The sequence below is a fragment of the Scyliorhinus torazame genome, chromosome 18 (assembly GCF_047496885.1).
Source record: "Scyliorhinus torazame isolate Kashiwa2021f chromosome 18, sScyTor2.1, whole genome shotgun sequence".
NCBI lineage: Eukaryota > Metazoa > Chordata > Chondrichthyes > Carcharhiniformes > Scyliorhinidae > Scyliorhinus > Scyliorhinus torazame.
The window spans coordinates 22724419-22796340 of NC_092724.1; the positions used below are offsets into that span (position 1 = coordinate 22724419).

At 51.1% G+C, this 71922-nt stretch overlaps 2 protein-coding genes across 4 annotated transcripts; one reads left to right on the forward strand and one right to left on the reverse strand.

Moving 5' to 3' along the window:
• The first annotated feature begins 1435 nt into the window (after window positions 1–1435).
• Window positions 1436–38888, forward strand: rex1bd (required for excision 1-B domain containing). 3 transcript variants are annotated; one of them, XM_072482373.1, is made up of 5 exons: window positions 1436–1587; window positions 2942–3024; window positions 5106–5310; window positions 7073–7161; window positions 38759–38888. In XM_072482373.1, the coding sequence occupies exons 1-5, from the start codon at window positions 1585–1587 to the stop codon at window positions 38865–38867; spliced, it is 489 nt and encodes a 162-aa protein (XP_072338474.1). In that variant the 5' UTR covers window positions 1436–1584; the 3' UTR covers window positions 38868–38888. The 3 variants fall into 3 exon arrangements, with proteins under 3 accessions (XP_072338474.1, XP_072338472.1, XP_072338473.1); XM_072482371.1 differs by having other exon boundaries at window positions 1493–1626; XM_072482372.1 differs by lacking the exon at window positions 38759–38888 and adding an exon at window positions 13380–13866 and having other exon boundaries at window positions 1505–1626.
• Window positions 17056–57102, reverse strand: crlf1b (cytokine receptor-like factor 1b). Its single transcript, XM_072482369.1, has 9 exons — window positions 56632–57102; window positions 39988–40266; window positions 37017–37146; window positions 31602–31771; window positions 28651–28808; window positions 26964–27132; window positions 26051–26229; window positions 24184–24220; window positions 17056–17714 (listed from the first exon to the last, which is right to left on the reverse strand). The coding sequence occupies exons 1-9, from the start codon at window positions 56693–56695 to the stop codon at window positions 17698–17700; spliced, it is 1203 nt and encodes a 400-aa protein (XP_072338470.1). The 5' UTR covers window positions 56696–57102; the 3' UTR covers window positions 17056–17697.
• Window positions 57103–71922: the final 14820 nt, after the last annotated feature.

Genomic DNA, 71922 nt, shown 5'->3' on the forward strand with positions numbered 1-71922 from the left:
TGGGAGGACCCCATAATACTGCAGTAACACAGCCCCGCCTGGGGGGGGGTGCTGTCCGAGGAGGACCCAGTGCTGCAATAACACCACCCGGTCTGGGACGGTGCTATCCTAGGAGGACCCACCGTGATGCAGCACCATAGCTCGGCCTGGGTCGATGCTATCTTGGGAGGACCCGCAGTGCTGCAATAGCCCCACCCGGCCTGGGACGCTGCTATCCTGGGAGGACCCATAGTGCTGCAGTAACCCAACCCGGCCTGGCAAAGTGCAGTCCGAGGAGGACCTGCAGTGCTGCAGTAACGCAGTCCGGTGCAGACTGGCTTGAGTTGATGCAGTCCTGGGAGGACCTGCAGTGCCCCAGCCCGGCCTGAGATGGTGCTGTTGAGGGAGGACTTGCAGTGCCCCAGCCCGGCCTGAGATGGTGCTGTTGAGGGAGGACCTGCAGTGCCCCAGCCCGGCCTGAGATGGTGCTGTTGAGGGAGGACTTGCAGTGCCCCAGCCCGGCCTGAGATGGTGCTGTTGAGGGAAAACTAGCAATGCCCCAGCCTGGCCTGAGACGCTGCTGTCCTGGGAGGACCCGCAATGTCCCAGTCTGGCCTGTGACGGTGCTGTCTTGGGAGGACCCGCAATGCCCCAGCCCGGCCTGAGACGGTGCTGTCCTGGGAGGACCCCCAATGCCTCAACCAGGCCTGAGATGGTGCTGTTTTTTAAAATAAATTTAGAGTACCCAATTCATTTTTTCCAATTAAGGCGCAATTTAGCATAGCCAATCCACCTAGCCTTCATATCTTTGGGTTGTGGGGGTGAAACTCCACATGGACAGTGACCCAGAGCCGGGATCGAACCTGGAACCTCGACGCCATGAGACAGCAGGGCTAACCCACGGTGCCACCGTGCTGCCCGCTGAGATGGTGCTGTTGAGGACCTGCAGTGCCCCAGCTCGGCCTGAGATGGTACTGTTTTGGGAGGGCCCGCAGTGGCCCAGCCCGTCCTGAGACGGAGCTGTTGAGGGAGGACCCGCAGTGCCTCAGCCCGGCTTGAGACGGAGCTGTTGAGGGAGGACCCCCAGCCCGGCCTGAGGTGGTGCTGTTGAGGGAGGACCCGCAGTGCCCCAGCCCGGCCTGAGATGGTGCTGTTGAGGGAGGACACGCAGTGCCCCAGCCCGGCCTGAGATGGTGCTGTTGCAGGAGGACCCGCAGTGCCCCAGCCCGGCCTGAGATGGTGCTGTTGAGGGAGGACCCGCAGTGCCGTAGCCCGGCCTGAGGTGGTGCTGTTGAGGGAGGACACGCAGTGCCCCAGCCCGGCCTGAGATGGTGCTGTTGAAGGAGGACCCGCAATGCCCCAGCCCGGCCTGAGATGGTGCTGTTGAGGGAGGACCCGCAGTGCCTCAGCCCGGTCTGGGATGGTGCTGTTGAGGGAGGACCCGCAGTGCCGTAGCCCGGCCTGAGGTGGTGCTGTTGAGGGAGGACACGCAGTGCCTCAGCCCGGCCTGACAAGGTGCTGTTGAGGGCAGATCTGCTGCCGACAGACAACAACCAAGTGTCGGGGGTGCAGCGCTCCCCGAGCCGGTCACCGTTAGGGGGCAGGATGGTGAGTGCGGCCTTTCTTGTCAGCGAGAGGGTTCAAGCGGTAAGGAGCGGGTCGCAGGCCCGAAGGTTTCCCCTGGCCTATGGTATTTCTCGAGGTGAACGAACCTGCCAGAAGCCGGGGACTGACCTGGGTCCGCACCCGGACTGACCGCCGAGTCCCCCCTGTGCCGTGATCAGCGGCTTTTGCTATTCGCCCATGGGTGCATCGCGGCCAAACCTGCACATGCGCACTTTTCCCACAGCACTCACTGGATGGTGGGGGAGCCCCCCACCCCCTCCCCCCCTCCACTCCCCCCTACCCCCCCTCCCACCTCCTACCTCCCCCACCCCCTCCGCCCTCCCCTCTACCCCTCTATTCTCCCTTACCCCTCTATTCTCCCTTACCCCTCTATTCTCCCTTACCCCTCTATTCTCCCTTACCCCTCTATTCTCCCTTACCCCTCTCACTGGACGAGTAATCAAGAGGCCCAGGGCAATGCTGAGGGTTCAAATCCCTCCACGGCAGATGGTGAAATTTAATTCAATAAAAATCTGGAGTCAAAAGTTTAATGATGTGCACGAAACCATTACTGATTGATTGTTGTAAAAACCCATCTGGTTCACTAATGTCGTTCTTATCTGGTCTGGCCAGGTGACTCCAGACCTCCAACAATGTGGTTGACTCTGAACTGTCCTCTGAAATGACCACTCAGTTCAAGGGCAGTTAGGAACCGGAAACATCGGCCATCCTAAATTGCCCCTTAGTTTCCCAAAAAGGTTATGTGGTGTTACGGGGATAGGGTGGAGGCAAAAGATGCTCTTTGCAAGGGCCGGTGCAGACCCGATGGGCCGAATGGCCTCCTTCTCTAAATTCCATGATTCTATGATTTGTTTCTTAATGAAATGAAAATCGCTTATTGTCACAAGTGGCTTCAAATGAAGTAATGTGAAAAGCCCCACATTCCAGCGCCTGTTTGGCGAGGCTGGTACGGGAATTGAACCCTGCTGGCCTGCCTTGGTCTGCTTTGAAAGCCAGCTCTTTAGCCCTGTGCTAAACCAGCCCCTACAATTACCTCAACCATTCCCACTCCTCTTGCTGTTTGTTCCATAACATCTTTGTTATTTAACCTCTTCCACCCTCTCCCCTATCCCAGACCTTTGTTTATTCTTCATCCCCTCCACCACCTCCCCATTTCAACATCACATTTCTAATTTCCTCCAGTTTTGAAGAAGGCTAGTGCTGGACTCAACTAACTGTTTCTCTTTCCACAGATGCTGCTGGACCTGCTGAGTTTGCCCCAGCGCATTGTTTTTATTTCAGATTTCCAGTAGCTGCAGTATTTTGATTTTACATGTCGCTTGTTTGTTGTTTGCAGAGTATGAGTGGACTGAATGCATTGGTGCGGAACCTGTATGCGTTGCAGGAGGAACGAGTTGAAGCTTATCAGCTTTTCGATCTGTGAGTAAACTACTGATTTGCACAGAATCTGTGGGGTTTGTTTCTTGAAAGCAGCTCTCTGACTTGTTTCTTTCTATGTAAGCCTGCACACTTATGTCTGGAGGATATTCAAACACATGTGTGTCTCTCATCTCAGTACCACCTGGGTGACGTTTTAATAAACCATTCTAACTTTCATTGCGGATGGTACAAAATTTGATAGTGTATGACCTCAAAGAGACATAGACAAGTTGGTGGCGTGGGCAGATAGGTGGCAGATGAGTTCAATACGGAGAATTGGAAGGCGATTCATTTTGATAGGAAGGACATGAAGTGACAATATAACGTAAAGGTTAAAAAATCCAAAGTGGGTGGAGGAGCAGGGGGACCTGGATGTATATTTACATAAATCATTGAAGCTGGCAGGACAGGTTGAGAGAGCTGTTGAAGCCTAAAGTATCCTGGGCTTTATTAATAGGGGCCTAGAGCACAAGAGCAATGAGTTATGTTGAATTTGTCACTGGTTCAGCCTCGGCTGGAATATTCCGTTCAGTTCTGGGAGTCACTGTGGGAAGGATGTGAACACATCGGAGAGAGTACAGAAGAGGTTCACAAGAATGATTCCAGGGATGAGAAACGTCAGTGATGAGGATAGATTGGAGAGGTTGGGACTGATCTCCTTGGATTTAGATGTGGATTGATTGTCACGTGTACCGAAAAGTATTGTTCTGCGTACAGTCCAGGCAGATTATTCCATACCTGAAAAACATAGGACATACGTTAATACACAATGTGAATAGACGTAGACATCGGGTGAAGCATACGTAGTGTAGTGCTACGATAGCAGAGAAGATGTGTAGAGAAATCAATTCAGTCTATAAGAGGATCATTCAGGAGTCTGATAACAGCGGGGAAGAAGCTGTTTCTGAATCCATTAGTGCGTGTTCTCAGACTTTTGCATCTTCTGCCCGATGAAAGACATTAGAAGAGAGAATAACCCGGGTGTGAGGGGTCTTTGATTAAGCTGCCCGCTTTCCCAAGGCAGCGGGAGGTGTAGATCGAGTCAATGGATGGGAGGTGGGTTTGTGTGATGGACTGGGCGGTGTTCACGCCACTCTGTAGTATCTTATGGTCTTGGGCTGAGCACTTGCCATATCAGGCTGTGATACAGCCAGATAGGGTGCTTTCTATGGTGCATCTGTAAAAGTTGGTTAGAGTACTGGGCAGCACGGTGGTGCAGTGGTTAGCACTGCTGCCTCGCGGCACCAAGGTCCCAGGTTCGATCTCGGTTCTGGGTCACTGTCCGTGTGGAGTTTGCACATTCTCTCAGTGTCTGCGTGGTTTTCGCCCCCACAACCCAAAGATGTGCTGGTTAGGTGGATTGGCCACGCTAAATTGCCCCTCAATTGAAAAAAAATAATTGGGCACTCTAAATTTTTTTTTTTTAATTGGTTAGAGTCAATGTGGACATGCCGAATTTCCTTAGTTTCCTGAGAAAGTATAGGTACTGTTGTGCTTTCTTAGTCGTAGCGCGATGTGGGTGGATCTGGACACACTATTGATGTGCATACCTAGGAATTTGAAGCTGTCAACCATCTCCACCTCAGTCCCATTGATGCAGACAGGGGCATGCTCGACACTTTGTTTTCTGAATCAATGATCAGCTCCTTCGTTTTGCTGCCATTGAGGGAGAGATTGTTGTCGTTGCACCATGTCACTAGGGTCACTAGGGAAAAACCTTGTGCTCAGCGAGCGGTCAGGGTTCAGCATGGATTGTCGGTGAGTGTGAGGTGGAGGCAGCTTCAACTGAAGCATTCGAAAGAGAATTAGACTTATCTGAAAGGGAAGAATGTCCAGCGTCATGGGTAGAAGGCAGAAGAGTGGCACGTGGCAAGTTCTTCATTCAGAGAGCCTGTATAGGTAGAATTGGCCTCCTCCACACCCAGAGGGCTGCCTGGCCATTCCTGCACTTGGCTCAGCATGGTTGGGATTGAAACTGAGAGTCTCAGCGCTTTGGGCAAAGTAGCAGTTTAAAAATCACAGGTATGTTTGATCACAAATAGTGATTATTTTTTTTCTTGGTCTCGTCTCCCCGGCTCCAGAGGACACCAGGCGTATCTCCGCTCCTCTCCCAATTATGACTTCATCCAATATCGGCAGCTCGTGCACGAAATCACTCAGGCGTTTAACCGGATCTCAAAGGAAGTGATTCAGCTCAAGGATCGGTTTCACGAGGAGTATGATCGTCCTGACCTCTCGGAACACGTCGAAAGGGTGCAGGAGCGGGAACGGGAGAAGTTGGAGCTGGTGAGGTGAAGGGGAAAAGGGGGCCTCTGAGGTGGTTGGGGGGACTGCAACTGGGCTCCAGGTAGAGTGGGGAGGAGGCACGTGTTGGGGAATATTGGACACTGGTTCAGCTGACCTCGGATTGGGAAGGGATCAGTCCAGCTATCTGTTTGGGTAGGGATCAGTCCAGCTATCTGTTTTGGAATGGGATCAGTCCAGCTATCTGTTTGGGAAGGGATCAGTCCAGCTATCTGTTTGGGAAGGGATCAGTCCAGCTATCTGTTTGGGAATGGGATCAGTCCAAGTATCTGTTTGGGTAGGGATCAGTCCAGCTATCTGTTTTGGAATGGGATCAGTCCAGCTATCTGTTTGGGAAGGGATCAGTCCAGCTATCTGTTTGGGAAGGGATCAGTCCAGCTATCTGTTTGGGAAGGGATCAGTCCAGCTATCTGTTTGGGAATGGGATCAGTCCAAGTATCTGTTTGGGAAGGGATCAGTCCAGCTATCTGTTTGGGAAGGGATCAGTCCAGCTATCTGTTTGGGAAGGGATCAGTCCAGCTATCTGTTTGGAATGGGATCAGTCCAGCTATCTGTTTGGGAAGGGATCAGTCCAGCTATCTGTTTTGGAATGGGATCAGTCCAGCTATCTGTTTGGGAAGGGATCAGTCCAGCTATCTGTTTGGGAAGGGATCAGTCCAGCTATCTGTTTGGGAAGGGATTCCCGCAGTGATGGCAGTATTTATTGAGGCAGCCAGTTGAATGCCGAATCTCACAAGGACATCCATGAATTCCTGATAATCATTCCCAGCCACATGTTACCCACACTACCTGTCAATTCTTATTCTGAACTTCATTGGGATCTTTTTTGTAATGTAGATAAGTTCAGTAAGGTCAAAGAGAAGTTCAAGCTACGGAAAGGACCACGTACCATTTTGGATTCTACACTCCCAGGACAGGTACAGCACGGGGTTAGATACAGAGTAAAGCTCCCTCTACACTGTCCCCATCAAACACTCCCAGGACAGGTACAGCACGGGGTTAGATACAGAGTCAAGCTCCCTCTACACTGACCCCATCAAACACTCAGGACAGGTACAGCACTGGGTTAGATACAGAGTCAAGCTCCCTCTACACTGTCCCCATCAAACACTCCCAGGACAGGGCAGCACGGTAGCACAAGAGGATAGCACTGTGGCTTCACAGCGCCAGGGTCCCAGGTTCGATTCCCTGCTGGGTCACTGTTGGTGCAGAGTCTGCACATTCTCCCCGTGGCTGCTTGGGTTTCCTCCGGGTGCTCCGGTTTCCTCCCACAGTCCAAAGATGTGCAGGTTAGGTGGATTGGCCAGGCTAAATTGCCCTTAGTGACCAAAAAAAAGGTTAGATGGGGTTATTGGGTTACGGGGATAGGGTGGAAGTGATGGCTTAAGTGGGTCGGTGCAGACTCGATGGGCCAAATGGCCTCCTTCTGCACTGTATATTCTATGTTCTAGGTACAGCACGGGGTTAGATACAGAGTAAAGCTCTCTCTATACTGTCCCCATCAATCACTCGCAGGACAGGTACAGCACGGAGTTAGATACAGTAAAGCTTCCTCTCCACTGTCCCCATCAATCACTCCCAGGACAGGTACAGCACGGGGTTAGATACAGAGTAAAGCTTCCTCTACATTGTCCCCACCAACACTCCCAGGATAGGAACAGAACAGGGTAAATACAAAGTAAAGCTCCCTCTCCAGTGAGGAGACTTGTGTGTTACTGATAAAGTTCCTTTTTTTGCCCTCCAGACAGCCCAGCTGCAACTTGCCAAACAGAATATGTTGGACCATCCGGGCAATGAGACATACCAGGAGGAGGCCCAGGAGTTGAAGCAGAGGTAGGAGCATTGCCATTCTGGTCTACCCATCTCAACCCTCTGATTTTGTTACTGCATACTGCACTGCATACGCTCTTGGCAGGGGCGGAGGAGAACCCAAGCTCTCGGGTCGTATTCAGAGGAAGCATCACCACCTGATTTTGTTTTTAATATAAATTTAGAGTATCCAATGCTTTTTTTTTTTTTCCAATTAAGGCGCAATTAGCGTGGCCAATCCACCTAACCTGCACATCTTTTGAGTTGTGGGGGTGAGACCCACACAGATACGGGGAGAATGTGCAAACTCCACATGGACAGCGATGCGGGGCTGGCATTGAACCCGGGTCTTCGGCGCCATGTGACAGCAGCGCTAACTACTGTGCCACCGTGCCATCCATCGCCACCTGATTAACTGTTCAGACTGTCACACCCGAGCTGAAGCTGGAACTGCAAACGGTTATTGGAGCTGCCAAAAACTCTGGAAAGTGTGAACAGCTGAGTCTCTGTCGTCTGCAAAACAAAAAGGGCTGATCAGTGGCCTGGTGGAGGTCTTTACAATTATGGGGGAATGGAGAAGATATTTCCCCTTGCGACGCAGACTACAACAAGGGCCACAAATATAATATAGTCACAATAGATTCAATAGGAAATTCAGGAGAAACTTGTTTACCCAGAGAGTGGGGAGAATGTGGAACTCTCACAGCGAATGCGGGTTGAGGTAAAAAGTGTAAATACATTTAACAATGAACCAGATAATAAACAAGGGACTTTGGGTTGCGGCCATGGAGTGAGTGATCGTACACAGGCAGCTCCAGCTCGAAAGCATTGGTTTGAGCTCTATTTAGCCAAATGCGGGGAATTTCGACAGTAATGTGTAGCTGAAGGTGTGAAGGAGACATTTCCCCCCAGGAGTGGCATGTCTGCTGATTATCAGACCTGGCAGAAGAAGGTTAATGACCTGGCCAAGGAACTGGAGGAGACTTGTGGTGCAGTAGCAATTGGGAAGATGGCGGAGGGGGAAGGGTCGGCGCAGTTTGGAAAACCCCAGGTGGAGCAGTTCATGGCGTTTAATAGAGAGGAGTTCTGCCAGCAGCAAAAGGAGATACAGGAGGATTGGTTGGAGGCCCTCGAGGGAGTGGTAGCACCCCTGAAAGGATCGATGGAGAGAGTCGAGAAGTGCCTGGAGGCACAGGGGTCACAGATCCGAGAAATGGAGAGGGTGGCGTCCGATCACCGTGAGCAGGTGGTGGAGATGGGGTTCCTGGGGGACCTTTGCACATCGCTAAGGGCAAAGGTAGAGGAGCATGAAAACAGATCCAGAAGGCTGAACCTGTGTATCGTGGTCTTGCCTGAGGGTGTGGAAAGCACGAGTGCCACGAGATATGTCTTAAGGATGCTTACGGGCTGGTGGCAGAGGGGTTGCTGGCCAAGGCCCCAGAGGTGGATAGAGCACGCAGATCCCTAAGCCAGAAGCCGAGAGCGGGGGGAGCTGCCACGGGTGGTGATCGTGAGGCTCCATAAGCTTGTGGAAAAAGAGAACATAGAACATAAAAAAATACAGCACAGAACAGGCCCTTCAGCCCACGATGTTGTGCCGAACCTTTGTCCTAGATTAATCATAGATTATCATTGAATTTACAGTGCAGAAGGAGGCCATTCGGCCCATTGAGTCTGCACCGGCTCTTGGAAAGAGCATCCTACCCAAAGTCAACACCTCCACCCAATACTAAGGGCAATTTTGGACACTAGGGGCAGAATTGGAAGGGGAGGATGGCGGATGGTAGAGGGCAGTGGAGGCGCAAGCCTCCGGTCAGGTTCGTAGTATGAAATGGATGGGGACTGAACGGGCGGGTGAAGAGGTCTCAGGTCTTCACGCACTTGAGGGGCTTGAGGTGGGGGTGGTCTTTCTGCAGGACACGCATATCTGGGTGAAGGTGAAGGTTAGGTTGAGAAAGGGATAAATGGATCAAGTATTTCACTCGGAGTTTAATTCAAAGTTGCCAGGGATGGCCATCTTGCTGAGCAAAAGGACGGTGTTTGTATGTACATCAGAATGGGGAGATATTGGCGGCAACATTTTGGGAGGTGTTGAAGGCGATGGTTCCGGGTGGTTATCTCGTTCAAGGCACACAGATAAGAGATGGGACAGTTGTTGGATGAGATAGTCGAGGTCGACAGGAAATATTCGAGTGCCTCCACCAAGGAAGGGTTAGCGGAGAGAAAGAGGTTACAGGGCAGTTCGATAAGTGGATGACGGGGAAGGCAGCTACGGAAGGTTGAGGGGGTGGGGGTAGTAGAGGTGCAGTATGAATATGGAAGCCGAGCCGCATGCTAGCCCATCAGCTATAGAGGCAGGCCACGTCCAGGGAAACTCTGAGGGTACAGACAGGGAATGGGGGAGCTAGGGTCGGAGCCAGGGAAGATTAAAAAAAAATGTAAAGTATCCAATTATTTTTTTTCCAATTAAGGGGCAGTTTAGCGTAGCCAATCCACCTAACCTGCACATCTTTGGGTTGTAGGGGTGAAACCCACACACACATTGGGAGAATGTACAAACTCCACACTGACAGTGACCCAGGGCCAGGATTCGAACCCGGGTCCTCAGCGCCGCAGTCCCAGTGCTAACCACTGCGCGAACATGCTGCCCTTGCGCCAGGGAAGATTAACGAGGGGTTCACGGAATACTATGAGAAGTTATATAGGGCCGATCCAGTTGGCGAGGAAGGGGATATGCGGTGGTTTTTGGATGAGTTGGAATTCCCAAGGCTGATGAGAAGAGGAGGCAGGTGCTGGAGGAGCAGCTAGGGCTGAGAGAGCTGAAGGACAGTAAAAAAAGGGATGAAGTCGGGGAAGACCACCGATTACCCAGCGGAATTCTATAAGGAGTTCGCGACGGAGTTGACACCACATTTATTAGGGATGTTTAGCGTGGGGCTGGAGTAGGGAGAGCTGCCGGAGACACTGACCCAGCTATTGATCACGCTAATCCTGAAAATGGGGAAGGACTCATTGGAGTGTGGGTCATACAGGCATGTGTGGATGCAGAGGATGCTTTTGACTGGGTGGATTGGCCCGAGGTTTGTGGCGTGGGTGCGTTTGCTGTACGTGAGCCCGGTAACGAGTGTGCAGACATACAAGATGAGTTTACGGAGCTTCGGGTTGCACAGGGGAACGAGGCAGGGGTGTCTGCTGTCACTGCTGATGTTCGCACTGGCGAAAGAGCCCTTAGGGGGTCAGCAGAGTGGCAAGAGATTGTGAGGGGGGGGGGACCTGTTCATCGACGGGACGTTTGCGAGCCTAGGGGCACTGGAGGAGAAGTTCGAGTTACCCCCGGGAAATGCCTTTAGATATATGCAGGTGAGGGCTTTTGTGAGGCGACAGGTGAGGGAATTCCCGTTGCTCCCGGCACAAGAAGTTCAAGATAGGGTGATCTCGGGTGTATGGGTCGGGGAGGGCAAGGTGTTGGAAATACACCAGGAGTTGAAAGAAGAGGGGGAAGCGCTGGTAGAAGAGTTGAAGGGTAAATGGGAGGGGGAGCTGGGGGAGGAGATCGAGGAAGGTCTGTGGGCTGATGCCCTAGGTAGGGTTAATTCCTCCTCCTCGTGTGCCAGGCTCAGCCTGATACAATTTAAGGTGGTCCACAGAGCGCACTTGATGGGGACGAGGTTGAGTAGGTTCTTTGGGGTAGAGGACAGATGTGGAAGGTGCTCAGGGAGCCCGGTGAACCATGTCCATATGTTTTGGTCATGCCCGGCACTGGAGGGGTTCTGGAGGGGAGTTGCGGGAACAGTATCTCAGGTGGTGAAAGTCCAGGTCAAGCCAAGCTGGGGGCTAGCAATATTTGGAGTAGTGGACGAACCGGGAGTGCAGGAGGCGAAAGAGGCTGGCATTCTGGCCTTTGCGTCCCTAGTAGCCCGGCGAAGGATCTTGCTAATGTGGAAGGAGGCGAAGCCCCCCAGCCTGGAGGCCTGGATAAATGATATGGCTGGGTTTATAAAGTTGGAGAGGATTAAGTTCGCCTTGAGAGGGTCTGCGCAGGGGTTTTACAGGCGGTGGCAACCGTTCCTAGACTATCTCGCGGAGCGTTAGAGGAAGGTCGGTCAGCAGCAGCAGCAACCTTGGGGTGGGGGGGGGGACACACACGTCCTGGGAGAGGGGGGACTGCCTGGGAGGGTGGATGAGCAAGAGATAACATGAAGGGTTGGGGAAACTGGCACGTACGGGTGAGGGCCAGTGTACAAAGCTGTGTAAATACATCATTTTGCCATGTATATATCTTGCTCTGTGCGATTTCTCGGTTTTTTTTACGGGGGGGGGGGGGGAGTTATTGTTTGTAAGGGAGAAAAATTGTGTTTAAAAACTTTAATAAATATATATATTTTTTTAAAAAGAGATTGTGAGGGGGAGTAGGGAGCACAGGGTATCGCTGTCCGCAGACGACCTGTTGTTGTTCGTATCGGACCCAATGGAGAGTATGGGGAGGATTATAGACATACTGGAGAGGTTTGGGGCCTTCTCGGTCTATAAGCTGAATGTCGGAATGAGTGAGGTTTTCCGGTGAATGCGGTTGGTGGAGGTTCTAAACTTGGGGTGATGCCATTTAGGGTTGCCAGGGGTAGGTTTGGGTATTTAGGGTCCAGGTGATAGGGGCGTGGGCGACGATGCACAATTGGAACCTGACAAAGTTGGTGGAGGAGGTTAGGGAGGACTTTCGGAGATGGGATACACTACACCTGACACTGGTGGGGAGGGTCCAAGTGGTGAAGATAACCTTACTGCTAAGGTTTCTGTTTGTATTATAGTAAATGAGGGAGAAAGGCATAAAGGATATGTTGATTGGATGAGATGAAGGAAGATGAGAGGAGGCTCATGCAGAACAAAAAACACCTGCATGGACCAGTTGGGCCGAATGGCCTGTTTCTGTCCTGTAAATACTATCTCTATGAGTAGCGAGGGATGTTGGGGGAGAACTGATGAGATCTGCCAGTTTAATTCCACTTTGTGGTTTTGTAGCAGGGTCTGTTTCTTGGTGAACTTGGTTATCTGTGTGCTGCTATTTTGCAGGCCCTGGTTGCAATCTCTGTCTGTGCATTCCCTATGATTACATTACTCAGCTGAACTTCTAGCTGAATAATTTCTGTTGCTCCTCCTGTCCTTTCTCAGTACCTGGGTCTAGGTGAGGAGAAATCAGCCTCAGATCCTGCATCCTATCTTTGTCCCTCAAAACTGTGTACACCACGATCAGGTCCCCCTCAGCCTTCTCTGCTCTAAGGAAAACAACCGCAGCCTAACCATCTCTCTTCATAGCTGAAAGGCTCCAGCTTCGGCAACATCCTGGTGAATCTCCTCTGCGCCCTTTCCAGTGCAATCATATCCTTAGGACAGCACGGTAGTTGGCGCTGTTGCTTCACTGCACCAGAATCCCAGGTTCGATTCCCGGCTTGGGTCACTGTCGATGTGGAGTTCTCCCCATGTCTGCGTGAGTTTCCTCTGGGTGCTCCGGTTTCCTCCCACAAGTCCCGAAAGATGTGCTGTTAGATAATTTGGACATTCTAAATTCCTCTGTAACCGAACAGGTGCGTGTGGCGACTAGGGTATTTTCACAGTAACTTCATTGCAGTGTTAATGTAAGTCGATTTGTGATTAATAAAGATGATTGTTATTGATTCTTGCTGCATGATAAGTGAGGACCCAGTGGATAAATGTGGCCTCTCCATTTATGAACCTGGCTATCCCAGGACAAAAAGACCTCCGAATTCCAACGACCACCTCCACCGGCCAGTGATCCTGATACAGGATCAGCCAAATTACAGGCCGTATCCCACCCTCTGACGCATTAAGTGCTCTCGGTTGTAAATGCCTTCACCACCTTCTGAGCTGAGGTGGACAGGAGGAAATCAGCAAGAGTTTCTGCATCTGATTACTATTCAGTGACTGCGATCACCACCATCTCCCACCTCTCACCCCCGTTTCGCTGAACGGCGCGTGTGACCGGATACTGAGTGTGAACAAGATTGAGCTTCACTGTGCTGTCCTCCACAGTCAAAGAGCTTGCTGCCTGCCACTCACTGTCTCATGCATGTGATTATGCGACTGCTTTGATGAGGCACCTGAGAACAGCCCGCGAAAGTCACACCCAACAAGAGTCAGCAGATCGGCGGGGAAAGGGTAGTCAGTCACATTTCTCATAAGACCCTCCATCATCCCTGGTTTTATATAATGTTTATTATTTTCTCCAGGATTAATAAAACTATTGAGGCAATTAACGAGGTACTTCAGGACTTCAAATACGACTCTGAAGAGATTGAATCCAGTGAATAGAATCGTTCTCACGTAGGTTGAAGACCTGTTGGAGTCAACTCTGCTAGTTTGTGCCTCTGATCTGACCTCTGCATCACCACCACCTGCAGCTTGCAATGTCCTTGTGGCCGACAGACACCCGAGGCTGGAGTTCCTGCTGGTTTCACATTCTCTTTGCCACTCTGGGGATATCTGTTGTCACAAATTGGGACAGAGGGATCCCTATTTCTGGGAGGTATCTGGAATGATATACCCTTTCCAGGGAGGATCGTGATTCTGTCTGCATCCCAAATTTCTGCAAAGACTCAACTGGATCCCTAACCTGTGATGGGATCACTAAACAAACTGTTTCGCTAATCTGCACATACCATTGACTCACTGTGTAGATCTTTTGCACAAATAAATGATCGTTCTCCTTGTCAAGTATTTTAAAGTGCGACACTCGTTAGCCTGTATTTCTGCATTGCAAAAGGATTTTCTTCGTGACATCTGTCAGAAACATCACTAAATGCTGAGTGTTCTGTAAGCAAGTGCTGCAGCTGTTTAACACAGCGAGAGCGACTAACTAATCTGTTATAATAGTGTTGGGTGTGGGATAAATATCAGACAGGACACTGGGGAGAACTTTCCTGTTCTTGTTCAATATAGTGGCCGTGGAATCTTTCACATGCACCCAAGAGGGTCTCGGTCAAAGATGGCATCTCCAACAGTACAGCGTGAGGTGCGGTCAGTGGGTCCGGCGTGGCAATCCCACACTGACTGCCACTCCGCATGTGGTAAGTGGGTACAGTGGCAATGCCACACTGCCACTCCCAAAGTGCGGTAAGTGGGTGCAGAGTGACAATCCCACACTGACTGCCACTCCCAAGGTGCAGTAAGTGGGTGTAGAGTAGCAATCCCACACTGACTGCCACTCCAAGGTGCAGTAAATGGGTGCAGAGTGGCAATCCCACACTGCCACTCCGAGGTGCGGTAAGTGGGTGCAGAGTGGCAATCCCACACTGCCACTCCGAGGTGCGGTAAGTGGGTGCAGAGTGGCAATCTGACACTGCCACTCCGAGGTGCGGTAAGTGGGTGCAGAGTGGCAATCCCACACTGCCACTCCGAGGTGCGGTAAGTGGGTGCAGAGCGGCAATCCCACACTGCCACTCCGAGGTGCGGTAAGTGGGTGCAGAGTGGCAATCCCACACTGCCACCCCGAGGTGCGGTAAGTGGGTGCAGAGTGGCAATCCCACACTGTCACTCCGAGGTGCGGTAAGTGGGTGCAGAGTGGCAATCCCACACTGCCACTGCAAGGTGCAGTCAGTGGATGCAGAGTGGCAATCCCACACTGCCACCCCGAGGTGCGGTAAGTGGGTGCAGAGTGGCAATCTGACACTGCTACTCCGAGGTGTGATAAGTGGGTGCAGAGTGGCAATCCCACACTGCCACTCCGAGGTGCGGTAAGTGGGTGCAGAGTGGCAATCCCACACTGCCACTCCGAGGTGCAGTAAGTGGGTGCAGAGTGGCAATCCCACACTGCCACTCCGAGGTGCGGTAAGTGGGTGCAGAGTGGCAATCTGACACTGACGCTGCAAGGTGCAGTCAGTGGATGCAGAGTGGTAATCTGACACTGACACTCCGAGGTGTGGTAAGTGAGTGCAGAGTGGCAATCTGACACTGACGCTGCAAGGTGCAGTAAGTGGGTGCAGAGTGGCAATCCCACACTGACTGCTACTCCGAGGTGCAGTCAGTGGGTGCAGAGTGGCAACTAGCACTGACTGCCACTCCGAGGTGCGGTAAGTGGGTGCAGAGTGGCAATCCCACACTGACTGCCACTCCGAGGTGCGGTAAATGGGTACAGAGTGGCATTCCCACACTGACTGCCACTCCGAGGTGCAGTAGGTGTGTACGGAATGGCATTCCCACACTGACACTCCGAGGTGCGGTAAGTGGGTACAGAGTGGCAATCCCACACTGACTGCCAGCACGAGGTGCGGTAAGTGTGTACGGAATGGCATTCCCACACTGACATCCACTCCGAAGAAGTTACAGCCCAATGTTTCATCTTTTGCTGTGTCCAGAACTAGGGGGCACTGTTTTAAAATTGGGATTATTAGCACAGAGATGAGGAGAGATTTTTCTCTGAGCATGGTGCGACTTTGGAACTCTCTGCCTTCGGAGGCGGTGGAAACCGGGGTCGCTGAATACTTTAAAAATGGAGATAGATAGATTCCCGTTGGGCGAGCGAATCAAAGGTTATCGAGGGTAGGTAGACGGCAATGTGGAATTTGAAGCTCAAACCTATCGTTTTATCGAATGGCAGAGCAGCCTCGAAGGGCCGAATGGCCTACTTGTGTTTTATATGTTTGTATTACTATGACTGATTGCATCTACCGTAATCCTTACTTTAAGGATGCGTTGTTGAAAAACCAGCGCCTTTCGTAAGGCTCTGTGTCGCCAGGCAATTCTAGTTTGTTGGGCACATTAAGTGTGGTGTCTTCTGGTGTGTTGCCTGCTGATAGCCCTTTGTAGCACGAGAACTGCAGTCAATATGGGGGTAGGTGGGAACAGTATTTTATAATTCTTTATAAACATTATTTGTGTGAACTCCTGAGTGGGTCATAGTGGAGTTGTCCCAAAGTAAAACAGGCGGAAACTGTCCAGCCCATTGAGCCTCTGCAGCCATTTACTGAGAATATGGCTCATCTGTAATGTCAATTTATCCATTTTGCTGCCGATCCCTTTGCTCAACAAAAGTCTAAATCACAAAGCTCCAACGACGCTCCCACCACCACAACTCACTGAGGGAGAGAGTTCCAGATTTCCACTGAACTCTGTGAATAAGTGCTTCCTGACATCACCTCTGAATGGCCTTGTTCTGGACTCCTCCTTGCTCAAACAGAGGAAATAGTTTCTCTCTGTTGGGATGAGATGACGTAGAGTGGGAGGAGGCTTGTGTGGAACTCAACACTGGGGACAGCCCGATTTGGCTGCGTGGCCTGTTTCTGTGTTGTACGTTCTATGTAACCCTCCCAAGTCCTCGTACCCTCTGATTTTGACCTTTTCCTGTACCTCCGTAAAGTAGCCATTCTTCATATTAGAGCCTGGATACAAGTGTGGGCTCAGCTATTCAACTGCAATCCCCTGTGGAGTTTGCACATTGTCCCCATGCCTGCGTGGGTTTCACCCCCACAACCCAAAGATGTGCTGGTTAGGTGGATTGGCCACTCTAAATTGCCCCTTAATTGGAAAAAGAACAATAATTGGCTACTCTAAATTTATTTTTTAAAAGCTATTCAACTGCATGGGGCATCAGAGTCGAGCCAAACTTTGCTGTCACTCATCAATCATGCACACCTTCCAACAAGGGGGCATGGGGTGGCTAGATGATAACCAGGGGCAGGAGCCCTGGCTGATTTTGCCCCCCACAACCTAACCGCGCGCCACACCCCCACCAAAGAGGAGCAGAAATTGGTACCAGAGTCCCTAAACTACCCTAACTTGCACCTTGTGGCACAGCACCACACCTGGAGGAATGCATTACCCATTGAGCCATCTGTGCACATGCCTTTCGTCCCAGTGGCTTCCACTCGAGTCAGAAAGGGAATATTACTTCAAAGAAAAATCTCAACATTTGATCTAAATGTAATATTTGGTTTATTTGACATTTTTTGAATGGTTCATTCCGGAATATTTTGGTTCAATTGCTTTTCGCATCAAGGTGGGAAGACATTGTTCCCCGTACTAGCGGGGTTTTCCGAAGCTCCGTATCTTTTGCTTCCTGGGAATTTTGGCTGCTTAATCCTGCTGACATTTCTGACCATCTAAACAACAACTTGCATTTACACTGCACCTATAACATAAAAAGAACAACCCCTAAACACTTCACAGGAACGCCTTCAAACAAAAACTGACACCGAGTTGCACAACGCGATAATAGGACCGAGAAACAGAGAGAGATTATAAGAGCATTAAAGCTCAGGGAGAACAAAGTCAAAATTATTGAAAATGGGCCGTTGACCAGCAGTTGAAGAGGAATGACCTTCAACCCCTGTGGTGAATTTAATCATTGATTCCTGAGGTGACAGGACAGTGTCGAAACACCTCTGTCTTTATTTTATGAATGAATGAATACACCTGTGCTAGTGTCTGCAACTTCTCCATGACTAACAATGGGGAACTGTTATGGTGACTGCTCCATACATTCTTCCTGGATTAAAGACCAATCCTCCCTCGAAACACCAAGGGGCCCGTCCTTTCAGAGAATACCTGGAGTTACCGGCCAGGGGAATCTGGGGGGAAAAAACAGGATACGAGGAGTTAGCTGGGTAGAGACAGATGCACAGAGATAGAAAGAAAACTACGAAGTCAAAAGAAGACTGAGACACGCTGTAGCCATCTGGGATGGCAACCTGTAAAGGACCATGGGAATTATGGCCAACCCAGGACTCAGACACACTGAGCTTGTGTGTGTATTTGCAACCCAGATAGCTAGACGCGATCGAAACCCCCGCTCGTTTGCATTCTAATGGCCCATTTCCCCAGAAGAAAAGGACTGGACTCAGGTAACCGATACAGATGCAGACTAACCGGCGCCACTCCCTTTGCTAAAAAGCCCAAACAGCCAAGGTCAATGACCGCTCAGGACACGCCCAGCCAACGAGGCACCCGCCCCTTTATTGGCCAAAATCGAAGGCAGTGATCGAAGCTGTCGAATTATTGGGTCCAAAGCTTTTTTTAAAAAACATTTTTAGAGTACCCAATTCATTTTTTCCAATTACGGGGCACTGTAGCGTGGCCAATCCACCCACCCTGCACATCTTTGGGTTGTGGGGGCGAAACCCACGCAAACACGGGGAGAATGTGCAAACTCCACACGGACAGTGACCCTGAGCCGGGATCGAACCTGGGACCTCAGCGCCGTGAGGCAGCAATGCTAACCACTGCACCACCGTGCTGCCCTTGGGTCCAAAGCTAAGGACCACCCCAAAGAGGGCGAAATCCCAGAGGGATAAAAAGAGACACAGCCATGTGCTCGGTCTCTCTTGGCCCTGGCCTACGCCTAAAACCAAGTGTAGCATTCCGACCAGAAGACAAGTTCAAGACCAACGATCGCTACCAGATGGATGAGCCCAGCAGAAACGAAGCCACTTCTACCCAGCCACGTAAGATCCGAACAAAGGCCTTGTTCATCTGCAAATAGCCGTTTGCCCTGAAGTTAAGTATAGGTTATTGTAGTTGTTAGGTGTAGTATAACTTGTAATGTTTTATGTTGCATGTCGAAGTAATCCTTTTGTGTAAATAAACCATCTTTGAACTTGAACTGACTAACTGGTTGTTTGGTCTTTGATTGATATACGGTAAAGCCTTGTGGTGGTACCATTTGACACCTGGCGACTCTGAAAAGCAATATTATCATCAATAACTGCCATATCTAGTTAATTTGGTAACATTATTGGTGACGCTGGTGAGATAGTATTCCACTCATTAAAATGAGCAACATTATTGGCGACTCCGGTGCTGATTGGCAACAACGCACAGAAAAAGGGGACTTAACAGAGTGGCCGCTGAGAGGATTCATAGATTTCATAGAATTTACAGTGCAGAAGGAGGCCACTTGGCCCGTAGAGTCTGCACCAGCCCCTGGAAAGAGCACTCCATCCAAGCCCATACCTCCACCCTATCCCCGTACCCTTTACCCTTACATGGGAGGTATGAACTAGGAAACAGTTTTAAAATAAGGCCATCGGAATTGTCCGGCTTTTGGGATCCTCTGTTCCCGCCAACAGCCTACCCCTATTCACGGGTGTCCTGGCGCTGTGGGGTGACTTCAATGGGAAATCCCATTGACAAGCGGCAGTAGTAGAGATTCCCACCAGCAGCCGATGGCGCGCTGCTAAGACACACGTGGCTGAGGGACCGGAGAATCCAACCCGACATTTTCCATGTAAGATGGAGACGAGAAATCTTGTCTCGAGAGAGTCATTAGTCGATGGAATATTTTCCACAGAGAGCAGTGCAAGATGAGTCACTGAATATTTTTGAGGCAGGGAGACCAAAAGTGTGGACAGGAAAGTGGAATTGAGGCCACAATTGGATCTGGCATGATCTTAACGAATGGCGTGCCAGGCACGAGGCCCGAATGGCCTACTGCCCCGAATTCCTATGTTTGTAAAAACCCACCATTAGCACCTGGTACGGTTACCAAACCTCCAGGATTGGCCCTGGAGTCTCCAAGCATTAAATATGCCTCTCTAGTCGAGGGCTGCAAACAACACCCAGGAGAAAATCCATCGGGATGTTAATATCGTATTTTTTCACCTTGTTTCAACACTTGGTTTAAAAGTCTGTTTGGGCCGACACCTTGAATACAACTGAGTGGCGTGCTGGGCCATCTCCAAGGGCAGTCAACCAGTTTGCAGACTGGTAAGGCTGGGATTGCTCCATTTAGAGTGGAGAAGATTAAGAGGAGATTTAATGGAGGTGTTCAAAATCATGAAGGGTTTAGGTAGAGTAAATAAAGAGAAACCTTTTAGTGGCAGGAGGGTCAGTAAGCAGAGGGGGGCAGATTTAAGATAACTGGCAGAAGAGCCAAAGCGGAGATGAGTGCCTAAACCTGGAAGTGTTTGTGGAGGAAGCAGATTCAGGAGTATCTTTCAAAGGGGGAATTGGATAAATACCTGAAGGGAAACTATTGTAGGCGAGTGGGGAAAGAGCAGGGGCGAGTCGTACTCAGACTGTCACAGCTATGATAGGCTGAATGGACACCTGGTTCTGTGATTCCATGACCGACAGCCAAGTATTAGTCATTTGGATAACAAAAGTGTGATTTCCGATTGGCTGTGGGAAGATGGGGTACTGCGAGGATAAACGTCCAGTGGAGAGTAGAGGGCGAGCACAAGGGAGTTGGAAACAGGAAATCACATGATAAAATCTCCAGGGGGGGTATCCTGGCTCTGGGTCACTGTCCGTGTGGAGTTTGCACATTCTCCCCGTGTCTGCGTGGATTTCACCCCCACAACCCAAAGATGTGCAGGGTAGGTCGATTGGCCCCGCTAAATTGCCCCTTAATTGGGGGGAAAAAAATTGGGTTTAATTTAATTTAAAAAACCTCCAGGGGGGACTTCCGGTGGCGGCATGTAGGTAGAGGTCGCACGTTAGGTGGCTCCTGCTAGAATCTCTGGTTTTTGGACTTTTATGCCCAGTTTCAGGGGTAGTTTGTGGATGAGTTTGTGTGGGAAGTTACAAGGAAGGTGTGAAATGTCAAAGGCCCTGAAGAAGGGTGCTGGAAAGAAGGAGCGAGCGAATGTCTGCCGGTGAGTGCGGCTGTGAGTCTGCAGGAAGAAAGATGGCAGTCTTTCTGTGACTGTTCCCCTCACGATGGAAACTCTGACCGAGGTGATGTTGTTGGAGTTTGAGCAGCTGTTTGCCAAGTACATGGAGGTACTTCGGAGGGCGATGACGTCTTTGATGAAAGAGTGGGTGGAGGAGGCAATGACCCCGGGAAAGGCGACAGTCAAGGTGTGGAAGCACCAAGAAGTTGAAGGGTGTGGAAGAGGCATTGTTGCAACACAGCAATGCCACCTCGATGGGTGAAAGCTGCGGAGGTTGGTGGGGGCAAGCAAATGGCTCAGGCAAGATGGAGGACCTGGAGAACAGGTCGAGGAGGAAACATTTGAGAATCGTGGGCCTGCCTGAGGGGGTGGAGGGCCTGAGGCCAACCTAATTTGCAAAGATTTTGCGGAGTTGATGGGAAGGGAGGAGATCCCTCCCGCTACGAGTTGGACACATCGGTCGCTCAGGCCGAAGTCTAAAGCGAATGAGCAACCAAAGCAATTAGAGTCTGCTTTCACAGCTAGCACGTGAAGGAGAAAGTTTTGAGCTGGGCGAAGCAGAGACGACATGTGAAGTGGAACGGCGTTGGTATACGCATATACCAAGATCTGACGGCGGAGCTGGCGAAAAGGTGGGCGGGCGGCCTTTGGACGGGTGAAGGTGGCATTGTATGGCAGCGGAGTGAGATTTGGAGTGGTCTACCCAGCGAAGCTGACAGTGAGTCACAATTCAAAGAAGTTTTATTTTGAGACGGTGGAGGTTTTCATTGAAGCTGAAGGACTGGGACTGAGATGAGAGTTGGGACTTGAGAGTCCAATTGAGTTTTTCTTATTGAAGGTTTTCTATTTGACTGGGTTTTGTTTTTCTGTCTCTTGAATAGGAGGGTTTGTTTCCATGTGTTTTGGTTGTATTTTTTCCTTATGGGTGCGGTTCTGTGTTGTTTCTTGGTTTGAGGGAGTTGGGTTATGGGCACATGGGGCCGGGTTACTGAGGAGGGGAAGGGGAGATTGGGGTGCTCTGGCAGGGGTCACTGTGCTAGCAAACGTAGATTGGCTAATGAACGGGAGTGTGGTGGGGGGGAGGAGCCACGGTCGTTGGAGCCTGGTCGAGCAGGTTTTGTTGTGCCTGGGAGGTGTGAGTGGTGGGGGGAGGGGCTCGATGCCGCCCATGACCCCCCCCCCCCCCCCTTCTGTTTGCTTTGGCTGTAGAGCCCTTGGCCATTGCACTGAGGAGCTCAGGGAATGGTGGGGTGGGGGGGGGGGGGGGGGGGGGGGGGTGGAACATAGGTTGTACTTATATGCGGATGACTTGTTGCTGTATATCATGGAGCAGAGCTCTTCGGTGGGGAGTATAATGGGGTTGCTCCAGAGATTTAGGACTTTTCAGGGCACAAATTGAATTTTGGGATAAGTGAGTACATTGTGATCTCCTCCGGGGGATGCGGGTGGTGACATCTCATTTTATTTTTGTTAAATGTATTTTATTCCAAACCTTTGTAATTGTCAGTAACATATACAACAACACACTCCCCAATCTCATAGTCCATAGTTGTACAATTTTTCCCCCTTTTAATTTCACTAGCTTGGTGGGGAGAGTGAAGGCTGACTTGCTGAGATGGGACAATCTCCCTTCGTCATTGGCGGGCCAGGTGCAGGCAGTGAAGATGAATGTTTTTCCGCGATTCCTGTTCTTGTGTCAATACCTGCCAGTCTTTTTGCCCAAGGCATTTTTTTAGGGGGGTGGACAGGCTGATCTCCTTGTTTGTTTGGGCAGGAAGATGATACTGCAGAGGGGACAAGCGGGCAGAGGGGATAGGCCTCCCAAATCTGTGTGTGATTATTTGGCAGCAAATGCAGAGGAGGTTCAGTGATGGAGCGGGGATGGGGGGGGGGGACTTTGTGGGTGATGATGGAGACGGGTTCCTGCAGGGGGTCGAGTTTGCAGGCGCTGGCAACGGCGCCGCACCTGATGACCCCAGGTAAGTATATGGTGAGTCCGGTAGTGGTGGGCACTTTGAAGATCTGGAGGCACTTTAGGCAGCATTTTAGGTTGGGAGCTGGGTCAGGGGGGTGGGGTGCCGATTAGGGGGAATTATGCATTCAAGAGCCCGGAAGGATGGATGCAAGGTTCCGGGGATGGGAAGAGAGAGGGATTTTGGAAATGAAGGATCTGTTTCTGGGAGCTGATTTGTGAGTTTGGAGGACTGGGCGAGAGGTTTGTGCTGGCAGGGGGCGAAAGCTTCAGATACATGCAGGTGTGGGACTTTGCAAGGATGATCTTCCTGACCTTCCCGATAGGGCCTGCCTCCTCATTGCTGGAGGAGGTGCTGCAAACGGGTGAGTTGGAAAGGGGAGTTGTCGGCGATTTACGGGAAGATTTTGGAGGAGGACGGGGTGGGGTGTCCATGTTAGGGGTTAAAGCGAAGTGGGAGGAAGAGTTGGGGGTGGTGCTGGAGGAGGGTCTGTGGTGCGAGGTGCTGGGGAGGGTGAATGCCTCGACTTTGTGCGCGAAGCTGGGGCTGATACAGCTGAAGGTAGTGTACAGGCCGCACGTCGCAAAGCCTAGGGTGAGCCAGTTTTCGAAGGGGTGGAGGATGTCTGTGAGCGATGTGGGAGGGGCCTTGCGAATCATGAACAAAGGTTTTGGAGGACCATTTTGGGGTTTCTGCATGTGGACGTGAAGCTGGGTCCCCGAGAAGCCACATTCTGGGTGTCAGACCGGCCGGAACTGCGGGCCTTCTTTAGCCTTCGCCTTGCTGATGTTTGTAGACGGGTCTTGTTGGGGTGGAGGTCAGCTTCTCCACCCTATGCCTCGGTGAGGCCAGGGGGGGGACCTGCTGGAGTTTCTGACCCTGGAAAAGGTGAAGTTTGCTCTAAGGGGGAGGGGGAAACTGAGGGGTTCTACAATTGTTGGGGTTTGTTCATCATGCACTGTCAGGTGTTGGTTACTGTTGAGGGGGAAGGGTTTGTGGGGTTGCTGTGAATTATAAAACTGTTGAAAATTTGCTGAATACGAATATTTTTTTAAAAGGATAAAACCTCCAGGAAAAGGTCCACCCAGAGTTGGCAACCAAACCCGGTATAATGGTGAGTGATGAACTGAAGGAAAGGCAGAGAGAGAGAAAAGGTGAAACAAACAATGAGAGAAGGAAATTGATAGATGGCTCAGCAGACCGAGATTTTCTCTATAATGTGAATGATCCGTTCTGCAGCTCATCAATAAATCCAAAAATCGATAAGAAATTTGTTTCAGCAATGTGGGGAAAGGGCCCCATGGACACATTGAAATTATCTGGAGCTTCTGACTAGTCTGGCAACTCAAATCCTGAGATTGTCTTCATTTCTCTGAATGCATACGGGGTACCTGCTCACTTGCTGTTAACCGATTAAAGTAATCACTCACTTACCCAACTCGGATCTCACTCACCTTCCTGCAATCCAATGAAAACAGCAACCTCCTGGTTCTGGGAGAAGAGAAAGGAATGGCGAGTCAATGAAAGCCAAGAATGAGACAGAATCCGCCACGCTCGGTACAGGACAGGGTGCTCTCGGGGGTGTGGGTTTGAGAGGGGAAGATCTCGGCAACATACCAGGTGAGGAGGAGGAGGCCTCGGTGGAGGAGCTGAAAGGTAAGTGGGAGGAGATTGAGGAGGGGACGTGGGCAGTTGCCCTAGGGAGGGCGAACTCTTCCTCTTTGTGCGCGAGGTTCAGTCTCGTACAGTTTAAGGTGCTGCACAGGGCACACATGACCAGGACAAGGATGAGTCGTTTTTTGGGGGGTGAGGACAGGTGTGTTAGGTGCTCAGGGAGCCCAGCAAACCACACCCATATGTTCTGGGCATGCCCAGTGCTGGAGGAATTTTGGAAGGGCGTAGTGAGGACGGTGTCGAGGGTGGTAGGATCCAGGGTCAAACCGGGCTGGGGATTCGCAATATTTGGAGTTGCAGAGGAGCCGGGAGTGCAGGAGGCAAAAGAGGCCGGTATTCTGGCCTTTGCGTCCCTAATAGCCCGGCGGAGGATTCTTCTTCAGTGGAGGGATGCGAGGCCCCCAAGTGTGGAATCCTGGATCAACGATATGGCGGGGTTTATTAAATTGGAGAGGGTGAAATTTGCCTTAAGGAGATCGGTGCAAGGGTTCTTCAGGCGGTGGCAACTGTTCTTGGACTTCCTGGCAGAACGGTAGACAATGGTCAGCAGCAGCAGCAACCCGGGGGGGAGGGGGGGGGGGTTCTATTTTATTTTTGTTTGTCTATATTGGGGGATCTGAGGGGGTGTATATATTTGCTATGAGTTTCGGCGGGTGTTAATTTATTATTTATGTCTAGGGGGGAGGGGGCACTGGGTTGTTTTGTTTTGTTTTATATTTAATTCTATTGGGTTCCTTTTACATTTTGTTGTTGATATTCTGTGAAAACTTTAATAAAAATTATCTTTTTAAAAAAAGAGAATGAGACAGAATTTGGGTTTGTGAAATTGGGGGCAGCGAGAGGAGGAGGTGATCTTTTCTGCTTTCTTCCTTCAATGGAACCCGCAAGTTTGAAAGGAGAACAATTACCTCCTGCCCCACGCCTGCTGAACCCACCCTTGGCAGCACATCACCTTCACGCTCACTGCCAGAGCGTAGCTGCACCATGCTCTGTAGCTCAATGGGCAGCACTCGCGCTACTGGAACAAAGAGCTTTTGGGTTCAAACCCAATAATCTAGGCTGACAATCCCAGTTCAGTACTAAGAGATGGCTGCACTGTCAGAGCTATGAGCTGTTAAACCTAAGCCCACGGTGACTATTTCGAAGAAGAGAAGGAACATTTTCCACTGGTCAATATTTCTGCTTCAACAAACATCACTTAAAACCAGATTTTCTAACCTTTTACCATGTTGGGATCTTGCTGTGGCCCACATTGGCTGCCATGTTGTTTCCGATGTTCGAACACTGCCAAGTTACATCATTGACTTTATTTTATTAATTTTTGGAATGTGGCCTTCGCTGGCCAGACCAGCATTTATTACCTGTTCCTAATTGCCCTTGAGGTGGTGGTGAGCTGCCTTCCTGAACCACTGTGGACTTTGAGATGTAGGTACACCCACTGTGCAGTAAGGGAGGGAATGCCAGGATTTTGACCCAGCAGCAGTGAAGGAATGGCCAATATATTTCCAAGTCAGGATGGTGAGTTACTTGGAGGGGAACCTCACTGCTCTGAGGTTGTGAAAAGCATTATATCCATGGAAATTACTTCAGCGTGTGCCAGCTCACTGCAAACATTGCACAGCCCGACCCTGTGAGTAAAGTGTGTACCTGGTTCCGTGTCTTGTGCGATTTCTGCAGCCACACACGCCACTGGTCGTACAGTTTGATATTGAGGGCTGTGCACCCGTAGGCATGTTTCTTCACCCAGCCAAAGAACTGCTTCAGCTCGCGCCGCAGGTTAGAGCCACTCTCTCCACTCTTCTGGTAACAGGTGCCACTCGATCTCTCTGCCAAGACACCAGGGAATTTTGCTATTTATCTTGCTCGTGGATAGACCATACACTGAAAATTAACACCTTACTATTTCATTATGGTCCTGGACAAAGTAATATCCTGTCCCCTAAAAAGTCTCTGGCCATGTTAGATACACTCTGTCCCCATCAAACACTCCCAGGACAGGTACAGCACGGGGTTAGATACAGAGTAAAGCTCCCTCTACACTGTCCCCATCAAACACTCCCACAACAGGTACAGCTTGGGGTTAGATGCAGAGTAAATCTTCCTCTACACTGTCCCCATCAAACACTCCCAGGACAGGTACAGCACGGGGTTAGATACAGAGTAAAGCTCCCTCTACACTGTCCCCATCAAACACTCCCAGGACAGGTACAGCACGGGGTTAGACAAAGAGTAAATCTCTCTCTACACTGTCCCCTTCAAACACCCCCAGCACAGGGTTAGGTACAGAGTAAAGCTCCCTCTAGGCTGTCCCCATCAAACACTCCCAGGGCAGCAATGTCACAATTAGATACAGAGTTAAACTTTCTCCAATGCTATCCCTTTAATATCCATTCAGCAGTTCACCTTCCACAGTCCTCTTCCTCTGTTGCCTCATCAGCTTCTGTGAGGTTTGCCTGTTAATTGATTGGTGAATTGGGAATCATTCTGGGCTGAGAGTTAAGGTTCCTGGTTTTTTTTTCTGTCGAATTCAAAAAAATGGGCAAGGTGAGGAAGAACTCACCATTTCGGGGAGTGGAGGCAGCTGTCGGGACGCTCCATTCACTCCAAATGCCAGCCTTCCTCGAGCCATAAATACCGACAGGATTACAACGGACTTGCACAAAGTACACGGTTCCCGGTCTCAGCCCTGCCAATCTGCACAGGGTCTGGTTTCCAATATCATCCACAACCTGCAGTGAGAAAGCAAGAGAGACGGGACTAAATTATGTGGGCAGGTTGCAGGGTGGCATGTGGCGCAGTGGTTAGCACTGGGACTACGGCGCTGAGGTCCCAGGTTTGATCCCGGCTCTGCTTCACTGTCCGTGTGGAGTTTGCACATTCTCCCCGTGTCTGCGTGGGTTTCAACCCCACAACCCAAAGATGTGCAGGTTAGGTGGATTGGCCACGCTAAATTATTATAATAATCGCTTATTGTCACAGGTAGGCTTCAATGAAGTTACTGTGAAAAGCCCCTAGTTGCCACATTCCGGCGCCTGTTAGGGGAAGCCGGTACGGGAATTGAACCCATGCTGCTGGCCTTGTTCTGCATTACAAGTCAGCTGTTTAGACCACTGTGCTAAACCAGCCCCTTCATTGGAAAAAAAAATAATTATGTACTCCTTAAAAAAAAATTGTTAAAAGGAGCACTTCCTTACGCAGCGGAGTGGAATTCTGAAACTCTTCCCTGTCTCCCTCCCCTCATTCCCACCAAAACAGGTGAGGCTGGGAATCGGTAGAACCACAGAATCCTTACAGTGCAGAAGGAGGCCGTTCAGCCCATCTGCACCGACCCTCTGAAAGAGCACCCTACCGAGGACCAGCCCCCACCCTATTCCCGTAACCTAACCTGTACATCTCTGGACACCAAGGGGCAATTTTATCATGGCCAATCCACCTAATCTGCACATCTTTGGACTGTGGGAGGAAACCCACACAGTCACAGGGAGAACGTGCAAACACAGATGGACACCCAAGGTAGGAATCGAACCCGTGTCCCTGGCCCTGTGAGGCAGCAGCGCTAACCATTGTGCCACCGTACGGCAAATTTCAATGCTGAGTTTGCTAGGTTTTTTCAATAAGGATATTAATGAATATGAACCAGGGTGGGGATACAGAGTTACAATACCCATGGCGAAGATCTAATTCAATGGTAGAACAGGCTGAAGAGGATGAGTGGCCTCCTGTGCAAAACAAGTGGAACCTGCAGTGATGGTTCTCTGTGCTGATCCAGATCTCCATCAGCACCACTTGCTCATGCTTGCACTCACAGAACTAACTCTGCCTCTGATGCTAAATCAGTCCGTGCCCAGACTTCTGGTGCACGTCTGGGCCCTGAGTGTCAGCAGACTATTGGACCACCAGGCACATCACAGTTAAGCTCAACCCTGACCTTAAATGTCTATATACACATGGACAATTGCTTTTATGTGTATTCTTGGCCATTCACATATACACAAACACATATACTGATGAGAACACAGTTACATACACTAATCTATATGGTCACAGGCACCCAAATGTGTACACACACCAATACGATTCACTGCATAGGGATGAGCGGTTGGAGTCGTGGTTGATTTTCCCCATCCCTAAATGATGATCAGGAAGCAAGTCTCAACATTCATTTATCCATGCCTCCCCTGTTCGTCAGCTCCATTTAACCAAAGAGGCAACAGTGAAAGATAATCGAATGAAAATATCAGATATACCTTCCACTCGGTGCTGTCCTCCACACGATACCGGATCTGATACTTGGCCTGAAAGAGGAAGTCTTTCAATGCAGGTGGGGAGCTCCAACGAACACTGAGTTGGTCCTCAAGGTCACCAACACGATTGACATGAACGTCAAATGGAGCATCCGTGGTAACTGTTCCAAACAATAAACAGCCATGTAGATATGTTAGTGCTGTGGGTAACAAATATGAGTGTCTCAGCACTGACTGTGTGTGTGTGTGTGTGTGTGTGTGTAACAGGACTGACTGTGTGTGTAACAGGACTGAGTGTCTCAGCACTGACTCTGTGTGTGTGTGTGTAAGTAACAGGGCTGAGTGTGTGTGTAACAGGACAGAGTGTCCCAGCACTCACTGTGTGTGTGTAACAGGACTGGGTGACCCAGCACTGACTGTGTGTGTATGTGTGTGTGTGTGTAACAGGACAGAGTGTCCCAGCACTCACTGTGTGTGTGTAACAGGACTAAGTGTCTCAGCACTGACTGTGTGTAACAAGACTGAGTGTCCCAGCACTGACTGTGTGTGTGTGTAACAGGACTAAGTGTCTCAGCACTGACTGTGTGTAACAGGACTGAGTGTCCCAGCACTGACTGTGTGTGTAACAGGACTGAGTGTCCCAGCACTGACTGTGTGTGTGTGTGTGTAACAGGACAGAGTGTCCCAGCACTGACTGTGTGTGTGTGTAACAGGACTGAGTGTCCCAGCACTGACTGTGTGTGTGTGTGTGTGTAACAGGACTGAGTGTCCCAGCACTGACTGTGTGTGTGTGTGTGTAACAGGACTGAGTGTCCCAGCACTGACTGTGTGTGTGTTAACAGGACTGAGTGTCTCAGCACTGACTGTGTGTGTGTGTGTGTGTGTGTAACAGGACTGGGTGTCCCAGCACTGACTGTGTGTGTATGTGTGTGTAACAGGACTGAGTGTGTGTGTGTGTGACAGGACTGAGTGTCTCAACACTGACTGTGTGTGTAAAACAGGACTGAGTATCTCAGCACTGACTCTGTGTGTGTGTAGAACAGGACTGGGTGTCCCTGCACTGACTGTGTGTGTGTGTGTGTGTGTGTAACAGGACTGAGTGTCTTAGCACTGACTGTGTGTGTGTGTGTATATAACAGGACTGCGTGTCTCAGCACTGTCTGTGTGTAACAGGACTGAGTGTCTCAGCACTGACTGTGTGTGTGTGTGTGTGAGACAGGACTGCGCGTCTCAGCACTGACTGTGTGTAACAGGACCGAGTGTCTCAGCACTGACTGTGTGTGTGTGTGTGTGACAGGACTGAGTGTCTCAGCACTGACTGTGTGTGTGTAACAGGACTGAGTATCTCAGCACTGACTCTGTGTGTGTGTGTGTAGAACAGGACTGGGTGTCCCTGCACTGACTGTGTGTGTGTAAAACAGGACCGAGTGTCTCAGCACTGACTGACTGTGTGTGTGTGTGACAGGACTGAGTATCTCAGCACTGACTGTGTGTGTAAAACAGGACTGAGTATCTCAGCACTGACTGTGTGTGTAAAACAGGACTGAGTATCTCAGCACTGACTCTGTGTGTGTGTAGAACAGGACTGGGTGTCCCTGCACTGACTGTGTGTGTGTAAAACAGGACCGGGTGTCTCAGCACTGACTGTGTGTGTGTGTGTGTGTGTGTAACAAGACTGAGTGTCTCAGCACTGACTGTGTGTGTGTAAAACAGGACCGAGTGTCTCAGCACTGACTGTGTGTGTGTGTGACAGGACTGAGTGTCTCAACACTGACTGTGTGTGTGTGTGTGTGACAGGACTGAGTGTCTCAACACTGACAGTGTGTGTGTGTAACAGGACTGAGTGTCTCAACACTGACTGTGTGTGTGTGTGTGTGACAGGACTGAGTGTCTCAACACTGACAGTGTGTGTGTGTAACAGGACTGAGTGTCTCAACACTGACTGTGTGTGTGTGTGTGACAGGACTGAGTATCTCAGCACTGACTGTGTGTGTGTGTGACAGGACTGAGTGTCTCAGCACTGACTGTGTGTGTAAAACAGGACTGAGTATCTCAGCACTGACTCTGTGTGTGTGTAGAACAGGACTGGGTGTCCCTGCACTGACTGTGTGTGTGTAAAACAGGACCGAGTGTCTCAGCACTGACTGTGTGTGTGTGTGTGTGACAGGACTGAGTATCTCAGCACTGACTGTGTGTGTGTGTGTGTGTGACAGGACTGAGTGTCTCAGCACTGACTGTGTGTGTGTGTGTGACAGGACTGAGTATCTCAGCACTGACTGTGTGTGTGACAGGACTGAGTATCTCAGCACTGACTGTGTGTGTGTGTGTGACAGGACTGAGTATCTCAGCACTGACTGTGTGTGTGTGACAGGACTGAGTATCTCAGCACTGACTGTGTGTGTGTGTAACAGGACTGGGTGTCCCAGCACTGACTGTGTGTGTAAAACAGGACTGAGTGTCTCAGCACTGACTGACTGTGTGTGTGTGTGACAGGACTGAGTGTCCCAGCACTGACTGTGTGTGTAAAACAGGACTGAGTGTCTCAGCACTGACTCTGTGTGTGTGTAGAACAGGACTGGGTGTCCCTGCACTGACTGTGTGTGTGTAAAACAGGACTGGGTGTCCCTGCACTGACTGTGTGTGTGTGTGTGTGAGTGTGTGTGTAACAGGACTGGGTGTCCCAGCACTGACTGTGTGTGTGCAACAGGACTGAGTGTCCCAGCACTGACTGTGTGTGTAACAGGACTGAGTGTCCCAGCACTGGCTGTGTGTGTAATGGGTTGAAATGTGCCATTACACTGTGTTTGGATCAGTAGCACACAGACAGTGTATTTTTAACACTGACTTACGAGAGGCCACCCTGGATGTGTATCATTTATATTTTGACATTTTAAATCTTCCCCCCCCCCCCCCCCACCAACCATACATCAAAACTCCTCGCTGAAATCTCTCACCCACGTCCAGGATGTCCAGAGAGATGATGTCAGAAGCTGCAGACCCCAATTTGTTTGATGCCTCGACCCAGATTTCATATGGAGTGAAGAGAGCAAGATCTTTGGGAATGTAGCAAGAGTTCAATCCAGCTGTGCCCATCTCCTGGCATTCGTTCTCTTTACCGTACCACCTGAGGAAAGCAATGGGGCACCTTTACAATAGCAGAATCACGGGGGCAGGCTTTGACTCTCTGCAATAGCATTAAACAGGTGACAGTGACTCTGCAACAGGTTTCAGGTCTTCCTACTTACACTGATTTCATCATCTCCCATTTTGTACCATCCCACAGAATCTTACAGCCATTCAGCCCGTTGTACTTGTGACAGCCCTTTAAAAGAGCTACTCAAACAGTTGCACTCTTTGGATCCTTCCCCAATGTCGACCCAACTGGGGGAGAAAACGTTTCTCTCTATCTACCCAGTTGCTTCCTTTCAAAATCCGAAAATGAAGCACAATCACCCCTTAACCCTACCTAGTTTATGGGCAGCACGGCGGTGCAGTGGTTAGCACTGCTTTCTACGGCACTGAGGACCCGGTTTCGATCCCGGCCCTGGGTCACTGTCCGTGTGGAGTTTGCACATTCTCCCCGTGTCTGCGTGGGGTTCACCCCCACAGCCCAAAGATGTGCAAGCTAGGTGGATTGGCCACACTAAATTGCCCCTTAATTGGAAAAAAATAATTGGGTACTCTAAATTTATTTTTTAAAAACCTTACCTAGTTTAGGTAACGTGCTGATTGTCCCTTCAAGAGCAACACAACGGAAAAAGGTCACCTGGCTTGGGGGACCAATTGGGACTCGGAGTGGGGAATCACCCCAGGGGGTGGAGCTCTCTGAGGAAAAGAGATATTTTGGGAGCCAGCTGCAGCCATGCGACTGCTGAACAATTCTTAGCAATAAATACCTTTTGTGTTCGCTAATGGAATCTCTGAAAGGGCATCTTCACATCTGGCGACGAGGATAAATTATCATGCGCCGCCTCTGGCCCGACACATGTGAGTATCCTGTATTAATGGAAGTTATTAATGACCCATTTGAGATATTGCCAGACCCTGAGTACAGTAGAATGGGAAAAGATGGGCGGTTAGAAGATGCATGAAACAGAGAGAACATGGCAAGACCCCTGGGTCAGAATCCACAAGAAGGGTGAGTGAAATAGGGAAAAGCACCTGTACCTACATTCTGGTCCGGGCGCTGATCCGGGAGGCTCAGTGCATTGGAGAGGCTGAGGAATAGATACAGAAGAAACCTGAATTGGCCGACAGAGTCAAAAGTTTAGAAAGAACAGTATCGGGGGAAATCAAGGAAAACTAATCCTGCAAAGCAAGAGCTATGGCTTTAAGTTTAGAAAAAATAACATATTAAAAAAAAAGAATTGCTGCAAAGGTTTTTGAAGAAGAGCTCAGAGAAAGCAGTGATTAAAAAAAATTTTTAAAAGCCAAAGTGAGCTACAGCGAGGTCTTCTGAAGTGCGGGAAGAACAAAAGGCTGAAACTGAGTGACAAGCTCCCGATGTGCAGGCTCGTCGGAGAGCCTGCGGAGGATCCATGGCAGTAATCCCTACACTGATGAACTTCAATCAAGCCGGGAAATTCTCAACCTTTGGGCAGCACGGTGGCGCAGTGGTTAGCACTGCTGCCTCACAGCCCCGAGGACCGGGTTCAATCTGGCCACAGGTCAAGGTCCATGTGGAGTTTGCACAATCTCCCCATGTTTGCGTGGGTTTCACCCCCACAACCCAAAGATGTGCAGGGTAGGTGGATTGGCCACGTTAAATTGACCCTTAATTGGAGAAAAAAATAATTAGGTACTCTAAATTTATTTTAAAAATAAAAATAAAAATAAATTCTCAACCTTTATATAAAGAAGGAATTTGGATAAAGGGCAAATAATTGCTGCAGTTACTAAAGTTCAAAAGCTGGCAGCACGGTGGCGCAGTGGTTAGCACTGCAACCTCACGGCGCTGAGGTCCCAGGTTCGATCCCGGCTCTGGGTCACTGTCCGTGTGGAGTTTGCACATTCTCCCCGTGTTTGCGTGGGTTTTGCCCCCACAACCCAAAGATGTGCAGGGTAGGTGAATTGGCCACGCTAAATTGCCCCTTAATTGGAAAAAATGAATTGGGTACACTAAATTAAAAAAGAATAAATAAAAAATAAAGCTCAAAAAGCTTTAAAAAAAAAAGCTGTCGCGAGAAAGCAGTGTTGTAGCTTTAAGAGTAAAACAAAAAGGAACAGCTCAGAAAACTCTGTACCTGCTTTGATACGTTTGTTGCAAAATACACCTGGAAAAGGAAGCCAACCTGTATCTCACACAAGAAAAATAGCTTACAATTACCCCTTACACAATGCTAATCAATACAGCGACACAATAACCCTTAACTGCTATCTTTATTTTTACTCAAACAACAAAACCATCTCAGCTCTCAATCCACTTTCAAATACAATTGGCAGACTCAGGCATACTTGCTTTACAGCGATGTTCTTTGAGAGTGTTTTAAAGAAAAGACCTGAACCTTGTCAGAACCATGCAGAAACTCTGGCTTTATTTCTTCAGAAGCTGCTTCTCAGCTTGTCTCAGCTCACCTTCCAGCCACACTACTATTCTGTCTATTGACATATCTTTAACTGAACTGCAGTGAGAGCAGATGCTTGACTTCTGCTCATATCCCAATCTAAAACTCAACTAAACTACTTAATAAACTGCTTTTCTCCAAAATGCCTGATGCCTTAGCTCCTCCCATCATCTTACCTATCTGAAATCTAATTAATCCACAGGGAATCCCTTAATCCAAACAAACTCCATCAGCCCAAGCTTTTACGATGTCTTAATTGCACCTCTGGCTTCCAAACCAGGATTGGAATGTTACTGCAGCAATCATACACACACTAGCCCAGGCTATTAGCTCTTTCTGCACCAAATACCTATAATACAACATCTCTGAAATTCCTACATTCCCCTGCGCAGGGAAAAAAAGCTTATTTCACAATTAAAGCGGCAATACCCTTAAAGAGGTGATACATTTAAAATGGTAACATGGTGATATGTGCCTGCATGCATTACAATGAAATGTGCTTGGCAGAGCAAGGACTAACGTACGACTGGAGAGTGGCACCACCCACAGAGTGATGTATGTAGTCATATGGTGAGAGAACAGTCAAGGACAAAACTTGGTAGGGAGCAAGCCTGAATGGAACCGTTCCATGGAAGACCATATTTGGAACTGAACATAGTTAAAGCCAACTATTGAAAGTGTTTTGTTTAACCACACAAGTCTCATATTAAGTACATAATATGACATGGTGTCATAATATGAAACTTCAGGAGTGGATCAAGTTAGATTCCCGGAATTATTGTCTCTGAGACGTACCCCTGTCATACCTAGTAGATATGGATCAGTTGAGGAGTAGAGAGAGGCTCCAACATTCAGTGTTGCCATCAAGAAATGTTTCTGAACCCGTGAGCACGGAAGTTAATGATCAGCCTGTTATAGACATAACCGATGTCTCCATGGAAACAGGTAGTGCTGAACTGCCTGTGCCAGATGGGGTACCCGTTATTGCAGTTCCTGTTAATGTCGATCCTGTGGATGCATCTCAGACTACAGAATTACACCATCTACAAGAAAGAGATAAACCCCTCCAGGACTCATGTTATACTTGTCCAACTCATTTATATAATGTTTAGTTAGAATTTAGGACTGAGTAACTTAGTTTTTGAAGATTGTATAAAGGCGTTAAAGGGGGAGGGGTGTGGTGATTGTCCCTTTAAGAGCAACACAGCAGAAAAGGGTCACCTGGCCTAGGGGAATAATTGGGACTCAAGAGTGGGGAATCACCCCAAGGGGTGGAGCTCTCTTGGCAAAGAGACATTTTGGGAGCTAACTACAGCCATGCAGCTGCTGAATAATTCTTATTAATAAATACCTTTTGTGTTCATTAATTGAGTCTCTGAAAGTGCATCATTACAGGTAACCTCTGTTGTAATCTACCCATTGGTATCATTCTGGCGCTGCAGTTAAGGCCAATATACCTTTCTAAATGTGTGTAGCCCACAACTATTCACATGTACTCTAATTTGCATGGTAACGACTACATTTTAGTGATCTATACATGACACCTAACTCTATGTAGACTCCCAATCTTCCAAGCTTTTCACCATTTTGCCAACACTTAACAGTTTCATTTTTTTGGTCCATAATGGATGATCTCACACTTACCTCTGTTGAAATCCATCTGCTACAGTTTTACCTACTGATTTAATCTAGCAAGGTTTCTTTGTAATTTTATGCTCCTGTCTACATTGCTCATTATTCCACCAATCTTTGTGTCACTGATAAACTTCGACCGGGATTCTCCAATCCTCCGACCAAGTTCTGACGCCGGCGTGAAAAGTGGTGCGAGCCACACCGGCATCAACGGGCCTCACCTGGCAGCTATCCACCCCTTTCCAGCGGGCTAGTATGGTGCCGGAGTCGTCTCCGCAGCTCCAGCGCCCGAAAGCCGGCGCGGCACGGCCGGCGCGAGTTCTTGCATGCCCACCATGGCCAGCGTGACTTCACGCATGCGCGTGGGTTCCCATCTCTGCGCCGGCCCCCAGGCAATATGGCGGAGCCCTACGGGGGCCCGGCGCGGAGGAACATAGGCCCCCACAGAACTAGCCCGCCCGCCGATCAGTAGGCCCTGATTGATCTCAGGCCAGGCCACCGTGGAGGTCCCCCCCCCCTCCCCGGGGTCGGATCCCCCGTCCCCCCACCAGGACGGCCCCCACAGACAGAGCTCCGAGGTCCCGCCGTGTGGGACCATACGTAACCCACGCCGGCGGGACTCGGTCGAACACGGCGGGCACACAGCCCGTCGTGGCCCGGAGAATTGCCGGGGGAGCCGCTTTGAACAGCCCCCGACGCACCGCGGGATATCCCGCGGCCACCCGAGAATCGGCGAGTCGGGGAGGCGTGGCGCGATTCTTGTGCCCTCCCCCCCGAGTATTCTCCGACCCGGTGCGTGGTTGGAGAATCCCGGTGGTTTTTGCTCACTATTGGATTATTTTAAAATACACTGAATTGAGTCGATTTAATCTGGGTCCATTGATCTTGCATTGACGAACAAGGAACAGGACTCTCAGTTTTGCTGCCTTACGGGGCGGCACGGTGGCGCAGTAGTTAGCACTGAGGTCTCATGGCGCTGAGGACCCAGGTTCGATCTTGGCTCCTGATCACTGTCCATGTGGAGTTTGCACATTCTCCCTGTGTTTGTGGGGGTCCCACCCCACAACACAAAGATGTGCAGGCTTGGTGAATCGACCACACTAAATTACCCCTTAATTGGAAAGAACGAATTGGGTACTCTAGATTTATTTTAAAAACGTTTTGCTGCCTCACCTTAGCTTGAATTTCAGTGTGTACTTTGTACGGAGGAAGGACTCACCCTCCCCTCCTGGGCTCCATTTACAGGTGAGGTCCTTTGTGTTCTTTGACCAACAGGTGATGTTGGTGGGTTTTTCGGGGGGAACTGCGTGAGAGAGAAAGAAACAGGCAGATATTAAAACACTCTGCGAGGTTGCGAGCCGCACTCACAACACTGGAACGGTTTCACTGTCACAAACCTTTTCAGGTGACACCTGCTAACACCTATCGTGCAGTGGGACCAGTCCTGTTTCAGAAGCTGTCAGCTGGAAATGGGGTGACTTTTAGGAAATAGGAACAGGACTCAGCCACACAGCCCCAAGCGCCTGCTCCATGAGGTCACGACTGGTCTTTTACATCAACTCAGTTTTCCCACCCTATCCCATGATTACATCAGTGCCCAAAACTCTATCAACTCTGTCTTGAATATACTCAATGACTGAGTATTTACAGCTCACTGTATTAGAACAGTGAGAATTCTAAAAATTCATAACCCTCTGAAGACTTTTCTCCTGATCCCACACCAAAGTGATTGAATCATTTTCCTGAGGCCATAGCCCCTCTTCCAGATTGTTTGACTGACAGTCAGAAACATTTAATCAGGCTATATTCACCTTTCAATTGGCTGCGGGGTGGCGTTCCATGACGACAGATGTGTCGGGTAACCAGTGGTGGGGCTGAGGTGTCATGTGACAATAACTAGGATTACATCCAACAAAATCTGCCCGCCTTAGGTGACTGTTGGCCTTGCCAGAAAGACAAAAGGGAGATAGAGAGACCCGTGACCAATTGTTGAGCCTTGAGGGGAGAACCAGCCTCTCTCGCAGCCTCTCTTCATCCTGACATCAGTGGCAAAGGCAGACAGCAGCCATGTTGGGGGGCTGCTGCTGCCTTGCTGATTTGAGGAGGCAGTTCTTCAGAGGCCCTGTAGCATCAGCGGGGCTGCATGCAGCCGAGCAGGAAACATTAAGGTCCAGCACTTGCACAAATACAAGTAGGCGCATTAATAAAAAGTTTTAAGACAAAGGAAGATAAACTTTATTTTGCCCCGCAACACACTTTTAAAAATAAATTAACATACCCAATTCATTTTTTGTCCAATTAAGCGGCAATTTAGCGTGGCCAATCCACCTACCCTGCACATCTCTTTAGGTTGTGGGGGTGAGACCCACGCAAACATGGGGAGAATGTGCAAACTCCACACGGACAGTGACCCAGAGCCGGGATCGAACCTGGGACCTCAGCGCCGTGAGGCAACAGGGCTAACCCACTGCGCCACCGTGCTGCCTGCCCCGCAACACACTTGACAACCTTGCACTAAAATGGACCAGACTGTTCATGTTTGCTGTAGTAAAGTTTTAAAATTCCATTCTCCATTGGATAGGAGCTCTGAAGAAGAGTCGTACAGACTTGAAACGTTAACTCTATTTTCTCTCGCCACAGACGCTGTCGGGCCTGCTGAGTTTTTCCAGCATTTTCTGTTTTTGAATCAGATTCCAGCATCCGCAGTATTTTGCTTCTACTTAAGGAGCTTAAGTTAATTGGTGGATGAGCAGATCCCCTTGGCCCTTTGAAAATCTGGCCCCCTCTATCTCTCTCTCTCTCTCACCCCTCCACCTCCAGGGGCAGTGAGGCCAATTGCTACCTCTGTGATCGCACAGACTGTCCTGATGAAAGGCCATTGACCTGAAACGTTAACACTGTGTTTCTCTCCACAGGTGCTGTCAAACCTGCTTTCCAGGATTTACAGTTTCTATTAAATGCTCGGGCATCGAGTCAATGAAGCTTTGTCCTCCAGCAGAACAGACTTACATGTTCAACAGATAAATAAAATGCGGTGTCAATCTGCGTTGTTCTGGAGAAAAGGTTTAACATCAGTCTCCATAACACACACTCATATATTTACACATGCAGACATTCGCACACAAATTTGCATACAGATGTTTACATACACACACACAAAACAACAATTTGCTTTTATAAATCACCTTTAATGTCGTAAAACACTAAGGGCACTTCACAAACAAAATTTAACAGTGAGTCACACAAGGAGATATTACAGACGGCCAAGATTTTGGCCAAAGAGGTAGGAGAGAAAGGCGGAGAGGTCTCGGGAAGGAATTTCAGAGCTTTGGGCCCAGGTAACAGAAGGCCCAGCCGGCAATGGTGGAGCATTAAAATCGGGTCTGCGTAAGAGGCCAGAATTGGAGCAGTGCAGATTTCTCAGAGGGCTGTGGAGCTGGAGAAGGTTATCGGCATTGGAAGGGGGCGAGGCCATGGAGGGATTTGTAAACAAGGATGAGAATTTTAAAATTGAGCCGATGCCAGACTGAGGGCCAGTGTATGTCAGCAAGTCCAGGGTGATGGATAAACAGAACTTGGCGCTGGTTACGATGCAGGCAGCGAGGTTCCAGACGAGTTCAAGTTTCTGGAGGGTGGGGGCAGCACGGTGGCTAGCACAGCTGCTTCGCGGCGGCGAGGTCCCAGGTTCGATCCCAGCTCTGGGTCACTGTCCGTGTGGAGTTTGCACGTTCTCCCCGTGCTTGCAAGGGTTTCGCCCCCACAACCCAAAGACGTGCAGGGTAGGTGGATTGGCCACGCTAAATTGCCCCTTAATTGGGAAAAAAAGTTTATGGAGGGTGATAATGGGAAGTTGGACAGGAGAACATTCGAAATGTCAGGTCTAATAGTAACAAAGACATTAATGAGGCATTTCAGCAGCACATGAATGAGGCATGGTACAGGTAGGCAATGTTACAGAGGTGAAAAAATCTAAGTGCTGATTGAGGATGTGTGGTCAGACCTTCAGTTGATATACAAATAAGCAAGATCTCACATTTCCACACTCTTAAAAATAAATGTGAATGCATCTTCACGACACACTAGTGCAGTACAAAGTTTTCCGGTGGCAGTGGAGAACACTGCGAGAGTGGTGAGAGAAACTTACGGCCCACGTAGAGACACGACCCGGCGAGAATCCTGCCGTCCACTCGGTGACACACTAGATTGTCGCCAGATTGTTGCCGAGATCCATTCAGCCCATGCACCATCACCCTCAGTGCACTGCTGTTCACCAGCGTGTACAGCTCCGAGGAAAGCTTCTGGCCGTTCAGCGTCCAGTAGAGTTCATGGGAGTCCACATTCACCTCGGAGTTTATAATGCAGGTGGCGGTCAGCGATGACCCAATGGTCAGGATTGGATCCTGGGGCACAACCACAGCAAGCGCTATGAAGGAAGGGAACAGAAGGAACCGCTTAAATGGTTTATATCGTGGAAAAATCTGAACCTATCTCGCTCAGATTTCTTCCCTGGTAGTTGAGGTAATATTTCACAGTTATGTAGTAAAAACAATAATTGGCAGCTACTTTGTGCACAGCAAGATCCCACGAACAGCAATTGCCAAATCGTCAGTTTCTGTGATTTGACCCAGGGCACCAGAGAGAACTCCCTTGCTGTTTTATAAAGAGTGACCAGGGGATTCTTTCACCTGAGGAGGCAGACAGGATCTCAGTTTAAGTCTCATGTCAAAGGCAGCATTTCCAACAGAGCAGCACTCCCTCCGCCAGTGCAGCATTCCTTCAGATGGTACAGTACTCCCTCAAACAGTGCAGCACTCCTTCAGACAGTGCTGCATTGCTTCAGATGGTACAGTACTCCCTCAAACAGTGCAGCACTCCTTCAGACAGTACTGCATTCCTTCAGATGGTACAGCACTCCCTCAAACAGTGCAGCACTCCTTCAGACAGTGCGGCACTCCTTCATACAGTGCAGCATTCATCCAGACAGTCAGCACTCCTTCAGACAGTACAGCACTCCCTCAAACAGTGCAGCACTCCTTCAGACAGTCAGCACTCCTTCAGACAGTGCAGCACTCCCTCAGACAGTACAACACTCCCTCAGGCAGTGCAGTACTCCCTCAGACAGTGCAGCACTCCCTCAAACAGTGCAGTACTCCCTCAGACAGTGCAGCACTCATTCAGACAGTGCAGCACTCCCTCAGACAGTGCAGCACACTTCAGACAGTGCAGCACTCCCTCAAACAGTGCAGTACCCCCTCAGACAGCGCAGCACTCCTTCAGACAGTGCAGCACTCCCTCAAACAGTGCAGTACTCCCTCAGACAGTGCAGCATTCCTTCAGACAGTGCAGCATTCCTTCAGATGGTACAGCACTCCTTCAAACAGTGCAGCACTCCCTCAGACAGTACAATACTCCTTCAGACAGTGCAACACTACTCCAGACAGTACAGCACTCCCTCAGACAGTGCAACACTCCTTCAGACGGTGCAGCACTCCCTCAGACAGTACAATACTCCTTCAGACAGTGCAACACTACTTCAGACAGTGCCACACTCCTTCAGACAGTACAACACTCCCTCAGACAGTACAACACTCCCTCAGACAGTGCAACACTCCTTCAGACAGTCAGCACTCCTTCAGACGGAGCAGCACTCCTTCAGACAGTACAACACTCCTTCAGACAGTACAACACTCCTTCAGACAGTACAACACTCCCTCAGACAGTACAATACTCCTTCAGACAGTGCAACACCACTTCAGACAGTACAACACTACTTCAGACAGTACAACACTCCTTCAGACAGTACAACACTCCCTTAGACAGTACAACACTCCCTCAGACAGTACAACACTCCCTCAGACAGTGCAACACTCCTTCAGATGGTGCAGCACTCCCTCAGACAGTACAACACTCCCTCATACAGTGCCACACTCCCTCATACAGTGCAGCACTCCCTCAGACAGTGCAACACTCCTTCAGACAGTGCCACACTCCCTCGACAGTGCAACACTCCTTTAGACAGTACAGCACTCCCTCAGACAGTGCAACACTCCCTCAGACAGTGCAACACTCCCTCAGACAGTGCAACACTCCCTCAGACGGTGCAACACTCCCTCAGACAGTCAGCACTCCCTCAGACAGTGCAACACTCCTTCAGACAGTGCAGCACTCCTTCAGACAGTGCAGCACTCCCTCAGACAGTACAGCACTCCTTCAGACAGTGCAGCACTCCCACAGACAGTGCAACACTCCCTCAGACAGTGCAACACTCCCTCAGACAGTGCAACACTCCTTCAGACAGTGCAACACTCCTTCAGACAGTGCAACACTCCCTCAGACAGTACAGCACTCCTTCAGACAGTGCAGCACTCCTTCAGACAGTCAGCACTCCCTCAGACAGTGCAACACTCCTTCAGACAGTGCAGCACTCCTTCAGACAGTACAGCACTCCCTCAGACAGTGCAACACTCCCTCAGACAGTGCAGCACTCCCTCAGACAGTGCAGCACTCCTTCAGACAGTGCAGCACTCCCTCAGACAGTACAGCACTCCCTCAGACAGTGCAACACTCCTTCAGACAGTACAACACTCCCTCAGACAGTGCAACACTCCCTCAGACAGTGCAGCACTCCTTCAGACAGTACAGCACTCCCTCAGACAGTGCAACACTCCTTCAGACAGTACAACACTCCCTCAGACAGTACAGCACTCCCTCAGACAGTGCAACACTCCTTCAGACAGTCAGCACTCCCTCAGACAGTGCAACACTCCTTCAGACAGTGCAACACTCCCTCAGACAGTGCCACACTCCCTCAGACAGTCAACACTCCCTCAGACAGTACAACACTCCCTCAGACAGTACAGCACTCCCTCAGACAGTGCAACACTCCTTCAGACAGTCAGCACTCCCTCAGACAGTGCAACACTCCCTCAGAAAGTGCAGCACTCCTTCAGACAGTGCAACACTCCCTCAGACAGTGCAACACTCCCTCAGACAGTGCAACACTCCTTCAGACAGTGCAGCACTCCTTCAGACAGTGCAACACTCCTTCAGACAGTCAGCACTCCCTCAGACAGTGCAACACTCCCTCAGACAGTGCAGCACTCCTTCAGACAGAGCAACACTCCCTCAGACAGTGCAACACTCCCTCAGACAGTGCAACACTCCCTCAGACAGTGCAGCACTCCTTCAGACAGTGCAACACTCCCTCAGACAGTGCAACACTCCCTCAGACAGTGCAGCACTCCTTCAGACAGTGCAACACTCCTTCAGACAGTACAGCACTCCTTCAGACAGTACAGCACTCCTTCAGACAGTGCAGCACTCCTTCAGACAGACTCCTTCAGACAGTCAGCACTCCTTCAGACAGTCAGCACTCCTTCAGACAGTGCAACACTCCTTCAGACAGTCAGCACTCCTTCAGACAGTACAGCACTCCTTCAGATAGTGCAACACTCCTTCAGACAGTCAGCACTCCTTCAGACAGTGCAGCACTCCTTCAGACAGTGCAACACTCCTTCAGACAGTGCAACACTCCTTCAGACAGTACAGCACTCATTCAGACAGTACAACACTCCCTCAGACAGTGCAACACTCCTTCAGACAGTACAACACTCCCTCAGACAGTGCAACACTCCTTCAGACAGTCAGCACTCCTTCAGACAGTGCAACACTCCTTCAGACAGTACAGCACTCCTTCAGACAGTACAACACTCCTTCAGACAGTACAGCACTCCTTCAGACAGTACAACACTCCCTCAGACAGTGCAACACTCCTTCAGACAGTACAACACTCCCTCAGACAGTGCAACACTCCTTCAGACGGTGCAGCACTCCTTCAGACAGTGCAACACTCCTTCAGACAGTGCAACACTCCTTCAGACAGTACAACACTCCCTCAGACAGTGCAACACTCCTTCAGACAGTACAACACTCCCTCAGACAGTGCAACACTCCCTCAGACAGTGCAACACTCCTTCAGACAGTGCAACACTCCTTCAGACAGTACAACACTCCCTCAGACAGTGCAACACTCCTTCAGACAGTGCAACACTCCTTCAGACAGTGCAACACTCCTTCAGACAGTACAACACTCCCTCAGACAGTACAGCACTCCTTAAGACAGTACAGCACTCCTTCAGACAGTCAGCACTCCTTCAGACAGTGCAACACTCCTTCAGACAGTGCAACACTCCTTCAGACAGTACAGCACTCCTTCAGACAGTACAACACTCCTTCAGACAGTGCAGCACTCCCTCAGACAGTACAATACTCCTTCAGACAGTCAGCACTCCTTCAGACAGTACAGCACTCCTTCAGACAGTGCAACTCTCCTTCAGACAGTCAGCACTCCTTCAGACAGTGCAGCACTCCTTCAGACAGTCAGCACTCCCTCAGACAGTCAGCACTCCCTCAGACAGTGCAACACTCCCTCAGACAGTCAGCACTCCCTCAGACAGTGCAGCACTCCCTCAGACAGTGCAGCGCTCCTTCAGACAGTGCCACACTCCTTCAGACAGTGCAACACTCCTTCAGACAGTCAGCACTCCTTCAGACAGTGCCACACTCCCTCAGACAGTACAGCACTCCCTCAGACAGTGCCACACTCCTTCAGACAGTCAGCACTCCTTCAGACAGTGCAGCACTCCTTCAGACAGTGCAACACTCCTTCAGACAGTGCAGCACTCCTTCAGACAGTGCCACACTCCCTCAGACAGTGCAGCACTCCCTCAGACAGTGCAACACTCCTTCAGACAGTGCAGCACTCCCTCAGACAGTGCAGCACTCCCTCAGACAGTGCAGCACTCCTTCAGACGGTGCAGCACTCCTTCAGACGGTGCAGCACTCCCTCAGACAGTGCAACACTCCCTCAGACAGTGCAGCACTCCCTCAGACAGTGCAACACTCCCTCAGACAGTGCAACACTCCTTCAGACAGTGCAGCACTCCTTCAGACAGTGCCACACTCCCTCAGACAGTACAGCACTCCCTCAGACAGTGCAGCACTCCTTCAGACAGTGCAGCACTCCTTCAGACGGTGCAGCACTCCCTCCGACAGTGCAACACTCCCTCAGACAGTGCAACACTCCTTCAGACAGTGCAGCACTCCTTCAGACAGTGCCACACTCCCTCAGACAGTACAGCACTCCCTCAGACAGTGCAGCACTCCTTCAGACAGTGCAGCACTCCTTCAGACGGTGCAGCACTCCCTCAGACAGTGCAACACTCCCTCAGACAGTGCAACACTCCTTCAGACAGTGCAGCACTCCTTCAGACAGTGCCACACTCCCTCATACAGTGCAACACTCCCTCAGACAGTGCAACACTCCTTCAGACAGTGCAACACTCCCTCAGACAGTGCAACACTCCTTCAGACAGTGCAGCACTCCTTCAGACAGTGCAACACTCCTTCAGACAGTGCAACACTCCTTCAGACAGTGCAACACTCCCTCAGACAGTGCAACACTCCTTCAGACAGTGCAGCACTCCCTCAGACAGTGCAACACTCCTTCAGACAGTCAGCACTCCTTCAGACAGTCAGCACTCCTTCAGACAGTACAACACTCCTTCAGACAGTGCAACACTCCTTCAGACAGTGCAGCACTCCCTCAGACAGTGCAACACTCCTTCAGACAGTCAGCACTCCTTCAGACAGTCAGCACTCCTTCAGACAGTCAGCACTCCTTCAGACAGTACAACACTCCTTCAGACAGTCAGCACTCCCTCAGACAGTGCAACACTCCTTCAGACAGTACAGCACTCCCTCAGACAGTGCAGCACTCCCTCAGACAGTGCAACACTCCCTCAGACAGTGCAGCACTCCCTCAGACAGTGCAGCACTCCCTCAGACAGTGCAACACTCCCTCAGACAGTGCAGCACTCCCTCAGACAGTGCAACACTCCCTCAGACAGTGCCACACTCCCTCAGACAGTGCAACACTCCCTCAGACAGTGCCACACTCCCTCAGACAGTGCAACACTCCCTCAGACAGTGCAACACTCCCTCAGACAGTACAGCACTCCTTCAGACAGTCAGCACTCCCTCAGACAGTGCAACACTCCTTCAGACAGTACAGCACTCCCTCAGACAGTGCAGCACTCCCTCAGACAGTACAACACTCCTTCAGACAGTCAGCACTCCTTCAGACAGTACAACACTCCTTCAGACAGTGCAGCACTCCTTCAGACAGTGCAACGCTCCTTCAGACAGTACAACACTCCCTCAGACAGTGCAGCACTCCTCAGACGATTTCCACCATGGTTAAATAGTAGGTGTTTACATGAACACACACACCACACATGGGGCTGGATTCTTCGGTCACGGCCAGAGAATCCAAGTCTTCGGCCAAATCGGGGGCGCCAATGCTTTCGCGATGCACCGCCCCCTCCAAAGCCCTCCAGGACATTGCCTGAGGCCCGCCCCCCCGATGTTCCGCCCCTGACTGGCCAAGTTCCCGACGGCATCGGTCGTGTGTAGTCTCATCCCTCGGGAACTCGGAGTGGCAGCTCTGGACCTCAGTCCAGCTTGCCACTGTCGGGGGAGGGCCGATCCGTGGGCAGGGGGTGCATTAATCGGGGCTGGGGGCACTGTGGGACGGGGTGGCCCGGGCGCGCGCGAGTCGGCTGAAGGGGGGGGACTATTTTGCGGGTCGGGTCCGCGGGCTGCGTCTGCCATGAAGCTCGGAACGGCCGCTGTAGGCCGCCACCGTGCGCTTGCGCGGCCACGGACCTGCCGTTTCTCCGGGGTGTATCGGCAGCTGTAGCCGGGTGCTCTACGCCGGCCTCCTGCTAGCACCCAGCAAAGCAGCTAATCGGTGGCCGTTTTGCGCAGAGTGCTGCACTGTCTGAGGGAGTGCTGTACTGTCTGAGGGAGTGTTGCACTGTCTGAGGGAGTGTTGTACTGTCTGAGGGAGTGCTGACTGTCTGAAGGAGTGCTGACTGTCTGAGGGAGTGCTGCACTGTCTGAAGGAGTGCTGACTGTCTGAAGGAGTGTTGTACTGTCTGAGGGAGTGCTGCACTGTCTGAGGGAGTGCTGACTGTCTGAGGGAGTGCTGACCGTCTGAAGGAGTGTTGTACTGTCTGAGGGAGTGCTGACTGTCTGAGGGAGTGTTGTACTGTCTGAAGGAGTGTTGCACTGTCTGAAGGAGTGCTGACTGTCTGAAGGAGTGTTGTACTGTCTGAGGGAGTGCTGCACTGTCTGAGGGAGTGTTGTACTGTCTGAAGGAGTGCTGCACTGTCTGAAGGAGTGCTGCACTGTCTGAGGGAGTGTTGTACTGTCTGAAGGAGTGCTGACTGTCTGAGGGAGTGTTGTACTGTCTGAAGGAGTGCTGTACTGTCTGAGGGAGTGCCACACTCCCTAAGACAGTACAGCACTCCCTCAGACAGTGCAACACTCCTTCAGACAGTGCAGCACTCCCTCAGACAGTGCAGCACTCCTTCAGACAGTACAGCACTCCCTCAGACAGTGCAACACTCCTTCAGACAGTGCAGCACTCCCTCAGACAGTACAGCACTCCCTCAGACAGTACAACACTGCCTCAGACAGTGCAGCACTCCTTCAGACAGTGCAACACTCCTTCAGACAGTGCAGCACTCCTTCAGACAGTGCAACACTCCTTCAGACAGTCAGCACTCCTTCAGACAGTGCCACACTCCTTCAGACAGTCAGCACTCCTTCAGACAGTGCAACACTCCTTCAGACAGTCAGCACTCCTTCAGACAGTGCCACACTCCCTCAGACAGTACAGCACTCCCTCAGACAGTGCAACACTCCTTCAGACAGTGCAGCACTCCCTCAGACAGTGCAGCGCTCCTTCAGACAGTGCCACACTCCTTCAGACAGTGCAACACTCCTTCAGACAGTCAGCACTCCTTCAGACAGTGCCACACTCCCTCAGACAGTACAGCACTCCCTCAGACAGTGCCACACTCCTTCAGACAGTGCAACACTCCTTCAGACAGTCAGCACTCCTTCAGACAGTGCCACACTCCCTCAGACAGTACAGCACTCCCTCAGACAGTGCAACACTCCTTCAGACAGTACAACACTCCCTCAGACAGTGCAACACTCCTTCAGACGGTGCAGCACTCCCTCAGACAGTGCAACACTCCTTCAGACAGTGCAACACTCCTTCAGACAGTCAGCACTCCTTCAGACAGTGCAGCACTCCTTCAGACAGTGCCACACTCCCTGAGACAGTACAGCACTCCCTCAGACAGTGCAACACTCCTTCAGACAGTGCAGCACTCCCTCAGACAGTGCAGCACTCCCTCAGACAGTGCAGCACTCCTTCAGACAGTGCAGCACTCCTTCAGACGGTGCAGCACTCCCTCAGACAGTGCAACACTCCCTCAGACAGTGCAGCACTCCCTCAGACAGTGCAACACTCCCTCAGACAGTGCAACACTCCTTCAGACAGTGCAGCACTCCTTCAGGCAGTGCCACACTCCCTCAGACAGTACAGCACTCCCTCAGACAGTGCAGCACTCCTTCAGACAGTGCAGCACTCCTTCAGACGGTGCAGCACTCCCTCCGACAGTGCAACACTCCCTCAGACAGTGCAACACTCCTTCAGACAGTGCAGCACTCCTTCAGACAGTGCCACACTCCCTCAGACAGTACAGCACTCCCTCAGACAGTGCAGCACTCCTTCACACAGTGCAGCACTCCTTCAGACGGTGCAGCACTCCCTCAGACAGTGCAACACTCCCTCAGACAGTGCAACACTCCTTCAGACAGTGCAGCACTCCTTCAGACAGTGCCACACTCCCTCATACAGTGCAACACTCCCTCAGACAGTGCAACACTCCTTCAGACAGTGCAACACTCCCTCAGACAGTGCAACACTCCTTCAGACAGTGCAGCACTCCTTCAGACAGTGCAACACTCCTTCTGACAGTGCAACACTCCTTCAGACAGTGCAACACTCCCTCAGACAGTGCAACACTCCTTCAGACAGTGCAGCACTCCCTCAGACAGTGCAACACTCCTTCAGACAGTCAGCACTCCTTCAGACAGTCAGCACTCCTTCAGACAGTACAACACTCCTTCAGACAGTGCAACACTCCTTCAGACAGTGCAGCACTCCCTCAGACAGTGCAACACTCCTTCAGACAGTCAGCACTCCTTCAGACAGTCAGCACTCCTTCAGACAGTCAGCACTCCTTCAGACAGTACAACACTCCTTCAGACAGTCAGCACTCCCTCAGACAGTGCAACACTCCTTCAGACAGTACAGCACTCCCTCAGACAGTGCAGCACTCCCTCAGACAGTGCAACACTCCCTCAGACAGTGCAGCACTCCCTCAGACAGTGCAACACTCCCTCAGACAGTGCAACACTCCCTCAGACAGTGCAGCACTCCCTCAGACAGTGCAACACTCCCTCAGACAGTGCCACACTCCCTCAGACAGTGCAACACTCCCTCAGACAGTGCCACACTCCCTCAGACAGTGCAACACTCCCTCAGACAGTGCAACACTCCCTCAGACAGTACAGCACTCCTTCAGACAGTCAGCACTCCCTCAGACAGTGCAACACTCCTTCAGACAGTACAGCACTCCCTCAGACAGTGCAGCACTCCCTCAGACAGTGCAACACTCCCTCAGACAGTACAGCACTCCTTCAGACAGTCAGCACTCCCTCAGACAGTGCAACACTCCTTCAGACAGTACAGCACTCCCTCAGACAGTGCAGCACTCCCTCAGACAGTACAACACTCCTTCAGACAGTCAGCACTCCTTCAGACAGTACAACACGCCCTCAGACAGTACAACACTCCCTCAGACAGTGCAACACTCCTTCAGACAGTCAGCACTCCTTCAGACAGTCAGCACTCCTTCAGACAGTACAACACTCCCTCAGACAGTACAACACTCCCTCAGACAGTGCAACACTCCTTCAGACAGTCAGCACTCCTTCAGACAGTACAACACTCCCTCAGACAGTGCAGCACTCCTCAGACGATTTCCACCATGGTTAAATAGTAGGTGTTTACATGAACACACACACCACACATGGGGCTGGATTCTTCGGTCACGGCCAGAGAATCCAAGTCTTCGGCCAAATCGGGGGCGCCAATGCTTTCGCGATGCACCGCCCCCTCCAAAGCCCTCCAGGACATTGCCTGAGGCCCGCCCCCCCGATGTTCCGCCCCTGACTGGCCAAGTTCCCGACGGCATCGGTCGCGTGTAGTCTCATCCCTCGGGAACTCGGAGTGGCAGCTCCGGACCTCAGTCCAGCATGCCACTGTCGGGGGAGGGCCGATCCGTGGGCAGGGGGTGCATTAATCGGGGCTGGGGGCACTGTGGGACGGGGTGGCCCGGGCGCGCGCGAGTTGGCTGAAGGGGGGGGACTATTTTGCGGGTCGGGTCCGTGGGCTGCGTCTGCCATGAAGCTCGGAACGGCCGCTGTAGGCCGCCACCGTGCGCTTGCGCGGCCACGGACCTGCCGTTTCTCCGGGGTGTATCGGCAGCTGTAGCCGGGTGCTCTACGCCGGCCTCCTGCTAGCCCCCAGCAAAGCAGCTAATCGGTGGCCGTTTTGCGCAGAGTGCTGCACTGTCTGAGGGAGTGCTGTACTGTCTGAGGGAGTGTTGCACTGTCTGAGGGAGTGTTGTACTGTCTGAGGGAGTGCTGACTGTCTGAAGGAGTGCTGACTGTCTGAGGGAGTGCTGCACTGTCTGAAGGAGTGCTGACTGTCTGAAGGAGTGTTGTACTGTCTGAGGGAGTGCTGCACTGTCTGAGGGAGTGCTGACTGTCTGAGGGAGTGCTGACCGTCTGAAGGAGTGTTGTACTGTCTGAGGGAGTGCTGACTGTCTGAGGGAGTGTTGCACTGTCTGAAGGAGTGCTGACTGTCTGAAGGAGTGTTGTACTGTCTGAGGGAGTGTTGTACTGTCTGAGGGAGTGTTGTACTGTCTGAAGGAGTGTTGCACTGTCTGAAGGAGTGTTGCACTGTCTGAAGGAGTGTTGTACTGTCTGAAGGAGTGCTGCACTGTCTGAGGGAGTGTTGTACTGTCTGAAGGAGTGCTGCACTGTCTGAAGGAGTGCTGACTGTCTGAAGGAGTGTTGTACTGTCTGAAGGAGTGTTGTACTGTCTGAAGGAGTGTTGCACTGTCTGAAGGAGTGCTGCACTGTCTGAAGGAGTGCTGCACCGTCTGAAGGAGTGTTGTACTGTCTGAAGGAGTGTTGCACTGTCTGAAGGAGTGCTGCACTGTCTGAGGGAGTGCTGACTGTCTGAGGGAGTGCTGCACTGTCTGAAGGAGTGCTGACTGTCTGAGGGAGTGCTGACTGTCTGAGGGAGTGTTGTACTGTCTGAAGGAGTGCTGCACTGTCTGAGGGAGTGTTGTACTGTCTGAGGGAGTGCTGTACTGTCTGAAGGAGTGCTGACTGTCTGAGGAAGTGTTGTACTGTCTGAAGGAGTGCTGCACTGTCTGAGGGAGTGTTGTACTGTCTGAAGGAGTGCTGACTGTCTGAGGGAGTGTTGTACTGTCTGAAGGAGTGCTGTACTGTCTGAGGGAGTGCTGCACTGTCTGAGGGAGTGTTGTACTGTCTGAAGGAGTGCTGCACTGTCTGAGGGAGTGCTGTACTGTCTGAAGGAGTGCTGACTGTCTGAGGGAGTGTTGTACTGTCTGAAGGAGTGTTGCACTGTCTGAAGGAGTGCTGACTGTCTGAAGGAGTGCTGCACTGTCTGAAGGAGTGCTGACTGTCTGAGGGAGTGTTGTACTGTCTGAAGGAGTGCTGCACTGTCTGAGGGAGTGTTGTACTGTCTGAAGGAGTGCTGACTGTCTGAGGGAGTGTTGTACTGTCTGAAGGAGTGCTGTACTGTCTGAGGGAGTGTTGTACTGTCTGAAGGAGTGCTGACTGTCTGAAGGAGTGCTGTACTGTCTGAAGGAGTGTTGCACTGTCTGAGGGAGTGCTGTACTGTCTGAAGGAGTGTTGCACTGTCTGAGGGAGTGCTGTACTGTCTGAAGGAGTGTTGCATTGTCTGAGGGAGTGCTGTACTGTCTGAAGGAGTGTTGCACTGTCTGAGGGAGTGTTGCACTGTCTGAAGGAGTGTTGCACTGTCGAGGGAGTGTGGCACTGTCTGAAGGAGTGTTGCACTGTCTGAAGGAGTGTTGCACTGTCGAGGGAGTGTGGCACTGTCTGAAGGAGTGTTGCACTGTCTGAGGGAGTGTTGTACTGTCTGAAGGAGTGCTGTACTGTCTGAAGGAGTGTTGCACTGTCGAGGGAGTGTGGCACTGTCTGAAGGAGTGTTGCACTGTCTGAGGGAGTGCTGTACTGTCTGAAGGAGTGTTGCACTGTCTGAGGGAGTGCTGTACTGTCTGAGGGAGTGCTGACTGTCTGAGGGAGTGTTGTACTGTCTGAAGGAGTGCTGTACTGTCTGAAGGAGTGTTGCACTGTCGAGGGAGTGTGGCACTGTCTGAAGGAGTGTTGCACTGTCTGAGGGAGTGCTGTACTGTCTGAAGGAGTGTTGCACTGTCTGAGGGAGTGCTGTACTGTCTGAGGGAGTGCTGTACTGTCTGAGGGAGTGCTGTACTGTCTGAGGGAGTGTTGACTGTCTGAGGGAGTGTTGTACTGTCTGAAGGAATGTTGCACTGTCTGAAGGAGTGTTGCACTGTCGAGGGAGTGTGGCACTGTCTGAAGGAGTGTTGCACTGTCTGAAGGAGTGTTGCACTGTCGAGGGAGTGTGGCACTGTCTGAAGGAGTGTTGCACTGTCTGAGGGAGTGTTGTACTGTCTGAAGGAGTGCTGTACTGTCTGAAGGAGTGTTGCACTGTCTGGGGGAGTGCTGTACTGTCTGAGGGAGTGCTGACTGTCTGAGGGAGTGTTGTACTGTCTGAAGGAGTGCTGTACTGTCTGAAGGAGTGTTGCACTGTCGAGGGAGTGTGGCACTGTCTGAAGGAGTGTTGCACTGTCTGAGGGAGTGCTGTACTGTCTGAAGGAGTGTTGCACTGTCTGAGGGAGTGCTGTACTGTCTGAGGGAGTGCTGTACTGTCTGAGGGAGTGCTGACTGTCTGAAGGTGTGTTGCACTGTCTGAGGGAGTGCTGCACTGTATGAGGGAGTGTTGCACTGTCTGAGGGAGTGCTGCACTGTATGAGGGAGTGTGGCACTGTCTGAGGGAGTGCTGTACCGTCTGAAGGAGTGTTGCACTGTCTGAGGGAGTGTTGGAAATAGCCTTATTCTGCTACACGTCACTGAACTTGACCAAATATTGTTGATCCATCACCCCTGTGCTCGCTGAGCTACCTCGGTTTGCAGTCCTAAAACGCCGTTCCTCACGCTTGTTTTCAAAGCCCTCCACAGCCTCTCCCCTCACGACCTCCTCATCTTCCAAAGCTCCACAGCCTTCTGGTTTCTCCATCACACTTCTCCAATCCTGACCTCTTGCGCACCGCCCCCCCCCCCCCCCCCCCCCCACCCACCACCACCACCCCCCCCCCTCGGATTCCCATCGCTCCGCCACCGGTGGCTGTGCCTTCAGCTACCCGAGCCCTGAGCTCTGGACTCACCCCTTAAACCTCTCCGCCTCTTTACTTCTCTCTCCTCTTTTAAATGTTCCTTAAAATGTTTTTCTTTGATAGCGTTTTTGACCAATTGCCTTTTGTGCAGCCCGGTGTCAAATATTCCTTGAGAAGACTCCCATGAAGCACCCTGGGAGGTTTGACAATGTTAAAGGTGCTATATAAGGACAAGTTCCTGTTGTTGTTCTGTCCATTCACACACACGATTTTCTATTCTGATATTATTACCAGTTATGGCTTCTTTGCAACTCTTCCTGTCTGAAAAGAATGAAAGGCACAGACTGGGAATGGAGCCTGAATTCTCATTGCCCAGCAAACTCAAGGTTGAGATCAGTAACAGAATGAGATAGTTCCTTTGGGGTTAAAAACAGACTGTGTTTCAGCGAGTAGACTTGCAGTCTGGTGTTAGATCAGAGGCTAAATTCAACTCCGCTACCCAACGTAGTGTTTCGGGAGTAGATCTGGGTGATGCAGTGGGAACAGGGTTTAAATCCCGCCCAACCCTTATTTTAAATAAATTTATTGAGTACCCGATTATTTTTTTTCCAATTAAGGGGCAATTTAGTGTGGCCAATCCACCTACCCTGCACATCTTTAGGCTGTCGGGGTGAGACCCACGCAAACATAGGGAGCATGTGCAGACTCCACAGGGACAGTGTCCCAGAGCCGGGATCGAACCTGGGACCTCAGCGCCGTGAGGCAGCTGAGTTAACCACTGCACCACCATGCCGTCCCAGATCCTGCCCAACCCGACAGCGTAAACTGCTGGTGTCATTTGGCTGTGAGTCCTATTAACAAAAAGTGATAGCGTTTTCCCACATTGGGAAAGTGACCACAATTGAAAAGTACTTCATTGGTCAGGGAGTGCATTGATATGTCCTGCCTGGGGTCGCAAAAAGTGGTTAAATGACATTTTGGGGGAGCTGTGAACCTGTCCTGGTCTCCAGAAACATGAAAAGGATAGAGAGGCACTGGAGAAAGATTGACTAGATCGATACCAGAGCTGAGAAGTCTTAACTGTCAAGAAAGATTGAACAGAGGGCTTGAGGGTCTTTGCTTTACAAAAGAGAACACTCAGGGTGGTCTGTCATACGTCTTTAAGACCATGAAGAGGTTTATAGCAGTGGAGATTATGTTTCCACTGTGGAGAAGATCGGGACGAATTGGGTCATCAATATTTTTTTTTTGAAATTTAGAGTACCCAATTCATTTTTTCCAATTAAGGGGCAATTTAGCGTGGTCAATTGACCTACTCTGCACACCTTTGGGTTGTGGGGGTGAGACCCACGCAGACACGGGGAGAATGTGCAAACTCCACACGGACAGTGACCCAGAGCGAACCTGGGACCTTGGCGCTGTGAGGCAGCAGTGCTAACCATTGTGCCACCGTGCTACCCATTGGGTCATCAATATAAGATAATCACTATTAAATTCAATCAGGAATTCAGGGGAAACTGCAATTACCCAGTGAGTGGTGGGAATGTGGAACATGTTACCATCGGAAGTTGGTCCATTGAATCCCTACAGTGCAGAAAGAGGCCATTCGGCCCATCGAGTCTCTGAACGAGCACCCTACCCAGGCCCACTCCCCTGCCCTATCCCCGTAACCCAACCTAACCTGCACCTCTTTGGACACTAAGGGGCAATTTTAGCACGGCCAATTGTGCCGAGGGAGGAAACTGGAGCACCCAGAGGAAACCCACGCAGACAAGGGGAGAATGTGCAAACTCCACACAGGCAATTACTCAAGGCCGGAATTGGACCCAGGTCCCTGGGTGGATGAGGCGGCCGTGCTAACCACTGTGCCACCAGTGTATAAATTCAGTGAAAGGGAAGCTATAGATAACACATGGGGGAAGAAACAAAAGACAATGCTGTTAGTGTGAGATAAGGCCTGATGGAAGGCGGCTTGTGTGGAACACAAGCTCCGGCATAAACTGGTTGGGCCAAATACTGGGTGAATATTTCAAAACTGTTGTGTCAGATGTTCCGACAACCAAGAGGCCTCTGATGAGCAGGGGGTGGCTGCGATGAGACACTTACAGGGTGAAGGTTACCTGCGTTATATACTCTCATCCCAGGGAGCTGCTGGCAATCAGAGCCAAGGTACATAAGTGGACAACGTAGGGGAAACCTGACTCTGTATCAAACCTGTGTTGCAATTGATTGGAAGTACTTGCAAATTGCTCCCAAAGCTGAACCCTCCCTCTCACACCAATTGCTAACGAACGGATGCCTTGATTCCAAGGATTCATCGCAGTCGGCATTCACCAGCCTCCAGCACACATTCCGCGCCATGTAATGGCAGGTCGGCACTGATCTCCCACTCATCTCTGAAGAGAGAATCATTCAACACCGGCAGCAGCCCTCAAGTCCTGTCACCAACTTCTGTCCAAGGAAGGGGTGTGCCGGGCCCCAGGGCTCCGACTAAATCCTCCTTTTATTACACTCCCTTTTTAACTTTCGGTTCTTTTGGAGGGTTGTCCATTTTATTTCTTGATCAACCACATTCTGTCCCTTTATTTTCTGTCTCAGATTTATGCATTCCCCACTCTATCCCTTTGTTCTTTTCTCTCTCTCTCTCGTCCTTTTTCTTCTCTTCGTCTCAACCATTAATCACACAAAGAGAAAGAAATACATTTATGGTCTGACATTACAAGTATTTTAAGATCCTCTGAACCCCACGTTGGTCAAGAGATGCTGACTGAAGGATGTTAGAAGGTGCAAATGAACGGGATTGCAATGATTTGAAGCTTTTTTTTATTTCAAAAAAATAAATTTAGAGTACCCAATTCATTTTTTCCAATTAAGGGGTAATTTCGCGTGGTCAGACCACCTACCCTGCACATCTTTGGGTTGTGGGGACGAAACCCACGCAAACACGTGGAGAATATGCAAACTGCACACAGACAGTGACCCAGAGCCGGGATCGAACCTGGGACCTTGGTGCCACGAGGCAGCAGTGCTAACCATTGCGCCACCGTGCTGCCCTCAATGAGTTGTAACTTAAGTCATGACTGAATTCAAGAAATTAGTTCAGAGCAAGACAAAAAAACATTTAAGGTACAGTATGGTTCACACTGCCCCTCTGGATTCAGCAGGCAACACCTAACAGTTTGCACTGGCTCCCCTGGATCCAGAGCCGTCCAGTGTTCCACATCTCACAAGATTAACACTGTAACCTCTGGATCCAGTGCAGCCAGAGTTGAACATCTTACCTTCATGTCAATCAAAGTGCCATTTTCTCAACTGGTATTCAAAATGATACTTACGTGCCGAGCACAAAATCAGCTTCATCAGACAGAACGAAAGAAGGAAAAGAAGGGAAGACATCATACTTCCACTGCTGGTCAATTCAAAATTAATAACTTGTCTGTAGGGTGGGAAACGTCTGTCAGATAAATGTTTCAAAAACAGACGCGTGTGTTCTCCCACTAACGCGTGTTGGACTGGGTGCTTCTGCTGCAGAATGTTCACAGTCCCGGTTCCGTCTGCAAAGAAGTTCCTCTGTCTTCTACCTTACACACCGCAATTTGACAAGTTGATCCATGCCCCACCCTACAACCCCCACCAGTCCATCAGTGTTCACTTTTGTGAAAAAGCTCACTCGTTCTCTGCACAATTCCGCCTCTTGTGTTAGACTGAATAATCCTTCCTGTAATTAGCCTGGGTGCCTGCGATTCCAGTCAGCCGACGAGATTGTTCAAGCCGATCCCTCGGCGAGTGTCAATGACTGAGCAGTGACTCACTCTGTATATTGGTGAATGGTTCAGGGAAGTCTTAATGGGACGGTAAACAGCAACAAGCTTCCCGTAATCACACTTCCAATATCATTCAACACGGACAGCACAAACTCAACAGCTACAAACTTCTCTGATATACTCCTCTCTGCTTCACTCTGATATATCCCATAACCCTCACTGTAACATTCAGATATACCCCACACCCCTCACTGAAACACTCTGATATACCCCACACCCCTCACTGAAACACTCTGATATACCCCACACCCCTCACTGTAACATTCAGATATACCCCACACCCCTCACTGAAACACTCTGATATACCCCACACCCCTCACTGAAACACTCTGATATACCCCACACCCCTCACTGAAACACTGATATACCCCACACCCCTCACTGAAACACTCTGACATACCCCACACCACTCACTGAAACACTGATATACCCCACACCCCTCACTGTAACACCCTGAGGTACCCCACACCCTTCACTGTAACACTCTGATATACCCCACACCCTCACTGTAACACTCTGATATACCCCACACCCCTCACTGAAACACTCTGATATACCCCACACCCCTCACTGAAACACTCTGATATACCCCACACCACTCACTGTAACACTCTGATATACCCCACACCCCTCACTGTAACACCTTGAGGTACCCCACACCCTCACTGTAACACTCTGATATACCCCACACCCTCACTGTAACACTCTGATATACCCCACACCCCTCACTGTAACACTCTGATATACCCCACACCCCTCACTGTAACACCTTGAGGTACCCCACACCCTCACTGTAACACTCTGATATACCCCACACCCTCACTGTAACACTCTGATATACCCCACACCCCTCACTGTAACACTCTGATATACCCCACACCCTCACTGTAACACCCTGAGGTACCCCACACCCCTCACTGAAACACTCTGATATACCCCACACCACCCACTGTAACACTCTGATATACCCCACACCCCTCACTGTAACACTCTGATATATCCCACACCCCTCACTGTAACACTCTGATATATCCCACAACGCTCACTGTAACACTCTGATATACCCCACACCCCTCACTGTAACACTCTGATATACCTCACACCCCTCACTGTAGCACTCTGATATACCTCACAACTCTCATTCTAACACTCTGATATACCCCACACCCTTCACAGTAACTCTCTGATATACTTCACACCCCTCACTGAAACACTCTGATATATCCCACACCCTTCATTGTAACTCTCTGATATACCCCACACTCCTCACTGTAACACTCTGATATACCCCACACCACTCACTGTAAGACTCTGATATACCCCACACCCCTCACTGTAACACTCCGATATATCCCACACCCCTCACTGTAACACTCTGATATATCCCACACCCCTCACTGAAACACTCTGATATACCCCACACCACCCACTGTAACACTCTGATATACCCCACACCCCTCACTGTAACACTCTGATATACCCCACACCCCTCACTGTAACACTCTGATATACCTCACACCCCTCATTGTAACACTCTGATATACCCCACACCCTTCACAGTAACTCTCTGATATACCTCACACCCCTCACTGAAACACTCTGATATATCCCACACGCTTCATTGTAACTCTCTGATATACCCCACACTCCTCACTGTAACACTCTGATATACCCCACACCACTCACTGTAAGACTCTGATATACCCCACACCCCTCACTGAAGCACTCTGATATACCCCACACCACCCACTGTAACACTCTGATATACCTCATACCCCTCACCGTAACACTCTGATAGACCCCACATCCCCTACTGTAACACTCTGATATACCCCACACCCCTCACTGTAACACTCTGATATACCCCACACCCCTCACTGTAACACTCTGATATACCTCACACCCCTCACTGTAGCACTCTGATATACCTCACAACTCTCATTGTAACACTCTGATATACCCCACACCCTTCACAGTAACTCTCTGATATACCTCACACCCCTCACTGAAACACTCTGATATATCCCACACCCTTCATTGTAACTCTCTGATATACCCCACACTCCTCACTGTAACACTCTGATATACCCCACACCACTCACTGTAACACTCTGATGTACCGCACACTCCTCACTGTAACACTCTGATACCCCACACCCATCAATGTAACACCCTGAGGTACCCCACACCCCTCACCGTAACACTCTGATATATCCCACACCCTTCATTGTAACTCTCTGATATACCCCACACCCCTAACTGTAACACTCTGATATACCCCACACCCCTCACCGTAACACTCTGATATACCCACATCTTTCACTGTAACTCTCTGATATACCCCACACCCCACTCTGTAACTCTCTGATATACCCCACACCCCTCACTGTGACACTCTGATATACCCCACACCCCTCACTGTAACACTCTCATATACCCCACACCCCTGCCTGTAACACTCTCATACACCCCACATCCCTTACTGTAATACTCAGATATACCCCACACCCCTCACTGTAACTCTCTGATATACCCCACACCCCAGACTGTAACACTCTGATATACCCCACAGCACTCACTGTAACACTCTGATATACCCCACACCCCTCACTGAAACACTCTGATATACACCACATCCCTCACTGTAACACTCTGATATAACCCCCACATTCCTCACTGTAACACACTGATATATCCCACACCACCCACTGTAACACTCTGATATACCTCACATCCCTCACTGTAACACTCTGATATACCCCACGCCCCTCACTGAAACACTCTGATATACCCCACACCCTTAACTGTAACACTCTGATATAACCCCACATTCCTCACTGTAACACTCTGATATATCCCACACCACCCACTGTAACACTCTGATATACTCCACACCCCTCACTGTAACACTCTGATATACCCCACACCCCTCACTGAAACACTCTGATATACCCCACACCCTTAACTGTAACACTCTGATATAACCCCACATTCCTCACTGTAACACTCTGATATATCCCACACCACCCACTGTAACACTCTGATATACACCACACCCTCACTGTAACACTCTGATATACTCCACACCCCTCACTGTAACACTCTGATATACCTCACACCCCTCACTGTAACACTCTGCTATACCCCACGCCCCTCACTGAAACACTCTGATATACCCCACACCCCTCACTGTAACACTCTGATATACCTCACACCCCTCACTGAAATATTCTGATATACCTCATACCCCTGACCGTAACACTCTGATATACGCCACACCCCTCACTGTGACACTCTGATATACCCCACACCCCTCACTGTAACACTCTAATATACCCCACACTCCTCACTGTAACACTCTGATATACCCCACACTCCTCACTGTAACACCCTCTGATATACGCCACACCCCTCACTGTAACACTCTGATATACCCCACACCCCTCAATGTAACACTCTGATATACCCCCCACCCCTCACTGTAACACTGTGCTATACCCCACACCCCTCACTCTAAAAATCTGATATACCCCACACCTCTCACTGTAACATTCTGATATACCCCACACCCCTCACTGAAACAGTCTCATACCACACACCCCTCACTGTAACACTCTGATATACCCCACATCCCTCCCTCTAATATTCTGATATACCCCACACCGCAGACTGTAACACCCTGATATACCCCACACCCCTCACTGTAACACTCTGATATACCCCACACCACTCACTGTAACACTCTGATATACCCCACACCCCTCACTGTAACACTCTGATATACCCCACACCCCTTACTGTAACATTCTGATACACCCCACACCCCTCACTGTGATACTCTGATATATCCCACACCCCTCGCTGTAACTCTCTGATATACCCCACACCCCTCACTGTAACACTCTGATATACCCCACACCCCTTACTGTAACATTCTGATATACCCCACACCCCTCACTGTGATACTCTGATATATCCCACACTCCTCACTGTAACTCTGATATACCCCACACTCCTCACTGTAACTCTCTGATATACCCCACACCCCTCACTGTAACACTCTGATATACCCCACACCCCTTACTGTAACATTCTGATATACCCCACACCCCTCACTGTGATACTCTGATATATCCCACACCCCTCACTGTAACACTCTAATATACCCCACACCCTTTACTGTAACACTCTAATATACCCCACACCCCTCACTGAAATACTCTGATATACCCCACACCCCAGACTGTAACACTCTGATATAGCCCACACCACTCACTGTAACATTCTGATGTACACCACACCCCTGACTGTGATACTCTGATACCCCACACCCCAGACTGTAACACTCTGATATACCCCACACTCCTTACTGTAACACTCTGATATACCCCACACCACTTACTGTACCACTCTGATATACCCCACACCCCATACTATAACACGCTGATATACCCCACATCACTCCCTGTAATATTCTGATATACCCCACACCCCTCATTGAAACATTCTGATTTGTTCCACACCCCTCACTGTAACTCTGATATACCCCACACCCCTCACTGTAACTCTGATATACCCCACACCCCTCACTGTAACTCTGATATACCCCACACCCCCTCACTGTAACTCTGATATACCCCACACCCCTCACTGTAACATCTGATATACCCCACACCCCCTCACTGTGACAATCTTCTCGTCTGTATGTAGGCAGTCAGTAGAAAAGCTTTACTCTGTCGGTTGTTCACACCAGCTGGTCCCACGCGGGCGCACAAATCTCTGGCGGTGAGGGATGCTGTCAATGGGAAATAATGTTCACAACGGCAGGACTGGCAGGTCCCGCAGGCGGACTGCCTCCCCCACCGAAAAAAACACAGCGGGGTGGTCGGTAAATGCCACCCTGTATCTAACCCCGTGCTGTACCTGTCCTGGGAGTGTTTGATGGGGACAGTGTAGAGGGAGCTTTACTCTGTATCTAACCCCGTGCTGTACCTGTCCTGGGAGCGTTTGATGGGGACAGTGTAGAGGGAGCTTTACTCTGTATCTAACCCCGTGCTGTACCTGTCCTGGGAGTGTTTGATGGGAACAGTGTAGAGGGAGCTTTACTCTGTATCTAACCCCGTGCTGTACCTGTCCTGGGAGTGTTTGATGGGAACAGTGTAGAGGGAGCTTTACTCTGTATCTAACCCCGTGCTGTACCTGTCCTGGGAGTGTTTGATGGGGACAGTGTAGAGGGAGCTTTACTCTGTATCCAACTCCATGCTGTACCTGTCCTGGGAGTGTTTGATGGGAACAGTGTATCGTAGAATTTACAGTGCAGAAGGAGGCCATTTGCCCAATCGAGTCTGCACCAGCCCTTGGAAAGTGCACCCCACTTAAACCCACACCTCCACCCTCTCCCCGTGACCCAGTCTAACCTTTTTGGACACTAAGGGCAATGTAGCATGGCCAATCCACCTAACCTGCACATCTTTCGACTGTGGGAGGAAACCAGAGCACCCGGAGGAAACCCACGCAGAGGGAGCTTTACTCTATATCTAACCCCGTGCTGTACCTGTCCTGGAAGTGTTTGGTGCTGAATATGGATATTAATTGCAAGAATGATGCTCATTTGCACCATTTTACTGTAGAATTGAGAGTTGCAAAGTAATTTTAAGAGAACAGAGGGCAGCACGGTGACGCAGTGGGTTAGCCCTGCTGTCTCCCAGCATCGGGGTGCCAGGTTCAATCCCGGCTCTGGGTCACTGTCTGTGTGGAGTTTGCACATTCTCCCCGTGTTTGCGTGGGTTTCGTCCCTACAACCCAAAGATGTGCAGGCTAGGTGGATTGGCCACACTATATTGCCCCATAATTGGAAAAAATTAATTGGGTACTCTAAATTTTAAAAAGACAAAAACAATAAAAAAATGTAAGAGAACAGGATCTTTTGACGTTGTAGCGGGTCCCACCCCCCACCCCCCCCCCCCCCCAGACGAGGAGGCATCTCGAATATGCCAGGAATCGTCCAGTATGCCAGGATGAAGGCGTCGTGCACACTGCCCGGGTATTGGGCACATAGGTGCCCGATGCGCAGCCGACGGTCACATGTCAGCTGCATGTCCATCGGGTGGACCATCTTTCGGTTTGTATATCGCGGCCGGTCATCTGCTGGTGCTTGTAGGGGCACATGCAGTCTGTCGATCACCCCATGGACCCAGGGCATGTCGTCAAGGGCAGCGAACCCCGCTGCCCGGGCATCCTGGCGGGCTCGGTCCACATTGAAATGGATGTATTGAGCTGCCTGGGCACACAGGGTCTCCGTGACAGCTCGGCCGACCTTTGTACCTCGGTCTGTAAGATCCCGGACAGGTTCTCACTCGGCCCCTGGACGGACCCCGTCGCGTAATGGTTCTGGGCGACCGTCACCTTGACGATCACCGGAAGCACGTGTCCTCCCCTATGCCCCGTGATGCCAGGTGTGCCATGATCTGACTGATATGTCACAAACTGTCACTGCTCCACCGGAGTCTTGGACGGCACGCCCGGTCCAGCAGGTCCTCAAATGCCAGGTGCTGCCGGTACACACGAGGCCTCATGTGAACCTCCCAGCCTGCGACGACCAGCAGGAAGGCCACCATTGCTGGTTGAATTCCAACATCCATTGTCTGCAGGGGGTGAAAGGCAGACATGTTAGCATGGTAGGGGCTACAGTAGGCGTTGCCCTTGAGTGGGACGCGCGATGTCCCGCCGGCGGGTAACAGCAGGGTGGGTGTGTATGGCTGAGAGTGGGGTGCGGGGGGGGGCACCCATATGACTGGTCTCGCTCTGCAGAGCCAGGGGATAAGGTGGGTGGTCAGTTGGGTGCCTTGCAGACTGCAGTAATGACGATCCGTGCCTGGTCCTGTTGGGGGGGGGGGGGGGGGGGGGGGGGGTGTCACCCCACCCACAAGGCCCATTCCCCCTTCACCACCCCCCCTATCCTTGGCCCTGGCAGGGCCCCCCCTATCCCAGCCAGCCCGCCCAGTGTCCGATCCAGTAGCCCGCAGTCGCTCCTCTCTGTGTCTTACCTCCTCTTTCTCTCCTTCATCAGCCATGACGGTAGTTTCACGATTTTTAAAAGCACAAGTGAACCTCGCCGGAACCCAGTCCAGCGGAAGATCGCGGAGGCCCTGGGGTATACCGGGTCAGGCCCACTAATGATATGCAAGCGGTGTTTATTGTACGTGCGTTCCGCACCCCATTGACGCCGCTGTCCAGGTGACAGAGAATTGTGATTTGGCGTCAAATCGGTGCCTGCCGCAATTTCGGCGTCAGAACCGATTCTCCGGCCAATCGCGTCTCTCGATTCCAGCGCCAGCCACTGGAGAATCCCGCCCACCGACTCACACTGGGGTACGGGTCCCACACACACTGACTCTCACTGGGGAACGGGTCCCACACACACTGACTCTCACTGGGGAACGGGTCCCACACACACTGACTCTCACTGGGATAGGGGTTCCACACACACTGACTCTCACTGGGGTACGGGTTCCTCAGACACTGACTCTCACTGGGGAACGGGTCCCACACACACTGACTCTCACTGGGGAACGGGTCCCACACACACTGACTCTCACTGGGGAACGGGTCCCACACACACTGACTCTCACTGGGGAACGGGTCCCACACACACTGACTCTCACTGGGGTACGGGTCCCACACACACTGACTCTCACTGGGGAACGGGTCCCACACACACTGACTCTCACTGGGGAACGGGTCCCACACACACAGACTCTCACTGGGGAACGGGTCCCACACACACTGACTCTCACTGGGATAGGGGTTCCCCACACACTGACTCTCACTGGGGTACGGGTTCCACACACACTGACTCTCACTGGGGTACGGGTTCCACACACACTGACCCTCACTGGGGTACGGGTTCCACACACACTGACTCTCACTGGGATAGGGGTTCCCCACACACTGACTCTCACTGGGGTACGGGTTCCACACACACTGACTCTCACTGGGGTACGGGTCCCACACACACTGACTCTCACTGGAGTATAGGTCCCACACACACTGCCTCTCACTGGGGTACGGGTTCCACACACACTGACTCTCACTGGGGTTCGGATTTCACACACACACTGACTCTCACTGGGGTACGGGTTCCACACACACTGACTCTCACTGGGGTACGGGTTCCACACACACTGACTCTCACTGGGGTACGGGTTCCACACACACTGACTCTCACTGGGGTACGGGTTCCACACACACTGCCTCTCACTGGGGTACGGGTTCCACACACACTGACTCTCACTGGGGTACGGGTTCCACACACACTGACCCTCACTGGGGTACGGGTTCCACACACACTGACTCTCACTGGGATAGGGGTTCCCCACACACTGACTCTCGCTGGGGTACGGGTTCCCCACACACTGACTCTCACTGGGGTACGGATTTAACACACACTGACTCTCACTGGCGTACGGGTTCCACACACACTGACTCTCACTGAGGTGCGGGTACTACACACACTTACTCTCACTGGGGTACGGGTTCCACACACACTGACTCTCCCTGGGGTACAGGTTCCACACACTGACTCTCACTGGGGTACGGGTTCCACACACACTGACTCTCACTGGGGTACAGGTTCCACACACTGACTCTCACTGGGGTACGGGTTCCACACACACTGACCCTCACTGGGGTACGGGTTCCACACACACTGACTCTCACTGGGGTACAGGTTCCACACACACTGACTCTCACTGGGGTACGGGGTCCACACACACTGACTCTCACTGGGGTACGGGTTCCACACACACTGACTCTCACTGGGGTACGGGTTCCACACACACTGACTCTCACTGGGGTACGGGTCCCACACACACTGACTCTCACTGGGGTACGGGGTCCACACACACTGACTCTCACTGGGGTATGGGTTCCACACACACTGACTCTCACTGGGGTACGGGTTCCACACACACTGACTCTCACTGGGGTACGGGTTCCACACACACTCACTCTCACTGGGGTATGGGTTCCACACACACTGACTCTCACTGGGGTACGGGTTCCACACACACTCTGATTCTCACTGGGGTACGGGTCCCACACACACTGACTCTCACTGGGGTACGGGTTCCACACACACTGACTCTCACTGGGGTACGGGTTCCACACACACTCTGATTCTCACTGGGGTACGGGTTCCACACACACTGACTCTCACTGGGGTACGGGTTCCACACATTCTGAGCGCGATTCTCTGCTCCCGTGCTGTTTCAGAGAATTGCCTGGGTCGCCAAATTTCCCTGCGACGCCGGTCCGACGCCCTCCCGTGATTCACGGAAGCAGAGAGATCGGCACAATCGCATTTTGTGTGGCGCGGTCCAGTGAATCGCCCGAGAGAGCCAAAATGGTGATTCACCGGTACCCCCGCGATTCTCAGTGCCTGATGGAGCGGCGGGTTCCCCCCGGAGCCGTCCACACCTGGTCGCTGCCGGCGGGAATGCCGGGGCGGGGGGGATCCTGCACCGGGGTGGGCCTCAAATGGGGTCTGGCCCGCGATCGGTGCCCACCGATCGTCGGGCCGGCCTCTCTGAAGGAGGACCTCCTTTCATCCGCAGCCGACTTCCGCGGGGCGGACTCGGGGAGGACGGCAACCACGCATGCGCGGGTGATGCCAGTTATGCGGCGGCGGCCGCGTCATATATGCGGTGCTGCCTTTTCACGGCGCCAAGGCCTGGCGCGCGTAAATGACGCGGCGCCACTCCTAGCCCATTTTCGGGCCCTGAATCAGTCGGGACAGGGGCCGTTTCGCACCGTCGTGAACCTCAATGGCGTTCACGACGGCGCGAACACTCTGTCTCCATTTCAGAGAATCGCGCCCACTGACTCTCACCGGGGTACGGGTTCCACACACACTGACTCACTGGGGTACGGGTTCCACACACACTGACTCTCACTGGGGTACGGGTTCCACACACAGTGACTCTCACTGGGGTACGGGTTCCACACACACTGTCTCTCACTGGGGTACGGGTTCCACACACACTGACTCACACTGGGGTACGGGTTCCACACACACTCACTCTCACTGGGGTACGGGTTCCACACACACTGACTCTCCCTGGGGTACGGGTTCCTCAGACACTGACTCTCACTGGGGTACGGGTCCCACACTCACTGACTCTCACTGGGGTACGGGTTCCACACACACTGACTCTCACTGGGGTACGGGTTCCACACACACTGACTCTCACTGGGGTACGGGTCCCACACACACTGACTCTCACTGGGGTACAGGTTCCACACACACTGACTCTCTCTGGGGTACGGGTCCCACACTCACTGACTCTCCCTGGGGTATGGGTTCCTCAGACACTGACTCTCTCTGGGGTACGGGTCCCACACACACTGACTCTCACTGGGGTACGGGTCCCACACACACTGACTCTCACTGGGGTACTGGTCCCACACACACTGACTCACTGGGGTACGGGTTCCACACACACTGACTCTCACTGGGGTACGGGTTCCCCACACACTGACTCTCACTGGGGTACTGGTCCCACACACACTGACTCACTGGGGTACGGGTTCCACTCACACTGACTCTCACTGGGGTACGGGTTCCCCACACACTGACTCTCACTGGGGTACGGGTCCCACACACACTGATTCTCACTGGGGTACGGGTTCTACACACACTGACTCACAGGGGTGCGGATTCTGCAGATATCAGTTGTACTGCAGATTTATGTTTATAATCCAGTTTAATTACTGTAAATAGTTGTTGTTTAATCTGCTTCCATGGCCCTTTCAGGCGTGCATTCCAAATCACAACATCTTACTGAATTATACTCATCACCCCCTTCCATAGTCAACTATCTGAGATCCAGATCCTCTTGTTATCGAGTGAGTACCACTGGATACACATTCTTATTTTACACTCACTTTTTTGGAAGCAAATCATTCGGTCTGGAATGCACTGGCTGGTGCAGATTCCATCATCGCCTTCTAAAGGAAATTCTCTAAATATTTGAGGGAGAAAAACTGCAGGGGTTTGGGGAAAGATTGGTGGAGTCAGACTGGTCACATTAGTCTTTGAAAGATCCGGCACAGACTCAATTGGATGAATGGTATCCATTTGTGCCACTGTTATACCATTCTATAAAGCTTCTGGTCACTGGCTGCCTTGGGCACTGAGACCAATTCTAATGCCTTATGTTGTCCTGAATGAAAACAAGTGACTCAGCACAAACTGGGTCAACAACTGGCCAATGACCAGGAGAACTGCAGCATTAGCAAGGGTTAATGAACCGAGCCTCTCTCAGCCCACCCCAACCCTCCAACACACTGAGCAAAACCCAGGCCATTGATACAGCGCAGGCTGCTAATTGTGCTCTTTCACCCCCTTGGCAAGCTGGAGTCTTATTCCAACGCATGCACTAGTCCCTCTACATCACGTCAGTGTGTGGGGAAGATCACAGAGCCGTTCCTTCACCCAGCAAACTGACACATCGATGGGACAAAGGACGCAATTGTTGCCATCAGCAAGCGTGCTCACACTGAGGTCAGATGTGACTTTATTGTGCCTTGCTTGCTCATTCACAATCAGCGTGGTCCAGCCATCCTGTGCAGGTGAGTCAACTTCGGAAAGACGTGCTCTTGCCATAAGTCGCACTGGATTCTAAACCGTGCTGGAGAAAATCCCAGGATATGAACTTCCATGTTTGTAAATTTATTTTTACATTTTACCAATTAAGGGACAATTTAGCGTGGCCAATCCACCTACCCTGCACATCTTTGGGTTGTGGGGGTGAGACCCACACAGACATGGGGAGAATGTGCAAACTCCACACGGACAGTGACCCAGAGCCGGGATCGAACCCGGGTCCTCGGCACCGTGAGATAGCAGTATTCACCACTGCCCCACCACGCCGTCCCATAAGTTCTATGTTAATTGTCATTATCAAACTTCCTTCGTGAACAGGACATTCCTTTTCTAAAAAAATGTTTTTATTGGGTTTTATACATGATGTACTTACAAATGTACACATAGCAAATCAAAAATACCGAGGAAGAAAAAATTCCAAAACACATAGCAGAACAGGGGGTTTTCTACCCCCTTTCTTGTCTTTTCTTCACAAACAAACAAAACAGGACCGGGTGGAAGGGGCCCCTGGGTGATGCCCCTGATGTCACTTGGATCTCTAGGCCGTTTTTTTCCGTTTTCATCCATTTGCCTCAGCCTCGGCCATCCGTCGCTCCTTTTTCCTGTTCTTTCCCTCTTTCGCCTTGCTGTGCTTCTTATGATCGATGTCGTCTCCTGCGCTCTCCCCCCAGTTTGTGTTTCCTCCTCTTTCCTCCCCTCTGTTCTCCTTGCCCGTTCTCCCTCCCTCCCTGCCCCCCTACCTCTCCCCCCCTTCCCTACCCCCCACCTCTCCCCCCACCTCCTCCCCCAACCCTCCCGCCCAACTCCTTCTTCTCTGCTGCTCCCCTTACTTTCCAATTGGGTATGGCTACTCCCTTTTGCTCCCCCTACCCACCCCCCATCCCCCCTGCCCAGTCCTCCCTCCCTTCCCTCTCTTCTATCATGTCCTGCTATTTTCTCCTGGCTCTTGGCTACTTGTTTATTTCCTCGTTTGTTTGTTGGCCGCAAACGAGTCTCGGAACAGTCGGGTGAATGGTTCCCATGTTTCGAGGAAGCCCTCTTCCGACCCTTGGATAGCGAATTCGATTTTCTCCATTTGGACAAATTCCGATAGGTCGGACAGCCAGTCTGCAGCTTTCGGTGGTGCTGCTGACCGCCAACCGAGCACGATTCTACGCAGCACTCCCTCAGTACTGACCCTCTGACAGTGCAGCACTCCCTCAGTACTGACCCTCTGACAGTGCAGCACTCCCTCAGTACTGACCCTCTGACAGTGCAGCACTCCCTCAGTACTGACCCTCTGACAGTGCAGCACTCCCTCAGTACTGACCCTCTGACAGTGCAGCACTCCCTCAGTACTGACCCTGTTACAGTGCAGCACTCCCTCAGTACTGACCCTCTGACAGTGCAGAACTCCCTCAGTACTGACCCTGTTACAGTGCAGCACTCCCTCAGTACTGACCCTGTTACAGTGCAGCACTCCCTCAGTACTGACCCTCTGACAGTGCAGAACTCCCTCAGTACTGACCCTGTTACAGTGCAGCACTCCCTCAGTACTGACCCTGTTACAGTGCAGCACTCCCTCAGTACTGACCCTGTTACAGTGCAGCACTCCCTCAGTACTGACCCTCTGACAGTGCAGAACTCCCTCAGTACTGACCCTGTTACAGTGCAGCACTCCCTCAGTACTGACCCTGTTACAGTGCAGCACTCCCTCAGTACTGACCCTCTGACAGTGCAGCACTCCCTCAGTACTGACCCTCTGACAGTGCAGCACTCCCTCAGTACTGACCCTCTGACAGTGCAGCACTCCCTCAGTACTGACCCTCTGACAGTGCAGCACTCCCTCAGTACTGACCCTCTGACAGTGCAGCACTCCCTCAGTACTGACCCTCTGACAGTGCAGCACTCCCTCAGTACTGACCCTCTGACAGTGCAGCATTCCCTCAGTACTGACCCTCTGACAGTGCAGCACTCCCTCAGTACTGACCCTCTGACAGTGCAGCACTCCCTCAGTACTGACCCTCTGACAGTGCAGCACTCCCTCAGTACTGACCCTCTGACAGTGCAGCACTCCCTCAGTACTGACCCTCTGACAGTGCAGCACTCCCTCAGTACTGACCCTCTGACAGTGCAGCATTCCCTCAGTACTGACCCTCTGACAGTGCAGCACTCCCTCAATACTGACCCTCTGACAGTGCAGCACTCCCTCAGTACTGACCCTGTTACAGTGCAGCACTCCCTCAGTACTGACCCTGTTACAGTGCAGCACTCCCTCAGTACTGACCCTCTGACAGTGCAGCACTCCCTCAGTACTGACCCTCTGACAGTGCAGCACTCCCTCAGTACTGACCCTCTGACAGTGCAGCACTCCCTCAGTACTGACCCTCTGACAGTGCAGCACTCCCTCAGTACTGACCCTCTGACAGTGCAGCACTCCCTCAGTACTGACCCTGTTACAGTGCTGCACTCCCTCAGTACTGACCCTCTGACAGTGCAGCACTCCCTCAGTACTGACCCTCTGACAGTGCAGAACTCCCTCAGTACTGACCCTGTTACAGTGCAGCACTCCCTCAGTACTGACCCTGTTACAGTGCAGCACTCCCTCAGTACTGACCCTCTGACAGTGCAGCACTCCCTCAGTACTGACCCTCTGACAGTGCAGCACTCCCTCAGTACTGACCCTCTGACAGTGCAGCACTCCCTCAGTACTGACCCTCTGACAGTGCAGCACTCCCTCAGTACTGACCCTCTGACAGTGCAGCACTCCCTCAGTACTGACCCTCTGACAGTGCAGCACTCCCTCAGTACTGACCCTCTGACAGTGCAGCATTCCCTCAGTACTGACCCTCTGACAGTGCAGCACTCCCTCAGTACTGACCCTCTGACAGTGCAGCACTCCCTCAGTACTGACCCTCTGACAGTGCAGCACTCCCTCAGTACTGACCCTCTGACAGTGCAGCACTCCCTCAGTACTGACCCTCTGACAGTGCAGCACTCCCTCAGTACTGACCCTCTGACAGTGCAGCATTCCCTCAGTACTGACCCTCTGACAGTGCAGCACTCCCTCAATACTGACCCTCTGACAGTGCAGCACTCCCTCAGTACTGACCCTGTTACAGTGCAGCACTCCCTCAGTACTGACCCTGTTACAGTGC

Coding starts and splice junctions, on each gene's coding strand:
- rex1bd (XM_072482371.1), top strand. CDS start 1,585: ATGGTGAGTGCGGCCTTTCTTGTCAGCGAGAGGGTTCAAGCG. Junction 1,627..2,941: donor TCAGCGAGAGGGTTCAAGCG/GTAAGGAGCGGG, acceptor TGTTGTTTGCAG/AGTATGAGTGGACTGAATGC. Junction 3,025..5,105: donor GCTTATCAGCTTTTCGATCT/GTGAGTAAACTA, acceptor CCCCGGCTCCAG/AGGACACCAGGCGTATCTCC.
- crlf1b (XM_072482369.1), bottom strand. CDS start 56,695: ATGATGTCTTCCCTTCTTTTCCTTCTTTCGTTCTGTCTGATGAAGCTG. Junction 37,147..39,987: donor GTCGTGTCTCTACGTGGGCC/GTAAGTTTCTCT, acceptor TCTCTCACGCAG/TTCCCCCCGAAAAACCCACC. Junction 26,230..26,963: donor TGCCTCCACTCCCCGAAATG/GTGAGTTCTTCC, acceptor GTGTCTTGGCAG/AGAGATCGAGTGGCACCTGT.